The sequence below is a fragment of the Hemitrygon akajei genome, chromosome 25 (genome assembly GCF_048418815.1).
Source record: "Hemitrygon akajei chromosome 25, sHemAka1.3, whole genome shotgun sequence".
NCBI lineage: Eukaryota > Metazoa > Chordata > Chondrichthyes > Myliobatiformes > Dasyatidae > Hemitrygon > Hemitrygon akajei.
In genome coordinates, this window is record NC_133148.1 from 46,922,675 (window position 1) to 46,994,763 (window position 72,089).

At 44.7% G+C, this 72,089-nt stretch overlaps 1 protein-coding gene and 1 gene segment (V, D, J or C); both read right to left on the bottom strand.

The window, feature by feature from the left end:
• Positions 1–10,893: 10,893 nt before the first annotated feature.
• On the bottom strand, positions 10,894–16,784 carry LOC140716227 (Ig heavy chain C region-like). The segment is given in 5 exon segments: positions 10,894–11,594; positions 12,245–12,565; positions 14,132–14,449; positions 14,535–14,837; positions 16,733–16,784. Coding segments are annotated over 4 exon segments (1,290 nt in total).
• Positions 16,785–17,499: 715 nt separating this feature from the next.
• Positions 17,500–18,584, bottom strand: LOC140716602 (uncharacterized). Its single transcript, XM_073029446.1, has 2 exons — positions 18,453–18,584; positions 17,500–18,343 (listed from the first exon to the last, which is right to left on the bottom strand). The coding sequence occupies exons 1-2, from the start codon at positions 18,496–18,498 to the stop codon at positions 17,673–17,675; spliced, it is 717 nt and encodes a 238-aa protein (XP_072885547.1). The 5' UTR covers positions 18,499–18,584; the 3' UTR covers positions 17,500–17,672.
• Positions 18,585–72,089: the final 53,505 nt, after the last annotated feature.

Here is a 72,089-nt window from a genome sequence, read left to right on the forward strand (position 1 = left end):
AAGTTCTGAAAGCATCGGATGAACTGTGATTCTTTCCCACTCTCTGCTGCTGCATTATTAATCCACTCACACAGCTACAACAATGCCACACTTGCCGTTACCTATTGACCTTGCTTGGCCCTGGGTTGTGGCTGTGGCAGAGGATGTCAACAGTGGAGTGAATCTCAGAATCATACCTTGAATGTTTTTCACATCCTGCCTGATGGTGGTGTTGGAGGGGGGATGAGACTGTGCATCTGAAAACTGAGCCTTCCTTCCACTCCTCTGTGCTCACGGTCAGGACGTAGCTGGCAATGAAAGTCCCCGCCTGTTCCAGAGCAGTTGGTCTCACACTGATGTTGGAAGAGATCAGAGAGTCCCCTTTCTCCCAGGTGATGGTTATTTGGTTTGGGTAGAATCCAGAGGCAACACACTCGAGGGTGACCGTGTTCCCACTCTTGGTCTCTCCCTCTGGCGGGGGCAGCAGTCTGACTTTGGGACCTTTTGTCTCCACTGGAACTGATGGGCAAACAATGGAAATGTCAAACATTTTTTGTGAGGTAACAACGTTGTCCATTTTAATCGCTGACCTCTTGCCCACCTTTGGTACTTTTTGTCTGTGCTGATACTGGTGAGGTTGAAGAAGGTTGTTGGGCAGAGCAAGTGTACTCCACCCCACTGGCCCACTCCTCCACACTGGTCTGGAGTTGGCTGATCACTGTGTCTCGGGTTCCTTCCTCTCTCGGTTTTTTGGTCACATTTGCTTTGATTTTCTCCCCCTTGTTCACCTGCCAGTGGATTTGGACCTGGCTCAGATCAGCACCCACAATCATACACACCAGAGTAGCGGTCTGGTTGATCCACATCTCTTCAATGGAGGGATTTTGGATAAAGACAGACAACTCTGTAGATGAGAAATAGAAAACTTACAAACTGGACAATATCTGCTGTCAGCTGGCTTGACAACTTCAGCTCAGACTTATCCTGAAGCTCAATTTGTACAGAACTGTACATTGGAATGAAATCAAGTTTGTTTGCAGAGTGGGTTGCTCATCTCTGCTTACAACCTTTGACTGAGAAAACAAACTCAAACATCAAGAAGCTGATTTCCTCGGGACCCAGTCGGGTCAGAGCAGGGACTGCAGGACAGTTGCCCAGCCACGTGACATTTAGCTGCTGGAATGCCAATAAAATATGGTATCGGAGCTGTGAATTACAATGAGAGATGCAGTTTCTGATCAAAGACAACATTTCCTGCAATCTTCTTGTCTCGGAGCATGTGAGAGTCTGTAGATCCATTTCTGACAGTGACCTGAATCAAAGAGCTGCCTCATATCTGTTCAGACTGAGCCTTGGATTCCTCCAGATTGAAAATTCTGATGCTGACTTTCGGATCTCCCATGAAAAATCTCTCCTTTCATCTCTGTAACTTGTCTGCTGCAGTCAATGATCTCACTTTGTTCCAGTTGTCCTGTTCACTTCATCTGTTTCCATCTCTACACTTCAAACCTCCCTGCCATTCTATTTCCTGTGGAGTCTGCTTTTCATTTGCTGGACACTCATAGACGTGGCTTTGTGTCCCATCATCCACATCATTAGTAATATCAGTGAATAGTTGCAGTGCCGACAAAGATCATTGCAGGACACAGCTCATGATTAAATCCTGCTGGGTTCAGTCCCCTGACACTTGACACAGTTATAATGGAGTTGTTGATGAATGATTGTAAACAATTTCAGTCCATTAGTCTACAGCAGATCCTGGCATGGTGTGGGGGCAGCTACCTCAGGCCAACATTGGGTAGTCACTGGAAGAGCTGAGTACCATGATCAGTAAACATGAAATAGCAGACCCGGATTCGAACCAGGACATCTTGAGGAAGTCTCTGAACAACAACCACTAACATATCGCCTGTGGAAACAGAGGAGCTAACAATTAACCACTGTTATACCACCATCAACAATGGTTACCATGTCAGCCCATGGGCACACTTTTATAAGGGTGATCAACTTCAACTCCAGGTATATAGGCAGAGACTGAAGACCACAGCGATGGTAGTGAGGACCAAGAAGATATCATCAAGGAAGGCAGAAGTATGCTTACTGGACTTTTGAGTTGGTGAACCGGACAATATTCAGAGACTTATCTTCAAATCAGAATGAATATGCCACAGTTGTCACCAACTTCATCAAGACCTGTGTGGATGAGTGTGTCCATTCGAGAACATACCTGACATACCCAAAGAAAAAGTTGTGGATGGAGCAGGAGATTTTGAGTCTGCTGAGGGCTCGATCTGTGGCAGTCTAGGCAGGTGATCCTGCATTAGACAAGATGCCCTGTGAGCGGCCTGTTGCTGTGTGGCTCGCTGTGACAGGCGGGTCAGCCTCTCTGCCTCGTGTGGTGTCCCTCTCTGCTCTTTCGATGAATGTCGGTGATATCAGAGATGGTGTTGTGGCTCTGTGTTTATGGATTGGACTGTTGTGTTTATGGACTGTGGACATTTTCAGACTTATCATTTTATATTCTGTGTTTTTTATCGCCCGTTCCTTTTCCATTTGTTGTATGAGGGCAGGGTGTGTGGGGGTTGTTGTTCTGTTAGTTTTTTGTGCAGGGAGGAGTTGTTTTTTTGAGGGTTATGTTCCTGTTCCATTTTGTGAAGGGAGAGAGGGATATTGGGGGGAGGGATTGATTATTGGGATGCTATTTTTGTTGGTCGTGAAGGGGAAAGGGTGAGTTTGATGTTTCTGTCTGAACAACTTTCATATTCTTTCTTGTTTTCATGGCTATTTGGAGAACACAAATTTCAAGTTTTATGTGGATACAGGCTTTGATAATAAATGCACCTTTGAACAATTCCAATTGAACTTAGAGAAGCAATCTGATGCCCTTCTGCTCTGGCAGACTTTTCAGGCCATTACTTCCTACAAGGTGAAACCCAACAACATGATTGGCAGTGATGCTTCATTCCCAGATGAGCTCAATGCCATTTATGCACACTTTGAAAGGGAGAATAAAACTACATGTGTGCAAATCCCAGCAGTGTCTGGTGACCCTGTCATCTCTGCCTCGGACACCAGCATCAAAACAGCTTTCAAGAGGGTGAACCCTCACAAGGCATCAGGCCCTGATGGTGTACCTGGTAGGGAATTGAAACCCTGTGCCAACCAACTGGTGGGAGAGTTCAGGGACATCTGCAATATCTCACTGCTGCAGTCAGAGGTTCCACCTGTTTCAAAAGAGTGAGAATCATACCAGTGCCCAAGAAGAGCAGGGTAGCTGCCTCATTGACTATTGCACAGTTGTACCCACATCTACTTTGATGAAATGCTTTGAGAGGTTGGTCACGGCCAGAAACAACTCCTGCCTAAGCAAGGACCTGGACCCACTGCAATTGCCTATTGCCACAATAGATCTGTAACAGATAGAATCTCACTGGCTCTTCACTCAGCCTTGGATCACCTGGACAATAACAATACCTGTTGTACGTCAAGATGTTGTTTACTGATTACAGCTCAGCATTCAACACAATCATACCCTCAGTTCTAATCAACAAACTCCAAAACCTGGGCCTCTAGACCTCCCTCCACAACTGGATCCTTGATATCCTCACTGGGAGACCACAGTCAGTGTGGATCTGAACGAGCATCTCCTCCTCACTGACAATCAACACTGGAGCACCTCAAGGATGTGTGCTTAATCCACTGATCTACTCTCTCTGTACCCACGACTATGTGGCTAGGTACAGCTCAAGTGACATTTATACATTTGCTGATGAACTGTTGTGGGCAGAATTTCAAGGTGATGAGGAGGCACACAAGAGCAGGATAGATCAGCTGGGTAAATGGTGTTGCAACAACGACCTTGTATTCAACATTAGTAAGATGAAGTAATTGATTGTAAACTTCAGGAAGGAGAAGTCATGGGAACACACATCAGTCTTCATTGAAGGATCAGCAGTGGAAAGGGTGAGCAGTTTTTGGTTCCTGGGTGTCAAAATCTTTGAAGATCGATCCTGGGTCCAACACACCTATTTCTTTATTTGCACAGTTCTGGTCTCATCCTTTGTCACTTCTTCCAATTCTCTCTGTCTCTGTCTCCACTGAACTCACAAGACGATAACAGGAGGAAGTGCAGACCACCAGATTCCATCCTCTGGGCTGAGATTTCTGAGAATTCATTCCCTCTGAGGCATTTCTCTGCACTGCAGTTTCAAATATCCTGCCCCTTACTTTGTAACTCTGTCTCTTTTTCATTGCTCTGTGACAGGTGAAATTCTCTCAGACTCTACCCTCACGTGCCCCCTTTTACATCTGATATGTTTGAGTCCAGAAATCTGGATTCTTCTCAACTGCACTCAATACAGACACAAACTGTCTGGTCTTGGTCATTGTCTGACAGTCATTGAGTCTCAGAAAGGTACAGCACAGAAACAGGCCTTTGGCCCATCTGGTCTGTGCCGAGCCATTTAAACTGCCAAGTCCCATTGACTTGCACCCAGACCATTGCCCTCCATACCCCTCCCATCCATGTAACCATCCAAACTTCTCTTAAACATTGAAATCGAGCTTGCAAGCACCACTTTCTCTGGCAGCTCATTCCACACTCTCACAACCCTCTGAGTGAAGAATTTTCCCCTCAGGTTTCCCTTAAACATTTCACCTTTAACCCATGATCGCAAGTTCTAGTCCCACCGAACCTGAGTGGAAAAAGCCTGCTTGCATTTATCATATCTGTAGTCCTGATAATTTTGCATACCGCCATCAAATCTCCCCTCAATCTTCTAAGTTCCAAGGAATAAAGGCCTAACCCATGTAATCTTTCCTGATAGCTCAGTTTCTCCAGTCCTGGTAGCATCTTTTTAAACTTTCTCTGTACTCTTTCAAGCTTATTTACATCTTTTCTACAGGTAAGAGACCAAAACTGAACAGCTAAAGATTTTTATTCTTCATGTATATGAAGGATGTAATTAATAAAGTTAATTAAATTCAATTCAACTCAAATTCAGCCTCACGAATGTCTTATACAACTTGAACATAACATCCCATCTCCTGTACTCAGTACTTTGATTTGTGAAGGCCAATGTGCCAAAATATTTAATTATGATCCTATCTACCTGTGCCTCCATTTTCAATAAATTATGGACCTGTATTCCCACACCCCTTTGTTCTACTGCACTCCTTAGTATCCTATCGTTCACTGTGTAAGACCTGCCTTAGCTGATCCTACGAAAGTGCAACACCACTTTCCATCAGCCATTTTTCAAACCATTTTACCAAATTTTCCAGATCGCATTACAAGCTCTGATAGTCTTTCTTGCTGGCCACAACAGCCACAATTTTGGTGGCAATTGCAAATTTGCTGATCCAGTTAACCATGTTATCATCTAGATCATTGATACAGATGACAAACAACAATAGACCCAGCACCAATCCCTGCGAGACTGCACTCATCACTGGCCTCAAGTCACAGAGGCAACCATCTACTATCACTCTCTGGCTTCTCCCACAAAGCCAATGTCCAATCTAATTTGCTGCCTCATTTTGAATGCATGCGACTGAACCTTCCTGATCACCCTCCCATTTGGGATCTTGTCAAATGCCTTGCTAAGGCCCATGTATATAGCATCCACAGCGTTTCCTTCATCAACTTTCCTCGTAACTTCCTCAATAACCTCCATAAGATTGGTTAAACATGCCCTACACACACAAAGCCATGCTGACTAACCTTCATCTGTCCATGTCTATCCAAATAGACATGTATCTGGTCCCTTAGAAGACCTTCTGATTGCCTTCCCACTACAGGTGTCAGGCTCAATGGCCTAAATTTCCTGGTTTATTTTTACTGCCTTTTTTAACCTATGGAACGTCAGCTATTCTCCAGTATCTCACCTGGTGCTAAAGATGTTTTAAATTTCTCTACTATCCACTCCCCCTCCCCACATTCCTTAATTTGCTTAAAGACAGTAAACCTCCTCCTCTGTAATCTGTAAAGGGTCCATTTCCTCGCTTCTGCTTTGCCTCACTTCTATAGACTCTCTGTCCATCTCCCAAATAAATAGACACAAAAAATCCATTGATGATCTCCCCATCACATTTGGCACCACACATAGATTACCATTTTGATCTTCTGGAGAACCAATTTTATCCCTTGCAATCATTGTGCTCTTGACATATCTGTCGAGTCCCTTGGGATTCCCCTTCACTTTGTCTGCTAGGACTACCTCGTCCTTTCTTTTAGCCCTTCTTATTTCTTTCTTATGTGTTTCCTTGCATTTCTTATATTCCATAAGTACCTCATTTGTCCCGACCTGCCTATACCTGCTGAGCACTTCCTTGTACTTCCTAACCAGAGACTGAATAAGAAATCAAGTATCACACACACTCTGTTGGGATTTCTATGTACTGATTAAGGAAACTTTCCTGAATACATTTGACAAACTACATCCCTTTTGTAGTATGGGAGTCCAAGTCAAAATGTGGAAAGTTGAAATCACCTACTATCACAATCTTATGTTTCTTGTAATAGTCTGTGATCTCCCCACAATTTGTACCTCTGCATCCTGCAGGATGGTTTATAATATAGCCCCATTAACTTGGCCATATCTTTCTTATTCCTCATTTCCACCTGTAAAGCCTCACAAGAGGAGTTCTCCAGTCTCTCCTGATTGAATACGGCTGTGACAATTTCACTGATGTGTAATGCCATACCTCCGCCTTCAATCCCTCCCACTCGGTTGCATCTAAAACAATGGAACCCCAGAATACTGAGCTGCCTGTCTTGCCTCTCCTGCAACCAAGTCTCACCAATGGCCACCATATCATAATTTCTTGTGTTGAGCTCTGCCCTGAGCTCTTCTGCCTTTCCTACAATAATACTTGCTTTGAAATATATGCAGCTCAGAACATTACCCACTGTCACGTGACGGGTCAAAGAACCAGCAGAAATGGAAAACACATTGGAGTCTGGTATTGCTCTAAACTAATAATGTTTATTAGTAACTACGCAATACAGTACTATAAATGTAGATATATTTGAACAGATTAGCAGTGAGATGTGTGTGTGTGTGTGTGTGTGTGTGTGTGTGTGTGTGTGTGTGTGTGTGTGTGTGTGTGTGTGTGTGTGTCTGTGTGTGTGTGTGTGTGTGTGTGTGTGTGTGTGTGTAAGTAACTAGGAGCAAAACTAGGCTCTTTCAAACCTGGGGTAAATGGATAGAGTCTTACGCTGATGAAGAGAGTTCAGTTCAGTTCGAGGTCGTTATTTGAGTAGTGTTGTAGGGAGAGAGAGAGATGATGCCGTCGATCTTCCCGTTGTCTTCCGTGGTCTTCTGAAATCCCTGTTGTTCTCCGAAGTCCTGTAGAAGTCACCGACTGTGATTATAATAACATGTGACCATTCTTCAGTGATGGAATTATCAACCAGATGAGGGTGGACACACAAATAATTCCCCACCGGTCACAGCTTTTCACACTGCTAGAGCCACTGATTGATTTCCCCAAATCGATCCTCCAAAAACCCCCACCTTCCTCTGGGCGCAACAAAGCTTGTTCAATGTCCGAAACTGTGTGTCTCTGTGTCTCTGTGGACCTGGTTCTTATCTTCACATGTTGGACACCAGCTGTCCATCAACCTGCACCAATCTCCTCTCTCTGCAAGAACTTTGCAAGCAGGCAAATGTCCTTGGAAAGGTAAACAATTTGTAGAGAAACCATAACATCAAACCTTCGAGCAATTTCTGTCTCTCTCATTGCATTGGACACCTCCCTCTCTCTCTTTGTAACAGCTCAAACAGTGTCCAAAAGTCAGTTTCATTCTCCCGACATTTTAAAGTGATAGATCACAGAAAATATGAACCCCAGGGGTACATAACACTCAAACCACGCTCAACTTTTTGATTCCTGACTTTGTCTGATGTCTGAACAAACTCTGACTCCACAACCTCTCCACAACCTGTTCCTGCTCTCTGGTTCTCATCTCCAGCAACTCTAGTTTAACCAGCCCCCACCCCTACCATGCAGCACAAGCAAACCTTTCCACTAGGATATTAGTCCCCCTTCAGTACAGATGCAAACCGTCTGCCATGACAGATGGAGGTTTAACTGCGCCTTTGCAATAGAACAGTTCCCAACAATGATACATTTCATTGTCCCGCCGCGTGCCGACGCAACGGTAGCGTGTGACGTCATCAGCTCCGCTGTTGCTAGGCTTCAGACACAGCACCCTGAGGCACTGGTGATAATTACAGGGGACTTCAACCATGTGACTTTGGACAAGACACTACCTGCTTTCTCCCAGTACGTGGATTGCTACACCAGGGGTAATAGGACTATTGACCTACTGTATGCAAACGTAGAGGAGGCATATAGTGCATCCCCACTGCCTTCATTGGGGAAAGCTGATCACAACCTGGTTTTGTTACAGCCCAGATATAAATCAATTGTGATGAGGCATCCCACTACCACACGCTCTTTTAGGAAGTGGACTCCTGAAGCTGAACAGGCCCTGAGAGACTGCTTCGGTACTACTAACTGGGATGTACTGCAAGGGGGGCTCTGTGGGGGCGTTGAGGAGGTCACTGAATGCACAACGGACTATATTAACTTTTGTGTGGATGCAGTTGTCCCTGTTAGAACTGTTCGCTGCTATCCCAATAATAAGCCCTGGATCACTAGTCACATCAAAGGCCTCCTAAACCAGAAGAAGAGGGCCTTTAAAGATGGTGATCGGTTGGAGCTTAAAAGAGTTCAGAAGGAACTCAGAGTACAGATAAGGGGGGCAAAGGAGCAGTATAGGAGGAAGCTAGAACAAAAGCTGCAGAAAAAAGCATGAAGGAGGTGTGGGATGGGATGAAGATCATCACCGGATGCGGTGCAAAGCGGGGGGCGAACATAAGTGGAGATGTGGAGAAAGCGAACCAGCTGAACAACTTCTTCAACAGGTTCGACAGCTCAATCTCTTCCTCACCGCAGAAATCCACACCAGGCTTACTTCCCTCACAGGAAAATAGCCACTCACAGGAGACCTTGCCCACGCCCAGGATTACGGCTGCACAGGTGGAAGGTCAACTGAGGAAGATCTGTACCAGCAAGGCGGCTGGACCGGATGGAGTTTCCCTACGATTACTGAGGGCCTGTGCGACTGAGCTGGGAGAACCACTACAGCGCATCTTCAACATGAGCCTGGAGCAGAGAAGAGTACCCAGACAGTGAAAAACATCCTGTATTGTCCCGGTACCGAAGAAACCACAACCAAAGGAGTTGAATGACTTCAGACCTGTTGCCTTGACGTCGCACGTTATGAAGACCATGGAGCGGCTGATAATACAGAATCTGAGGCCACAAACCAGGCACGCCCAGGATCCTCTTCAGTTTGCGTATAAGGAGAAGGTGGGAGTGGAGGATGCTATCACGTATTTGCTGCACAAATCACTCTCTCACCTAGAGGGGGTCAGTTGTGCTGTGAGGATTACATTCCTTGACTTCTCTAGTGCCTTTAACACCATCCAGCCCAAGATCTTAAGGCACAAACTAACGGAGATGGGAGTAGACTCTCACATGGTGGATTGGATAGTGGACTACTTGACAGATAGACCTCAGTATGTGCGGTTGGGAGACTGTAGGTCTGACACGGTGGTCAGCAGCACAGGGGCGCCGCAGGGAACCGTACTCTCTCCGGTCCTGTTCACCCTGTACACATCAGACTTCCAATATAACTCGGAGTCCTGCCATGTGCAGAAGTTCGCTGATGACACGGCCATAGTGGGGTGTGTCAGGAATGGACAGGAGGAGGAGTATAGGAAACTGATACAGGACATTGTGATATGGTGCAACTCAAACTACCTGCGTCTCAATATCACCAAGACCAAGGAGATGGTGGTGGACTTTAGGAGATCTAGGCCTCATATGGAGCCAGTGATCATTAATGGAGAATGTGTGGAGCAGGTTAAGACCTACAAGTATCTGGGAGTACAGTTAGACGAGAAGCTAGACTGGACTGCCAACACAGATGCCTTGTGCAGGAAGGCACAGAGTCGACTGTACTTCCTAAGAAGGTTGGCGTCATTCAATGTCTGTAGTGAGATGCTGAAGATGTTCTATAGGTCAGTTGTGGAGAGCGCCCTCTTCTTTGTGGTGGCGTGTTGGGGAGGAAGCATTAAGAAGAGGGACGCCTCACGTCTTAATAAGCTGGTAAGGAAGGCGGGCTGTGTCGTGGGCAAAGTACTGGAGGGTTTAACATCGGTAGCTGAGCGAAGGGCGCTGAGTAGGCTACGGTCAATTATGGATAACTCTGAACATCCTCTACATAGCACCATCCAGAGACAGAGAAGCAGTTTCAGCGACAGGTTACTATCGATGCAATGCTCCTCAGACAGGATGAAGAGGTCAATACTCCCCAATGCCATTAGGCTTTACAATTCAACCGCCAGGACTTAAGAACTTTTTAAAAGCTATTATTAATGCTTTTTGAGATAGTGATTTAGATGCATATCATATTTTTTACTGAGTTAAGTATTGTATGTAATTAGTTTTGCTACAACAAGTGTATGGGACATTGGAAAAAAAAAGTTGAATTTCCCCATGGGGATGAATAAAGTATCTATCTATCTATCTATCTATCTATCATTTAGTTAGTGACACACAGGCACCAGATGAGGAGCAGCAATCTTAGTGGGGACAAGGAGCCCTCAAACAGCAATCCGACATCTCTGACACAGATATGAAGTTTGGTCAGTGGTTTCAACTCTCAACTCTTTGTCAGCTGCCGTAGGTTCTAATTTCTTTGACCATTAGTTGACAGCTGATGCAGGAAGGGTTTAGACACCAGAGATATAAAGACACCAACTTCTCACTGTGTGGGTCACCAACGACACCTCATGTTGAAAGTTCCTTATTTCCCATTTCCAAAAATCACAACCAAGACATTTTCAAGTTATATTTATTGAACTTGGATCAGTACATTGACAGATACAAAGATTTAATACATTGTGCAGTCCCAGACAGGGTTGAAATCCATTCAAACATGGCAGAAGAAGGTCTGAGAATGTACACACAAACTCAGAGATTTGTGGTGAATCATGTTTGTAGTTTAATTTGGTTCTTGATCTTAATTTCATTCTTAATTATTTTGAAAGATCCAGATTTTAGTCATGTTTTCATCAGCTAAATAATCCTCTGTGAGAATTAATAATCATAAAACTAACAAAACTGGGGTGTCATGGATTGAAACACACAGTGCTACACACAAGATTTAAAACTATCAGTCAGAACAAGTGAGACATTGACCAGGGTGGGTTTGCTGTGAGATTTATTGATGCTTCGGAACAGGTTGGTTGTGAGCGACTCATGACCCACCACACAGGAGAAAGTGGTGCCGCTCTTCCACTCCTCAGGAGAAACCTTCAGCTGACTGGTCATTGTGTTCCAGCCTCTTCTGGGGTCCTTGGTCACCGGCTGGTTCACAAACCCTGTCTTCAGAAGGGTGTCATTGGCCATCCAGGCCACGTAGATCTCTGCGGGAGAGAACTTGGTGACCAGACACATCAAGGTCACAGTCTGATCGGTGTCTACCTCATCCGATGAAGGGGGAAGGAGGTAGACCTGAGGACGAGTCACAACATCACCTGGAACAGAGAGAATCTCAGTTAGAATGAATCTTCCAATAATTCCCTCCTTACCCGACACATTCTGGTCTTGTACCAACATGAACAATTTCTAAATCTGAGAGACTTCACTTTATCTGAAACTAAAGGCTTTTCCCTTTCTGCTCATCATTGGGATTTGTGGAGTGGAAATCTCGAACCTGCTGCATTTTACAGCTTCCAGTGAGGTTAGTCTATTCGGTTCAATCAATGGGAGTTGCTGACACAGCAACTCGACAGAAAGTGGAACTCAGCCCCTGGACTTGCATCATCCTGTGCTGTTTGTTCCATCTCCCCTGGAGCAGGGGTGGCAGTCTCAGCTGTGTACGTGTAGAGGGAGTGAGAACCTGTGAAACTCTCTCCCACAGAAAGCACTTGAAGAATTATCGTGTAATATATTCAAGAATGGGTTGTATATACTTCTTCATGTGAATGGGTCAAAGGATATCTGGAGAAAATAGGAATATTGATTGAGTTTGGATGACCAGCTGAAACCAAACTGAATGGTTCAGATCGAGAGCTCCAGTGACCTGCTCCTGTTCTCATTTTCTATAGTCTATCACAGTGCTGGATGGTGATAAATCTGTTCAATTGCTGAGATCAGACTCACACTGAATTCTGTCCACACGTACCTGTGTCCTTCCTGATGTATTTCTTCACCGGTGTTGGCAAACTGTCATCCTCTATCACACACGAGTACTCAGCCCCACTGTTCCACTCTGCAGCAGGGACTGTCAGACTGCTGGTGATCATGTCTTCATCTCCGTTGCTGTTTGGACCCAGAGTCCTCACCCCATCTTCCCTCTTCCTTCCATCCACTTGCCAGGTTACACTGAATCCCTGTAAATCACTGTGAACCACCTCACACAGAATGGTCGCTGTCCTCTTCGTCCAGATCTCTTCGAAGGAAGGTTTGCTTAAAGTGACTGAGGGGTGGGTATCTGGACAGACATCTGGGAGAAACGTCACAATTGTTATTTCACCATTCCCCAATAGACGAGTTTGTCACTGACAAGACCAGCATTTCTGTTCATCTCTGGTCAATGATTTGCCAGTCCCATCAAGATGAGATGAGACCAATCTACATTGGTGAAGAAAGGAATCTCCCCTATTGAGCAGACAGGATAAACACCCTGAGGGAATGTAAATGAACAAGATTGGCCCTTACATTGTTTTCGTAGTTTCATGGTCACTTAAACTGTTACGAGCAACTTATTAAAACAAATACAGAAAATAACCAGTATTTCAGATTGTTTCGGTGGAACAGGAACAAAGTTTCAAGTGAAAATATTTCTGAAAATACACTTCATATTTCAAAATGGAAGTAGCAGAAAGATTTACTTTTTGTCACAAATGCTTAAAAATACCTTTTTTTCCTCAAGGTGTAACTAACATTTGCTTCTGCTTTGTCAGAATGTTGTGTGTTCAAGCCGCCCTCCAGAGGCTTCTACACATTGTCCAGGCTGACCATTCCCACACAGGAGCAGAGGGAGAGCTGCTCTGCTGGAAATTCAGTCACAATTGAGGCAGTAATCAGTGGCTGGGATTATGTTCAAAGACAGATGGAGGGAACATTTTGAAGACAAGTATCAGTGATCTCCGGAGTGCCTGTCCAGTGAAATGATCCAGATTCCCCTCAAGTTATGAAAGTATTTTCTGGGATACAGTTATTTCTATGGTGAAAGCCTGGATTATGTTGGTTGAAAGCAGAAGCAAACAGATGATTGGCCATTTTTCAGTGCCATTTGAGATTAAAAAGATTAAGGCGTTGAAGGTGAAGGTGAATTAGGAATTCGGCTCACTACTCTGTGAGGCTTCACTTGCCTCAGCACTGAACTGACTCTGCAGCTGCGGCCTGCAGCCATTGGCACTCACCTCAGCACTGAGCCTGGCTCCGTGGCCGTGGCCTGCAGCCATCGGTCTCCTGGACCGGTTGCAGTGCTGAACTGGTGACGTGGCTGTGGATTTACTTTAGGGGACTCTGCAGTTCAGGTTCTGTGGATTGTTTGTTTAAATTTTTATTGTTTGCACAATTTGAATTTTAGAATTATAGAGTTACACTGCATGGAAACAGACCCTTTGGTCCAACGAGTCCATTCTGACCAAGATTCCCCATCCATACTAGTCCCATTTGCTAGTGTTTGATCCATAACCTTATAAACCAGGGGTTCACAAACTGGGGTGCGCAAACCCCTTGGTTCATGGTCGGGGTCCATGGCATAGAAAAAGGTTGGGAGCCCTTCGAATCCATGTACCTGTCCAACTGTTTGTTCATTTTCACACATTGGATGTTTGACTCTGAATTCTATTGTGTTTCTTTGATTTGTGACTGCCTGCAAGAAGAGAATCTCAAGGTTGTATATGGTGCACAGACTTTGATAATAAATGTACTTTGTACTTTGAACTTTATGAGTTCCCTCAAATAACTGAACCAGAACTACACTGTGATTTAGTGTTGACCTTGAATTCTTAGCACAATGTAAACAATTTCAATGCTGGGGTGTGTCCCAGGACCCTACCTGGGATGTTCTTCACTTGCTTCTTGATACGGGTGTTGGAGGGGGGATGAATCACTGTACAGCTGAAGACTGATTCTGTCTTCCACTCCTGTAAACTCACGGTCAGGAAGTGTCTGGCACTGAAAGTTCCCCCCTGCTCCAGAGCGGTTGGTGTAGCGCTGGTGTTGGAGGTGATCACGGTGCTGTCTTTCTCCCAGGTGACATTTATTTGGTCCGGGAAGAATTCAGAGACCACACACTCCAGTGTGGCCGTTTTCCTTTTCTTGGTCTCTTCCTGAGGTGGAGGCAGCAGTCTGACCTTGGGACTTTTTATCTCGACTGGAAGAGACAAGAAAACAGAAATGTCAAACATTTTGACTCCGGTAACTAATGCTGGCCGTTTAATCGCTGGTCTCTTGCCCACCTTTGGTACTATTGGTCCGTGCTGACACTCGGGAAGATGAAGGAGATTCCTGAGCAGAGCACTCGTACTCCACCCCACTGAACCACTCCTCCACACTAATCTGGAGTTCGCTGAGGACTCTGTATCGGGACCCGTCCCTCTCCGCTTGATGGGTGACAGGTCCTTTAGTTTTCTCCTTCCCGCCCACATGCCAAGAGATGTGGATATTTTCCGGATCTGTACAGATAACCGTGCACTTCACGGTAGCGATCTTGCCGATCCACATCTCTTCAATGTCAGGGTTTTGAATAAAGACTGACAATTCTGTGGATTAGAAATGGAAATGCTCAGAATCTTATGGAGATATTTCTATTGGTCGTGTTAGGTCGAGACAGATCATCAGTACATGACAGATGCATTTAATGCAAACAGAATAACAGAAACACCAAGGACTGAAACACGTGTCCACGGTGACACGGTCTAAGTCATCACTCCGAATCCAACCTTGTGCCTGTCCATTGGATCACTGTGTCCACGGTGTCCTGGACAATATTTCTCCTTCAATAACATCACCAGAACAGACTGTCTGATCGTTCTCACCTTGCAGTTTGTGGATTCTGCTGTGTGCAGAGTGGCTCCACATTCCCGACTCTACAACAGGGCTGTACTTTAAAACTACTTCATTTTCCGTGAAGAGCTCGGGGACACCATGAAAGGTGTCTGTAAATGTCAGCACTTTATCTCACAACCACTTTCACTGAATCACCAGCAACACTGGTTAATGTAGGAAAACACTTGTTAAACAAACCCAGTCGAGGGATGGAGGAGGGCAAGAAATTAGAGCAGTTGCTCCGTCTGTCAACTGAGAATAAGCAGTTCATTTATACAGTAATGTTCAACTCGTGTCCCGTGAGCGTGTGATGGGACAGGTTGGGGGAAGCTTCACTCTGGGTCTAACCTCTGCTGCCTCCGCCCTGGGAGGGATGGGACAGTGCAGAAGGATCTTTGTATCTAATCCGTGGCTGCCAGGACAGGACATGGGAGCTGTAATCTGCATTTAACTCATGCTCTGTGTACTCTGGGGTGATTGTTGGAATCCCTTTGAGGAAGAATTTCCCAGATTTACAAGATAACTACTGATTCCATTGAATGACAGAGCAGAGAGTGAGGCCATTCATCCGATAGTGTCTGTGCTTCCCTTTAGCTGAGCAAACCCAATAAACCCATTGGTCTCTCTGCTCTTCCCTGTATCCCTACAAAAGGCGGATCTCCTCCTGTTCCCTCTCTACACTCACTATTGGCCACCACCATCATTCAGGCGGTGTGTTCCAGATCACAAACGTTCATCAACAAACCTTCCCTTAAATGCTCCCCTATTACACATTATTGACTTGAACGCTTCCCTCCCCACCCCACCTGCACCACTCCCCCCTCCCCCACCCACCAATGCAAGGCTGCCCGGAATGTGTGAAGGAATTGTGATTTCAATTCCCTGCCTTACCCTCCTGCACCATTTCCCCTCTGCCTTCCCAACTCCAAAATTCTTCCCCACCGTACCCAGCCTCCTCACCCGTCAGGGAATAAAACTAACACCTTAATCCCATCAATTAATCCTGGGATATCGCCGATACTTTCGGTGTATCCCGGGACGGACCTCACGCCGGACATTACATGATGGGACTGACACCCACCTGTACCCTGGGGATATTGAGCCATCAACCAGATCATACATGTGTAACCATTCCCTCAGATTATGTCTCAATCCCATTACCTTCAACATGAAAGCAGCCGACAGTAAAACCCGATCCCAATAACTTGACACTGAACAGATCCATTGTTGTCACTGACAGGGAACGAGTTCAACTGCACTGAAACGCTCAGCCCCTGAACGTGGCTTCAGTTGGTGCTGAGGATCAGAAGCCAGACTTGAACCAAACACTGAGCTCACTCAGCACAACCGGCCGGTGTCAAGGCACAGTCTGGTGACAAGATCCGACCCCATTCCCCTGAGCCTGTTCGCGGTCTGTGGACAGTTCACTGGTGGGGTGGGGTATGTACCCTTGTACTGTTACTGGGCTCTAGAGAAACCCGCCGGTTCGGGGAGATTCATGTACTCGCTCTAAATATCTCACTGATTTCAGTTAAATCACAGAATTCGCCAAAACCGTAAATAAATAAAATATTAGCGCGTGAAGATACAATTGAGAAGTTGGTCTTACCTGAAGTCACTGTCAGCGAGGTTCCTCCGCCCCAGTAGCCAAGTTCCTCACAGTGCCCCGTCTCCCCATTCACCCAGTGCAGTAACTTCACTTGCCCGTCACATCCAATAATCTCAGCAAAATGTTAACATGATCCCTGTCCGGACCGGGAGCAGCCGCTTCCTGGATTTCTATCCCAAACTCCGTCCTTGTCTCTTCCTGGCGTGTGATTAAAAGAGGCATTTTCACAGTTTTCCTGTCTGTGGACACCGGCTCCCGCCATCACCCGGAATCAGAGTCGAATCCTTTTTGAGCTTTTAATTGTTCAGAAATGGACATTTACACCCAGCAGTCCGAGTCAGGATTCAGGGATTTGACTCTGGGAAGCAGCAATGTGGAATCCGTGGAGACAGACTGCGCTGCAGACGCTCCTTTGTCGGGACCAGTTTCTGTTCAGCTCCCCGTCACCGTGCTCCATAGTCACAGCGCTTCACCGCAGGTCACAAACCGCCTTCATCACATCCAGCCCGAAATCCAGTGGATCCCACAACCGGCCGGCGGATTTATTAAACCCTCCCTCTCTGTCCGGGTATCCCACACAGCGGGTCTCAATCTCGGCCATCCCAGTCCTGAAGTGGAGATGATATAACCCACCGGGACTTTTCACTGGGCTTCCACTGACAGCTCCTCCTCGGCGGTCCCGTTCCCTTCGAGCACATCTCCAGTGGAACTTGTTCCCACTCCCTGATTATCCACTCGGGATCTGATTTATATCCACAGGTCCCGGGGTAAAGGCCGGTGGAAGCGCCCGAAGAGCCCAATTTAAAGCGTTTTGTTGCGGTAGGTTTGTGTAAGGAGGGAGCCGCCATCTCTCACACTGTGCCACCCAGTTATAGTCACAGTGATACACCGCCGTACGATAACCTCCGCCCCTCTCACTGTCTCCCAGCACAGTCACTCCTCAGTCAAACCGCACTGGAACACCAAAGTGTCTCTGATCATTAATGTTCCTCATGGCCCGACCGTTTACTGTCACGTGTGGACGAAGGACCGACACCTGACCAGGTCGATCGGTGACCCCATTCCCACTCACAGCGCTTGGCTCCGAGCTGCCCTCTGAAGTGATCCGCTGAGCCCCTCGGCCCATCCATCCAGCATCTCTTCTCGGGAATCCCCGCTGACAACCCGTCTTCCATTGCGTGGACGAGCGGATGTGGCCCAGAACGACCGGGATACAGCTGTGGCGATCACTGCTGCCCTTTTCCTCAGCGCCCGAAGGGCAGGCGCTCTCGCTGGGTTTTTGTCCCGGTCCAGTCCCGGTCTCTCTCACTGTGTCTCTCGCACAGTAATAGGTGGCCGAGTCGTCCAGTCTCAGGCTGTTCATTTGCAGATAAACGGTGCTGCCGCCCTTGGAAGCGGTGAACCGGCTCTGGACTCCAGGCGCGTAGTCCTTGCTACCACCACCCCATACAACCGCCAGCCACTCCAGCCCTTTCCCGGGGACCTGTTTCACCCAGTGCACGCCAAAGCTGCTGAGGGTGAACCCACTGACCGCACAGGTCAGTCTGTGGGACTGTCCGGGCTTTACCACCGCTGACTCGGGCTGTGTCAGCACGACGGCGGACCGCACGCCTGTCAATAAAAAAGAGCAGAAATTAATAAAATGTTCCACGGGCAGAGGTTCACAAAGCCTCCGAGAAACAGCCGGTCCCGGGTGGGCGACAAGCCGCGGGACACCCACCTGCCAGACAAGACAGGAGGAGACAGAGATAAGGAACGACCCCCATCGCCCTGAACACTGAGCCGGACTTGGACACTGTTGAGATCGGCGGCTTCAGCTCAGGCCGGCTTTGTCCGGAGCCGCAGTGAGCGCTGTTTAAATAGGGACGTGGGCTGTGAGTGAGAGAGGGAGCCGCGGTTTGAACAGGCTCTCACACACTGAAACCAGAGGCGCAGCTTCCTGTCCCCACCCACAGCAGCGATTTCAATTCCCCAAAAGATGTTTGTCTCTGTAACAGGCGGCAGGTCCGCGGCAGTGACCAGATCCGGATTAAAGATCTGTCACACTCTGATCGATTCATCAATTTCAGCGATGAACAGTTTGTGTAAACTGAAACACACAGAATCCCAGCGAGAAAGAATGAGAGACACCAGTCAGTGGACAGAGATCCCTCTGAGAGACAGGGACTGAGAGACACCAGTCAGTGGACAGATATCCCCCGGAGAGACAGGGACTGAGAGACACCAGTCAGTGGACAGATATCCCTCTGAGAGACAGGGACTGAGAGACACCAGTCAGTGGACAGATATCCCCCTGAGAGACAGGGACTGAGGGACACCAGTCAGTGGACAGATATCCCCCTGAGAGACAGGGACTGAGGGACACCAGTCAGTGGACAGATATCCCTCTGAGAGACAGGGACTGAGAGACACCAGTCAGTGGACAGATATCCCCCTGAGAGACAGGGACTGAGGGACACCAGTCAGTGGACAGATATCCCCCTGAGGGACACCAGTCAGTGGACAGATATCCCCCTGAGAGACATGGACTGAGAGACACCAGTCAGTGGACAGATATCCCTCTGAGAGACATGGACTGAGGGACACCAGTCAGTGGGCAGATATTCTCCACAGAGACACAGTCTGAGAGTGTCTTTGCAGGAAAATACATTGCAGTAGAAAGAGTTACCACACAATTGCCTGCCTGCACTCATAGCATGAGAATCAATGTTAAACAGAGATTCCTGGTGAAAATGGGTGGAATTTACACTTTTAAGATATTTTCTCTGTCAGGGACCTGGCAGCATGAATTTCACTGCAAAACCCTCAGCAGTTCTCCCCACAAAATCTCTTTGACCTGTTTCAGCCCGTGAGAGGAACAGGATGTTTGATGCAGGGAACTCGGGAATTGAAGCCACACAACAGGAGAAGTTGTTGTCGTTGGTAACAGGATGCTCCCCAGTGGGTTGGCAGACAAGCGCTGCTGAACGGTCCCTATTGAAAGGAAACTGATGGGGGGAGGGTATCCAATGTGGCAGATCAGCAAGGTGGGTAATTCTGTGTTCCCACCCTGGTGATGGGAGTACTGCATGTCCCAAATCTTGCATCTTCACTAAAGTATAAACTGTGCTGATTGAATTACTAATCACACCAAAGCTCCCCCCTCTCAAGCTGTTTTGCCATCACTCAGCAGATTTCATGATTCCATGGCAAACCAGAGCGGTTTCTACAGACAATGAAGTACCTCTTAAAGTGGAGTCTCTGGTGTCACAGAGGGAAGGTGGGACCCAAATTACACAGAGCAACCTCTCTGAAACAGCATTGAGATATAAAGATTCAGATTCAGATTCAGTTTATTGTCATTTAGAAAACACAAATGCTATGCAGTTAAAAAATGAGACAACGTTCCTCCAGAATGATATCACAAAAGCACATGACAAAACAGACTACACCAGAAAGTCCACATAACGTTTGGCAATCCCCAATCCAGAGTCCAGAGAGGCTGCTGCGTATTAATATCACGCTACCATCTTAGCGCATTCCCCGGAGAGGAGCTCCAATCCCACCAGACAAAACAAGACCACAAACTAAAGCTACAAGACCTACATAAAACCATATATTTACAACAGTGCAAACAATAGCATAATTGATAAAAAAAAAACAGACCATGGGCACAGTAAAAATAATCTAAAGATGTTAAAAGACTAAGTTCAAAAGAAACCACCACACAGTTTCCACAAGTCCTCAGGGTCCCGATAGACTCGTCATCCCATGCCAGCGGCAGAAGGGAATCCCCCGCTATGGACTTCCATGGCGCCGCCCGACTCAGCCTCGCAGACATAGCACACAATGAAAGCTCCATCAAACCCAGCCTCGCAGACACAGCACACAATGAAAGCGACCTGACCGCAGCGAACTCCGAGTCCGTCAAACCTCCGAGCCTCCGACCATCCCCTCCGGCACAGGATCATCCTCTGCCGAGCGTATTAAGACGCCCCCGCCAACGGCCATCGGCAACGCGACCCCGAGGACTGGTGGCCTGTTCTTCCCAGCAGAGACCCAGACCTCACAGCAGCAGCAGCAATGAAGAAGGTCTTCCTGGAGATTTCCAGATGTTCCTCCATGCTCCCACGTCCGTTTTTCATCGATTATGATTGCGCACGGCACCCTGCTTCACAAATAACAGATAATCAGCTCCGGAGTGGCCACAGCAAGCTGTGTCATGCTGCCATCTTGGTGATCAGACATTCAGTCTGATCAGACAAAGAGATCAGACATTCAGTGATGCTGATTGAGCGATCAATTTTTTGGATGTATAGTAGAGAAATTTCCAAATCTTTTACATTCACCTGACACAACAACCCCACCAAGACACCAGTCAAAATGGTGAATCATTTTTTTCCTCCAAGAGGACCACAAATTTTTGTAGGGTTTGTGTGCCTCAATAACCCAGAGATCTGTGTTGACTTGAGTCAGGGTCTTGTGCTTTAGCTCTAGGTAAGGTCACCCATGCTAGACAGGTCAAAGTGTAGGTGCCAGACGAAGAGTGATCCACCATTCCTCCAAGTTCAGAGTTTCAGGTCAGGGTTAGTGAACCTGACTAGTCAAAAAGAAAAATAATTTTTGTTACGAGACACTCCTAACCACGCCATCTTCCAGATTTAGAATCTCTAATTCTGCAGAGTGTGGATAGCTATTTGCAGCCCTTTTAAGGTTCAGGATGATCCCACTTATTGACAATCATGTTTTGGGCTCCAAGAATTGAGTATTTAAAGAACATCTGAACTGATGTTCGGTGCTCAATCGTAAGCCCTACTAGTGACATGGTCCAGCGTTTGTTTTGTGCTCAGTTCCCAATCCAGTTTGATTCTGTGTCTTGAACTTTGCTTCGGATACTCCAGCGTTTGGGTCCAAACCATCCTCATCAAGGACTCTCATCACAGTTACAGAAACAGCAATGAGGAATCCTTCTACATCTGAGTGCGATGGTATTCCCTGGTCACCACCCGGGACTTGCATGGCTGACAGTAGTGAAAACTGAGAGAAAGCTACTGGCATGGTAAAGGAAGCAATGAACTTCACAAAGACCAAGAGCAAAAATGTTTTTTGGAAATGTACTAACCACGTACAACACTGCAAGCTCACACAAATAACCACAGTAATGTGTCTTTACAGCCAACACACACTGGTGTCAGTGAAAGCAGATGGACAGGGTCTGGCAGAATAAAGGCAGCAACTGGTGAAACAGTTCTATATTCAGGAAGGGAAGATGGTCAGCATCATGATGGTGTAGCTGTCATTTTGAAGAAAGGCATTGGGAAGTGCCCGCTGGAGTGAACAATCAACAGTCGGCTGGTGAGAGTCAGGCTGAGAGTGAAGCAAGTGAACATGACTGTGATCCAGTGCTATGCTCCAAATAACAATAGTGACATTGAAGAAAAGGACATCTTCTACAAACAACGGAGGTAGAGTTAACACCACACCATGATGTAATCATCATAGGAGATCTAAATGGCAAAGTGGGAAATAACAACTCACACTTCACTAGGGTCATGGGCACACAAGTAAGTGAGACAATGGATAGCAATGGTGAAAGACTGGTGGAATTCTGTGCCGTGAACAATCGGGTCATAGGATGACTCTCTTTCCACAAACTGACATTGTGTTCGCCCAATGGATGTGACAAGATCCAGATTGACTATTTGATGATCATTGGTATGTGGAGCCGATCCCAGCAAGGTATAAAGGTGAAGAGGGGTGCAGATACAGGAAGTAATCACAATCTTGTTGTAGCAGTGATGAAACTCATGCTGAGAAGCACTGGACCAGAGCACATGTACAAAGACATTTTGATGTTGAGCTCAAGGACACCAGTGTGCGATCTGCTGTCACCATTCAACTTAAAAACAGATTTCAGGCCGTGTCTGATGTGTCAGTGGACAAGGTCAACACAATGTGGAAACAGATTGTGTCAGTGTTCAAGGAAATCAGCGAGGCTTGTCTACATTACAGAGCTGGAGAGAAAAACAAAGAATGGATACTGCAGGAAACATGAACAGCCTTAGAAGAAAGATGGAAAATCAGGAGGAAAGTGTTTGATGCAAAGTCAACACAAATTAAGGTGAAACTTCAACTGGGAAGAAAGTGAAAAGCTTCAAAAAATGGATAAGAGAGTCTACATGGAAAACCTAGCAGTGGAAGCCAGAAAAGAAGCCAATCAAGGTGATCAGGAAAATATATGCAAGATGTCAAAATTGGTATGCAAAAAGTTCCAGGCCAGATCCAGTTGTCCCATGAGAGATAAAATTGGTTTGGTTTTGACAACTAATAAAGATCAAGGAGCACGATGGACAGTGTATTTCAGAGAATTACTGAATAGAACACCACCAGATGAAGACCCTGACATACAAGAGGTAGCAATGGATCTGGACATCAATGCAACCCAGGAAAGAAGAGATCGTTGCTGCGATTAAAACATTAGAGAACAGCAGGACATGATATTTTGAACACCGAACTGTTCAAAGCTGAACCAGAAGTTCCAGCAGCCATTCTGCAATCACTGTTTATTATAATCTGGGAATGGGGACAAGTACCAAAGGACTGGACAAAGGGAGCTATTGTTAGGATCCACAAGAAAGGAACACTAAGTGATTGAAACAACTGGTGCGGAAACACACTTCTGTCAGTGACTAGCAAGGTTCTCAACAAAGTCATTGTCCAGTGGATTACAGATACTGTTTATGAGTGCTTGAAGAAGGAGCAAGATGGCTTCAGGAAGAATAAAGGTTTTGTCGATGAGGTCTTCAGACTGTGGAATGTCATAGAGCAGAACGCAAAGTGACAGTGACAACTACACACAAATTTCATGGACTTTGAAATGGCATTTGTTAGCATCAACAGGGAGAACCTCTGGTGAATTCTCGGGCCATAGAGGATTCATTCCAAAATTGTCCTGCTTATCTTGAGTTTGTATACTAATTTCACATTTGGAACATGTAAAGTTCTAGTTATTGCATTACAGGAAAGAAGTGGGTACTTTGGAGAGGGTGCAGAGTAGATTCAGCTTAGTGTTGTTTCGATTGGAGCATATTAACTGTAAGGAGAGGTTAAGATAAAACAACAAGATTGATCAACGAAGAACCAAGTGGTGCTAGCAAAGTTTAAACTGGTCACTGGTGAGTAAGTGCCTCTTGCCAATAATGTCAACTATGGCTCCCATCACTTTACTGAACATTGTGTAGATGAGTTGGGCCATTATTGTCTAACTAGATTTGTCCTGTTTTTCGAGAATGGACATACTGGGCAACTTTTCCCATTTTTGTGCAGATGTCAGTGTTGTATCTGTACTGGAGCAGTTCAGTTGGAACCATTAGTATAATGGCATTGGGCCAGAGCACAGATTTCCTGTTTGCAGCGTAAATAACCACCACTTTCAATCTGAGCCAATCTCTGTTTTCTTCCCATAGAACCCAATATTTATGTTTGGTTTAAGTCAGCTTTATATTGTTACTTCCCAGAGGACAGATGTCTCTATACTTGCATGGACCCCTTCTCGCTTCAGACTTTCAGTCCCATTAGTCAATCCTCTTTTCAATAATACTGTACAAGAATTGCTTATTGGTATTGGTCCCTGAATCAGAAAAGTATTTCTAGGCCTTCAGCAGTGAGCTTATTATTTTTAGTAAGCCTATTTCCTCTGGAAGGTCCCCTGTTCAGATTAAGTCAAGCCACATCTCCTACAGGAAGCTGAGAAGGATATAGCCTCTATATCACTGTCCAGTTTCATCCACCTGTCAAGAAAGAAAATATGAAATATGTTTCTGGTAAATCAACAGCTGCACACAGAGATTCTGTACAAATTTATCCCATGCACTGTGTGTCAGAAGGAGGTTGTTCAGCCCTCTTTCTTAAGCTGATCTGTGTCCAATCTCCATCTACCTTCTTTGGCTCCACATATATTAATAATTGAACAAACAAAATTCTATTAATTTTGAAGTTTCAACTGACACTCCCCATGGCTCTCCAGTCTTGACCACTTCTCAGGGAGAGTCCCAGATTTCCAGTGCCCTGCATACCCTGAAATAACAGATTCTTTGTGTTATTCTTCTGTGCCATCCTTGAAAGTTTTTAAGTTGCACTTGCTTTCAATTTCCACACTTCAGGGAACAGAAGACCAGACCTAATATGCTAACTATCCCTGTCCCAGTAGCACTTCACTGGCCCCCGTCCCAACAGCAATACCAAACCCCTCCCCACCAAGGAAAATACATCCTTCCTGAAGAGTGATGCCAGTGCTCCAGATGTGGTCTAACTTATGGAATCTGTGTCAGTCAGCAGAAACAAGACCTCTCTTGAAACACGAGCTCACCAGACAACAACCTCTGTGACTGTGGGCAGTTTACCTCCTTATGTTTCTCACCACACCTGAGTATTTTCATGTGTACCTGCCTCAACCTACCATTGGCTTGTATTCATTACAGTTCAAAATTTTCTAGGCTTACAGCTGTAAGTTAAAAATCTCACAGCTGGCTGATCTGTTCCAGCTCCCACTGCCTCTTTGTCCCATTCTGAATTGAGATATGGAACATGCTCCATTCTACTCTCTCTACACCCATGACTGCGTGGCTAGGCACAGCTCAAATGCCATCTTCACATTTGTCTGTTGTTGGCAGAATCTCAGATAGTGATGAGGAGGTGTACAGAAGTGAGATAGATTGGCTGGTTGAGTGGTGTCACACCAACGACCTTCACTCAATGTCAGTAAGAATAATGAATTGATTGTGGCCTTCGGGAAGGGAATGTGGGGGTACACACATTAGGTATCACTGAGGGATCAGCAGTGGAAAGGGTGAGCAGTTTCAAATTCCCGGCTGTCAACATTGCTAACTGGGTCCAACTTATTGATGAAATGACAAAGAAGGAACATTAGAGGTTACATTTCATTGGGAGTTTGAGATGATTTGGTGCCTCGAAAAGCCGCATCCATCATTAAAAACTCACATCATACAGGACATGTTCTCTTCTTATTACTACATCAGAGAGGAGGTACAGGAGCCTGGAGACACACACTCAACAATTCAGGAACAGCTTCCTTCCCTCTGCCATCAGATTTCTGACCAGGCAATGTATCAATTTATCAACACTACCTCATATTTATATATACATTTATTGTAATTTATGATTTTTAATGTGTTGCACTGTACTGCTGCCACAACACAACAAATTTCACTACCTGTTTCTGATACTGATGGGAGTGAAGGCAGAAAATAGTTGAGTCTGATGATCTGATATACCTGACCGTAGGTGACTGGTCTGGGCCCAACTGCTGCCACTGGGAAGCAACAGTTCCTGAGAAAGAGTTTGGGAAGGAAAAATGAAGGGAAAATAAAGAGAGAGGAACATGCAGAGCGAGTGAAGGAGGAAGAGGATACGAGACATGAAGTGGGAGAGAATGAAATGGAGAGGAAGTGACAAGAGGGGTGACAGAAAGGGGAAAATGGAAATGAGAGAAATATGACATGGATATGCAGTGAGTGGGGGGGAACAGGAGAGTGAAAGTCCTAGGAAGAGATAAAGAGAGTCAGAGAGGAACATAGTGAAGAAAAGTAAACAATAGATTTTGTTTCCCTCCTGAAACTCTGGTACTACACAGACTTAAATGAAATGTACAGCACAGGAGCAGATTCAGACCAATAATTTCATGCCATTGTTCATATTCTGCATGAACCTTCAGTCACTCCATCTTTGTGCAACTGGGTTATCTTTTCCTTCTGTTCCCTTTCTCCACATTCACTTCTGTGGAGAGATCTACATTCTCCCCACTCCCTGGATAAATAATCCAAATAGTTTTAATCCTCCTGAAGACTGAACCACCTTTCTCCTCCACCCTATCAGGTAATTTTATGTGGAAATGTGCTTTACACTTCAACATTCTCATGACCCTCCTATCCAGGGTGTACTTGAGCATCAAAACCATTCACGTGTTACTAATGTGGTCAAAAATGTCCCCCTGTTTTCACAGGGACGAGCCCTAAAGTTGAACCCAGTACATTGCAGCATCAAGGTGACAGTGTCCCGACTGGGAGAAATTCATGGGACTGGGTAAGAGTACAGATTGCTTTTTGTTGAAGTTAAAGCATAGGTTTCCATGCCTGCATTTACCTGGGTGAAACTTCATGAAACCCCAGTTCTGTTTGCTCCATTGTAAGGATGTGGAGGCTTTGGAGAGGGTGTAAAAGACGTTCACGAGCATGTTGCCTGGATTACAGAATATTACCTGTAAGGAGAGGTTGAACAATCTTTGACTGTTTACTCTGGAGCGTAGGCTGAGAGGCAACCTGATAGAGGCTTATGAAAGTATGAGAGTCATCAATAGGGTTGTTACAAGAATCACCCCTTGTAATAATGATCTGGGAAGGACAGAGAATCTGTATTTACTGACAAGTAACTTTTATTGTCTCAACTCAAAAGCACGTGGGTTCACAAACTAATTACCTGTGTGCACCTGACTAGAATCCCTGACCCTCCATGAACAATCAATGAAGACAAAAGGTATTACCCGGGAAAGGAGTCAACGCTGGCCAGGCATTCCTCATGGTCCCAATCTCCATGTATCAGTGAGGTCCTTCTTGTGCACAATGGTTGGTCTCTGGTTACTGGAGAGTTATCACCCCTGTTTATTTGGAGTTCCTGATTCTTACAGTGTTGCTCATCAATTGAACTAGTGGATCTCCATCCTATTGGCTCAAGGACACCTGACCTACCTCAGTCACCTTCTTACTGGTCATTGTACAGGGCTACACTAACATTGTTTCATGGTTCTGGCCATCCCAGCCTTGTATATTTGAGTCTTTCAACTCTGACCGGCCCAAACCAGTTAAATGAAGTGACCCGGACAGCGTCAAACAAGATAACAGATTTTTTTTGTTTAACACAAAGTACACTGCAGATGTTATGGTCAAATCAAGACGTACAAAAAAGCTGGATGAACTCAGCAGATCGGGCACCATCCGTTGAAAGGAGCAGTCAATGTTTCGGGCTGAGACCCTTCTTCAGGACGTCAAAGATTTTTTTCTTTGGTAGGACTGGCATTTTGCATAGTAAGTACCTACTCATTCAAGAATGGTCTCAGATTTAGCAGGTCATTATCTGAAATTCCTTGCATCCACATTCAATTGCTCTGATTAGATTGCCCCAGAGTAACAATCAGCTCAGAGTCCAAAATGTGGGGGAAAAAGACAACTGGTTTGTCTGCCTCGCCTGCCTTGATTAGGCTGGAGTTTTTTCTGGCGGACAGGGTAGACAGTCAGAGTTATTTTTCCAAGGTAAAATGTTGTATCCAAAAATACATAGACTTAAGGTGAGGGGTGTAACATTCAAAGGAGATTTGTGGGTTGTATTTTTTTACACAGAGAGTGATAGGTGCCTGGAATGCACTGGCAGGAGTGGTGGTGAATCAGCATGATAGTACAGTTGAGATACATTTGAAAAAGCACATGACCATTCAGGATATGGAGGGATATGGATTATGTGCAGATAGTTCAGTTTAGATTAATTTGGCGTTAAGGTTGTCACAGTCATCATGGGCTGAAGGGCCTGTTCCTGTGCTGTACTGTTCTGTGTTGTAGGTTTACTTGAATCTCAGTAACGATTTGTTATTAATAGCCGACAAATGTCTGAAACTCTGCGATAACATTAACACTCAGTCCTTACACTTCCTCTCCGGTTTCACAGGCAGGTTTAATTTGAGCAGGGGGCCCTCCCAGTGGAGCTGTGTTACTAACAAGAATAAACACACTGCTTTACATATGGAAATACAATTCTAACATTGTGCTTTGTACCAACCAACAGGTTCACGTTTACCATACAGAATGAAACGACATAAATCAAAATCAAAGGTCAAAAGACACAGAGACAGCAAGACCCTCTCCTCGTTACAGAGCATTTGCCACGTGTCAGAAACGGGCTCACTGTAATGATGATTGAGTGTTACTGATTGATTTATTGATTATGTTATGGGAATGAGCAGTTCAAATGTATGTACACCTGCACTTTATGTTCTGAAGTAGTTGGGAGACTCCCACCAACTACTTAAAGTGTGTTTGCTCAAACTGAGCACAAAGGTCCATCTTGGTGATCAGATAATTGTGAATTGTCATCAATAAAGTGAAAAAGAAGGAGAAACTAAAAGATGCCACAGACTGCCTTGTCAACATTACACCAATGGGTGGGCAGAATCCCGGTGTGACATGCTGATGTTTGTTGATGAGAACAATTGCTGCCCAGTGAATAAAGCTTAGACTGAAACAGCAACACAGACCATAATCACTTTGGATCACTGTGGGAATTGGGGGTTATCATTGGCCTGGAAGCTCTCAGGCCCTGAAGATCAAGGATAACAAACTTGCAGATTCAGAGACATTCAATAATAATAATCTAATTGTCATTGACAGGTTATCAGCTGATGAGGTCTGCAAGAATAGATGTGTAGTAAACCTTTCTCTCTGGCATCAGGACAGTAAAATTTGTACTTTTACTCCTATAAGAGCCTTGGGCCAATAGCTTGCTGTTTGATTTTTGTGTTCACCTTGAATTAAATAACATCACCTGACCTGGATTTGAGTCTCTTTAAACTGTTTATCAATCTTGGTAAGAACAGATTGATAGATCTCACAATACCTGTAAATAATTGTCCCGAGGAAGGTACCAGAATGTTACTACCTTATTATTTGGGGAAGTTTTGGATTGGACTGCATAGTTGTAATTTTTATTGTAGTTTAACTTTCTTGTGTTTGTTTGTTTTTAAATAATAACTTATATACATGTAATTGCTCAGTGAGTTGCCATTGCCTGTGTATCTCCTGGAAACTCCCACTTTCAGTGGCGGGTATCACATTGCTCGAATAGGGACTATTTTATTGTTTAATTTAAGCAGTGGAATTTGAATAGAATGTCTGCTACCAGTTTTCAGCGGTCATAAGCAACGGGTTTTAATGCCCCTTCTTGACTGCTGAAGAACTTTGAGTTCAGGACCCAACGCAAGTTTAAGTTTTAATTAATGAATCCATCAGACAGGCTGGGAAACCCAGCATTTGCTAGTGCAGTGGGTTAGCAGAGTGCTTTACGGTGCAGGCAGCCTGGGGTTCAATTCCTGCCACAGCCTGTAAGGAATTGTAATGTCTCCCCAAGAATGTGTGGGTTTCCACCAGGTACTCTGGTTTCCTCTCACAGTCCAAAGTCTTTAATACCTCAGTTTGGTACTTTAACTGGTCATTGTAAATTGTCCTGAGATGAGACGAGGATTAAATCAGGATTCCTGGGCAGTGTAGCTCAAAGGGCCAGAAGGGCCTATTCCATGCTGTATGCCAATAAATAAATGAATTAAATAATTTACATGGACTTTACTGATTTTTCCCATGAGTTCATTCTAAAAGTATTCCTGAGTTTCCTCTCACCCTCCTCCATATGGGAGTCCAGTCCTACTGTCAATTACTCTGTCTGAGGAGCTTCCTCAACAAAGTCCACAGATTCATTCTAATGAATTTAAACCTGCAGTCTGTGTCTTTCTCTTCCTCTTTAATTTAAATCCATCTTATGGATGTCATTTCCATTCCCTTCACTCTTCCATCACTCTGTGTCAGACGTCTCAATGAGTCAGTAAATTGTGGTGCAAACCATTCAGCACATCATCCCGTTGGACTGAGGCATTGCTTCCAGATTCCTCCTCTGACCAGACACTTCCTCACCTGCCATTCCCTCTCCTTCTATGACCTGACATCTGATTCATGCTCCTGTGAAACACCTTCTGATGATTTCCTATATTAAAGCCACACTGTAAATGCAAGTGGTTGCTTTTGGGCAAAATGGTCCAATTATTTTGCATTGCAGACCAACCACGTCCACAAATGAACCACAAAAGTTTTTGATGATGAATGGCGGCTGAGTCGCAAGGAAGTCACATTTTCTACTAGAATGTGCAAGAGCGTAGAAAATAAAATCAGAAAACAGCGAGGTAGACAGTGTCTGGGAAAGAACATTAATCACTGGTGATTCAGGTCTGCATTCCCCTTCAGATTGTAGTGGGGTCACACTTATCTCTTTTGATGGTTAGTCCGGGGAACACTTACTAACACAAGGGCTTCCGTACTGAGTCTGTACTGTTTCCTGTAAGTAGAGAGATACAGCACAGAAACAGGCCCATCATCCCACTGAGTCTGTACTAACCATTAATCACTGAGTCTGGCTTAACCATTAACCATTGAGTTTGTACAAACCATTAACCATTGAGTCTATACTAACCATTAACTACTGACTCTGCACTAACCATTATCCAGAGTCTGTACTATCTACTAACCACACTGAGTTTGCACTAACCGTTAACAACACTGATTCTGGACTAACCATTAACCACTGAGTCTGTACTAGACATTAACCACTGAGTCAGCACTAACCATTAACCGCTGTGTCCGCACTAACCATTATTAACCACTGAGACTGCACTAACTATTAACCACCTTGCGTATAATTTCCTTTCTTCTGCCTCTGCCCCTTCTTAAAAAGTGGAGTGACATTTGGAATTTTCCAGTCCTCTGGAACCATTTCTGAATCTAGTGACTGTTGAAAGATCATTACTAATGCCTCCAGTCTCTTCAGCTCCCTCTTTCAGAGCCCTGAGGTGTTGTCCATCTGCTCCAGGTGACTTCAGACTTTTCAGCATCCCAAGCATGTTCTGCTTAGTAATAGAAATGACAATCACTTCTGCCCCCGACACTCTTGCATTTCTGGCATTTTGCTGCTGTTTTCCACAGTGCAGACTGACACAAAATACTTACTAAGTTCATCTGCCATTTCTTTGTCCCACATTGCTACCTCTCCAGCGTAATTTTCCCGTGGTCCGATAGCCATTCTGGTCTCTGATTTTCTTCATATATATCAGAAACATTTTGGTATCCTCTTTTATGTTGTTGTCTAGCTTACCTTCGTATTTCATCTCTTCTCTCTTTATGTCTTGTTTTTAAGTTGCCCTCAAGTTTAAGGCTACATCCACACTAGACCGGATAATTTTGAAAATGTTGGTTTCACGTATAAACGATAGGCGTCCATATTATGCGTTTTTGAAAATATCTCTATCCACACTGAAACGGAGATTTCGGTGAATCTCCTCCTGCTGGGCATGCGCAGGACACATCTACCAAAAACAAGCGACATGTTTGGTGTCGAATCTCGCCATAAAAGTGCGCATTTGTGTTGTTACAGACAAGGAAAACTTAAAACGACAGACAGCTGTTGGCTCTCGTGCAGGAGAACTTAAAACTAAAAAAAAAACAAATACTTGAGTGTACGGCGGCAACCGACAGGGAGTTCAATGACAGATTGACCCGGCTGACGACGAACATTGGAAAACTGACCAACTCTGTTGCATTAATAAAGCACCTTGTTAAATGTATAAAACATGTCTGCATCAGTGTTACCTTGTATTTCCATACAATGTTACATTAGGCTGTTACAAATCTATTGTCAGAGAAGTACTTGCATAAATAGGTAAACCACCTTCATACAAGCAAGGACAGAAAACAGGGCAAAGTGAGTATACTTATTTATTCAGTAAGTTATGGGTCAAAGTATTTGGGAGTACATTTCTAACTCTTCTGGCTTCAGTCTCATTGCCGTCTGTTCCGAAGTTGTTAGGTTGCGTTCAAGAAAACAATGAAATGGCGCGCTGCCGTCTGATAGCGTTTTCAGAAGTCTCCGGTTATGCCGTCTACATTGATCTGCCCGAGCAGCGTTTTCAAGAATATCCACCTTGGAAAGCGTTTTTGAAAAGCTCCGGTTTCAGGAGACTAAAACACCGTTTTAGTGTGGACGGAGGGTAAAAACGAGAGGAAAAGCTTTGGTTACGGATTTATCCGGCGTATTGTGGATGGAGCCCAAATTCAAGTTTATTATCATTCAACCAGATGTGAATGCCCATCGGTACAGACAAACAAAGCAGCATTTCTCTGGGGCCAAGGTGCAAAACGCTGTATGAAGAGTCCTACACAGTACAAGCTACATTTAGCACATGCCAGACAGAAAGCCTTCTGTTGGTTTTTGCTATATTATATGCCCTCTCTTTCCCTTTGTTCTGTCTTTGATTTCCTTTGATAGCTATGATTGTTTCATCCTCCCTTTAGAATACTTCTTCATCTTCGGGATGCATCTTTCCTATGCCTTCCAAAGTTCTCCTAGAAACTGCCATCATCCCTCTTACTGACCGCTTCCAATCAACTGTGGCCAGGTCCTCTCTCATGTGTCAGTAATTCCCTTTACTCCACTGTAGTACTGATACATCTGATTGTAGCTTCTCTTTCTCAAAATGCAAGCTGAATTTTATAATATTACGATCTCTTTTTCTTGAGGGTTCCTTTACCATAAGTTTGCAAATCAAATCTGGTTCATTACCCTACACCCAATCCAGAATTGCTGTTCCACTTTTGGACTCAACCACAAGCTGCTCTAAAAACAATTCATAGGCATTCTACAAATTTCTTCTCTCGGGATCCAGCACCAACCTTATTGTCCCAATCTATCTACATATTGAAATTCCATGACTATTTTAACTTTGCACTTTTTACGTGCCTTCCCTCCCACCCATTGTAATTCATGGCCCTCATCCTGGCTACTGTTCAGGGGTCTGTATATAACTCACAGCAGGATCTTTTTACCCTTGTACTTTCTTAACTCTGCCTACAATGATACTACATCTTCTGATACTATGTCACCACTTTATAAGGATTTGATTTCATTTTTTTACCAACAGAGCCACCTCCTCCCCTCTGCCTACCTGCCTATTCTCTCAACACAATGTGTATCTTTGGATGTTAAGCTCCCAGCTATGATCTTTCAGCCACGATTCAGTGACGCTCACAACATCATACCTGCCAATCTCTAACTGCACTACAAGACCTTCCAATATTACACCTTCAGTCCTGTATTCATCACTCTTTTTGATTTTGGCCCCAGTTACACTAACTCATTCACATGACTTCAATTTTGCCAATCTTCTGCCTGTCCTTTCCTCTCAGCCTCACTACACACCACATCTAGTTGTATACTGTTACGTACCCCGTAACTGGGTCACTTACCAGCAAAGATAGAGAGGTCCGTTGAAGTCTGATGGTACTATTTTTAACAGTATTTATTGATTAAATACACAAAAATAATATCAATGCAAACATACAGATAATATACGTCATCAATACTAAATCTAAAAGCGCAGGTATAATAATAATCAATAAGAAATAGCTCTATCGTTGTCTAGGGGATAATGTATTGTCTGATGGAAATATAAAAGTCACTCAAGTTCATTAAGGCTGCAGCTTTTGGTTGGAGAGAGAGACGGATTAAAACTTGCCCATTCCTTTTATGATGTCAATCCATCAAGAGTCGTTGGGGCTGATTTCTCCTTTGTTGTTAGCTAAAGCCGTTCTTCTGTGGCAAGGCCCACCAATTCTGAGGCAAATGGAAAAGGACGCACGTGGCTTTCCACCGGCTTTCGCTATTACGCTGTTACAGGATTTCTAGCATTTCTTCTGGTGCGTCTGAAGGGCTGTTCCCCAGTCCCTCTTTTATCCTGACTCACAGGGTCTCAGATGTCAATCAGGGTGGAATGATGCCATCCCCCAACCAGCCCACGTTGCCTGAGGGCCTCCATGAAGTACAGTACTCAATACACAATTCCGTCTCCAAGAGGCAATGACCTGTTCCATGGCTTTGTATCGCTGGGGCCAGGACATTCCAAATGTCTCTCTCTCATTTCCTGGGTCTCCTGACCTGACTTAATTGCGATCTTGCGATTCTCAAAAAGGAGGGGGGGGGCACAGGCGTAACAATACCAACTGCCGGATCCTCAGCTCCATCACTCTGCTTCCCATCCTCCTGCCAACTTCTCGCACTAATTGCAGCCATCTGAAAAATATGCAGTAAAGTCAAGAGCGAAGGTTATCAACATTACAGTGGGATCTTGTTTAGCTGAATAGGTGGACTGAAGAGTGGCAAATGCAGTTCTATTCAGGGAAGTTCAAGGTTTGGAAAGTTAATCCAAGGAAGGACTTCCACAGTAAACGATAGGGTCCTGGAGGGTAATGTGGAACGGATGGGCCTTGGAGTTCAAATAGAAATTTGAAACAGAACCTCCAGTGCAGTAATCTTTCGATTGCTGCCTGTGTCACGTGCCTGTGAGGATAAAAATAGGATGAGTTGGCAGATGAAAGTATGGCTGAGATACTGGTACAGAGGGCAGGATTTCAGATTTCTGGATAAAAGAAGATTATAGTTGGGAGTTTAACATCCAAGGATACACATTCTATCAAAAGGATAGGCAAGTAGTCAGAGGTGGTGGCACAGAAGATGTAAATCATTGTGGGTAGAGTTAAGGAACTGCAAGGGTAAAAGGCCCTGAAGGGAGTTATATACAGGGAGTTATATCCAAACAGCAGCCAGGATGTGGGCTACAAATTACAATGGGAGACAGAAAACACAAGTCAAAAGAGCAAAGTTATGATCGTCATGGAGGATTTCAAAATGTAGGAAGATGGGGAAAATCAAGTTTTTTTGCTGATTTTGGATTCCAAGAGACATAATGTGTGGAATGCCTAATGGATGGATTTTTAGAGCATCTTACGCTTGAGCCCACTAGGGGATCAACTATTCTGGATTGGGTGTTGTGTAATAAACCAGAGTTGATGTGGGAGCTCAAGGTAAAGGAACACTTAGAGCCAATTGTCAAATTATGATAGAATTCACCCTGCAATTTGAAAGGGAGAAGCTAAAGTCAGATTATCAGAACATACAACAGTACAGGACAGGAACGGACCCTTCAGCCCACAATGTTGTGCTGAACCAGCTGAAAAATAAATCAAAAATCCCCTAAAACTAATCCCTCTGTCAGGAAAGGGGCCGGATGGACCCAAACGCAGGACGCAGACACTGAAGTACTAAGGGGAGGACAGGATGGGGATGCCATGGCATTTAAGGGTAGAGCTGGGGTTCAGGTAGATAGAGTGTCAGGCAGGCTGAGCGCAGCGGGCTCCCGGAGTTCAGGCAGGCTGAGCGCAGCGGGCTCCCGGAGTTCAGGCAGGCTGAGCGCAGCGGGCTCCCGGAGTTCAGGCAGGCTGAGCGCAGCGGGCTCCCGGAGTTCAGGCAGGCTGAGCGCAGCGGGCTCCCGGAGTTCAGGCAGGCAGGCAGACAGGTCTAGGTGGCTAGATAAGCTGGCGGAGAGCCCTCCCTGGGTGGGCTGCATATGTCCCGGGTAGGGCCGCCTCCCAGGCGGAAACACCGGAGGCCTGGGCGTGACGCGGACCCCTAGGCGGGTGCGGTGCACAATCCCAGGGTTCGTTCGGAAGAGGAGGACGGGGCAGAACCCCCACCGGGCAGCGGCAGTCCGGCCGGGCCTGCCCGACAGAGGCAAGGGGTAGGAATGAGCATAGGTCTAGGGTGACCAACACAACAGCCATAATAGCAGGAAAATCGGGAAAGGCCGGCAGACAGCGCAACCGTGCGAACAAAACAAACGAGCGGAGAAGCGAGACCAGCGCATGGGAAGAAAGGTGGGGGAGAGGTCCAACCTGGCTGTACTGGTACGGGGCAGAGAAGCATGATGAGGAGTGGATCTGAGCCCGGGCAGGATAACAGAATACAGAGAAGAGTTCGGAGCCGGCGGAGAAACAGAACAAAACGACCACCCGCCTGGTCCCAGTCCCAAGGCCCCTTATAAACACCTGCAGCTCAGTGTGCCTCCTTGAGCCAGGAGGGTCCTAACTAGTTCACGGGTGACGGGAGGGACAACTGCAGGACCCGGAGTCTGTGGCATGGTTCTAGGGGAGTGGAAAGTTGCAAATGCCATTCCACTCTTCAAGAAGGGAGAGAGGCAGAAGAAAGAATATTATAGGTCAGTTAGCCTGGTCCGAGTGACTGGGAAGAAGTTGCAGTCGATTGTTGTGAATGAAGTTTCAGGGTTCTTGGAGGCACATGATAAAATGGCAAAGTCTGCATGGTTTCCTTAAGGGGAAATCTTGTCTGACAAATCCACTGGAATTCTTTGAGAAAATAACAAGTAGGATAGACAAAGGAGAGCCAGTGGATATTGTGTGCTTGGATTTTTAAAAGGCCTTTGCCAAGGTGCTACACATGAGGCTGCTTAGCAAGATAAGAGTCATGGTATTTCAGGAAAAATTATAGCATGGATAGAGCATTGGATGCCTGGCAGGATGCAAAGTGTAGGAATAAAGGAACCTTTTCTGTTTGATTTCCAGTGACTAATGGTGTTCCGCAGGGGTCTGTATTGGAACCGCTTCTGTTTACATTGTGTCAGTGACTCGGATGACAGAATTGATGGCTTTTTGATCAGGTTTGCGGACAATATGAAGATAGGAGGAGGGGCAGGTGGTGTCGAGGAAGCAGGTGGGCTGCAGAAGGACTTAGCCAGATTAGGAGAACGGGTAAAGAAATGGCAGATGGAATACATTGTCGGGAAGTGTATAGTCATTCACCTTAGTAGAGGGAATAAAAACATAGAATATTTTCTGAATGGGGAGAAAACTCAAAAATCCAAGATGCAAAGGGACTTAGGAGTTCTCGTGCAGAATTCCCTAAAATTTAACTTGTAGGTTGAGTTAGTGGTGAGGAAAGCAAATGCAACGTTAGCATTCATTTCAGCAGACTAGTATATAAAAACAAGGATGTAATTCTGGGCTTTTATAAGGCATTGGTGTGGCCTCACTTGGAGTATTGAGAACAGCTCTGGGCCCCTTATCCAAGTAAGGATGTGTTAACATTGGACAGAGTTCAAAGGAGGTTCATGAAAATGACTCTGGGATTGAAAGGTTTATTGTATGAGGAGCATTTGGAGGCTCTGGGCCTGTACTCACTGGAATTTAGAATAATGAGGGGGGGATCTCATTGAAACCTTTCGAATGCTGAAAGCCAAGGGCCAGCGAGTGCAACCTCAGAACAGAGGTACATCCTTTAGAACAGAAATAAGGAACAATTCCTTTAGCCTAAGGGTGGTGAATCTGTGAAACTTGTTGTCACATACAGTTGTGGAGGCCAGGTCATTGAGTGTATGTAAAGCTGATGTTGATAAATTCTTGCTAAGTCAGGGCGTGTAAGATTATGGGGAGAAAGGTAAGATAATGCGGTTGAGAGGGAAATGGATCAGCCATGGCGGAGCAGCCTTGATCAGCTGAATGGCCTAATTCTCCTCCCATATCTTATGGTCTATATGGTTCACAGGAAGTGGAGTCACAGGTAGACAGAGTGGTGAAGAAGACTGTTGGTATGCTGGCTTTCATCAGACAGAACATTATGTCGAAAAGTTGTGAGCGCATGGTCCGAATGAAGAAGGCATTGGTGAGGTTGCAGTGGGAGTATTGTGTTTGTTTTTTTATTCATCCTGCTGCTGAAATGTTATTATTTAGGACAGAGTGCAGAAAAGATTTACAAGGATATTTCCTTGACTGAGTTAAAGGGAGAGATTATCTAGGCTAGGACTTTCCTTGGATTGAATATACAAGTAACTCTACAGAAAATATACTTTGTATCTTGGAGTCACAGTCTCCATGGAGAGTCAACATGACAGTGAGATGCGATGCTTTCCTGCTACTGTACTTATTTATTAAATCTCTAACTTCCTCAGCTCTGGTGAAAAGCTCTGACTTGCAGGAGATTGAGTGGTGATTTTATAGAGATGCCTAAAATGAAGAGGGACATGGAAAGGAAAAGTTCCCTCAAAATGCTGTCAAAGTGACTAGCTAAGATGGACATCTTGCTTGGTATCGATGAGTTGGGCAGAAGGCCCTGCTACACCCCATGACCCAGTGATCTCTGTCTCAGGGGCAACGCAGGCTGTTTTTCAGGAGGGTGAACCTTCGCAAGGTGGCAGGTCCCAATGGAGTACCTGGGAAGGCTCTGAAAACTTGCACCAATAAACTGGCAGGTGTATTCAAAGATATTTTCTATCTCTCACTGCTATGTTTGGAAGTTACCACCTGATTCAAAAGTGCAACAATTATATCAGTGCCCAAGAAGAGTAGTGTGAGCTGACATAACAACTGTCATCCAATAGCACTCACATTAACAATGATGAAATGATTTTAGAGATTTGTCATGACTAGAATCAACTCCTGTCTCAGCAAAGGACCTGGACCCACTGCAGTTTGCCTATTGCCTCAATAGGTCTACAGCTGATGTGAGCTCGATGGCTCTCCACACAGCCTTGATCACCTGGACAATACAAATAACTATGTCAAGATGCTGTTCATTAACTATGGCTCAGCGTTAATACTATCATTAGTCCAGTTCTGAACAAAAAGCTCCAGAACCTGGGCCTCTGTACCTCCATCTGCAACTGGATCCTTGACTTCCTAACCGGCAATCCAGAAACTGTGTGGATTGGTCATAACATCTTCTACTTGCTGATGATCAACACTGGTACATGTCAGGATGTGCGCTTAACCCACTGCTCTACTCTCTCTACACCCATGACTGTGTGCTTAGACATAACTCAAATGCCATCTATAAATTTGCTGATGATACAACCATTGAGGCAGAATCTCAGATGGAGATGAGAGGGCAGACAGGAGTTAGATATACCGGCTAGTTGGATGGTGTTGCAGCAACAACCTTGCACTCAAGAGCTGATTGTGAACCTCAGAATGGGTAAGACGAGGAAGCATGAACCAAATCTCATAGAGGAATCAGAAGTGGAGAGAGTGAGCAATTTCAAGTTCCTGGGTATCAAGATCGCTGAGGATCTAACCTGGTCCCAACATATTGATGCAGCAATAAATAAGTCAAGACAGTGGCTATGTTTCATTGGGAGTTTGAGAAGATTTGGTTTGTCATCTAAAACACTTGAAAACTTCTACAGATTTACTGTGGAGAGCATTCTGACAGACTGCATCACTGTCTGGTGTGTGTGTGTGTGTGGGGGGGGGGGGTCTACTGCAAAGGATCAAAGCAAGCTACAGAAAGTTGTATAATTAGTCAGCTCCATCATGGTGGTAGCCTCTGTAATATCTACAACACGTGCAACTTACAGTGGCCAATTAACCCACAAACAAGCATGTATTTGGGATGTGGAAGGAAGACATATTTCAATGTGTGATGTCAATTGAAGAGCTGCTGCAGACTCAGGGACTCCTGATGCTCCGGAATCCTCCTGTGCACTGTTTCATCCACACCATCCAGCAGTGTCTCTGTGCCTGGCTGTTACTCTGACACCCAGAGACTTAGTTATTGTTGCAGCAGCCAGTTTAACTGAAGGCTCAGTATCTGGAGGTGTTCCTCTGACCCCTAGTGGTTGCAGCTATTATTTTAGGGTAACAAATTATTCAAATCAAATCTGCTTCATTCAGAATTGGCATCTGAACTCCAGCAGGAAGAATGAGATCATCATTGAAGGACAAATAACTACACGCGTTGCAATTAAGAGATAAAAGCTACTGAAATTACAGGACAGCTACTATCTGAGAGAAACAAACTAATATTGCAAGCCTTTCATCAGAGCTGAGGAAATTAGACATTTTAAGGTTGAAAGCTAAGTACAATATCATTAAAAATTCCATCTCACTCTGACCTCCACTCTCCACGATAACCAAAAGACCAAGTCACTGCTGTTTGATCTCCCTTAAAATTTGCTTGGAAGAAATAAACAATTCCACTGGGATCTCATTGGGGTTGTGGATTTTAGAAAGAAGGATGTGTATGAGAGGATCTGGGTATATCAGGATGAGAGAGAAAGGTGACAGAGGAGGAAAAGTTGACCTGAAATTGGCGAATTCAATATTTGTAGTATCAGATTAATAACTCAATTAGAGTATGTGGAGTATTCCTCTAACTTTCCTTTAGCCTCACCATGGCACTGAATGAAGCCAAGATCAGACGGCTTACAGTGGCAATGGGGAGGGGAATTAAAATGGCTTCCAAGTACGGGCTATAGATGGCCATGGTGCCTGAAGTGCAGATATTTACTAAGGTGGTTTTTTCGTCATCAGTTGGGTCACCTTGAGAACACTGAATTCAATAGTCAATAATGGATGAAGATGTGAAGGTTGAAGGCTGGTGACATGAAAGAAAAGGGAATTATCACACAGTTTTATCTGAGGGAGATATATTCAGTACAGAGTTGTTGGAAATGGAGATTTGGGACAAGTCTCAATCAGTCGGAGCACGAGATTGAATTGAAAGTTGCTGCTCTTTCTGAAAGGACAATATTTCAGATGTCCCACATTGGAAGGCCACCTCAAGAACAGATGCCACAGAGATGGAGAAACTGAGAGGAAGGAAAGGCATTCTTACATGAAATAATTTGATGGAAGGTTAGTCCTGGTAGCTATGGAAATTAGTGATCTTGTGGTCATTGCAGGTGGACCTAGAAAGGGTAAGTTGGTGTTGGAAATGGCCCAAGTGAATCTGAGGTTTTGGAGGGAAATGGCTAATCAATGTTTGGGGTGAAGGCCTTTCATCTTAATTGAAAGAGTAGAGCAGAGATCATCACCGTAAAGAGGTGAGAGAGTGGGCTGGGACAAGAGCTAGTTGTCTTTGTATTTTCTTTAGTGACATCTGAGGTCCCAGATGTCTGCGAAATTGCTAATGTTTTTGTTTGTAGTTATTCAGCAAATTATAGATTATTGAGCCTCACATCAAATGTAGGGAAATGATGGGAAAAGATTCACAGGGATAGGATTCATTCACATTTGAGTGATGATCAGCTTGGCTTTGTGCAACAAAATTCCTGCCATATGAGCACCAGCTATTTTCTTTTTTTATTAATTTTTTGAGTTTTTACAATGCGACAAAACAAATAAAACAATAAAAAAGAGGTTTATATAGTGAAAAACAAACATATCCAAAGTACAGTTCATAACAATTAAGCAAAGCACCCATAGTAGAATTGTATAAAGTTAGTTACCACCCCACCCTCCCACTACCCAACTCCAAGCCAACCTAGATAGATAGATAGATAGATAGATACTTTATTCATCCCCATAGGGAAATTCAACATTTTTTCCAATGTCCCATACACTTATTGTAGCAAAACTAATTACATACAATACTTAACTCAGTAAAAATATGATATGCATCTAAAATCACCCTCTCAAAAAGCATTAATAATAGCTTTTAAAAAGTTCTTAAGTAGTTTACTTAAATACATTGAGTCCTAACCCCGGCACTTTAACATATCTTACTCCTGGCGGTTGAATTGTAAAGCCGAATGGCATTGGGGAGTATTGACCTCTTCATCCTGTCTGAGGAGCATTGCATCGATAGCAACCTGTCGCTGAAACTGCTTCTCTGTCTCTGGATGGTGCTATGTAGAGGATGTTCAGGGTTTTCCATAATTGACCCTTACGATATGTAACAAAATTAATCAGAACTATATCACCACAGAGCTGTATTTATAAAAAGGTGTATTGCCTACTACCTAATCTATAATATTTTTCAAATTAAAAAAACCATAAATCTTAATCTGGAAGTTAGAAGTAAGGGATTTAAATGAAAAAGGAAAAAAAGGGAGGGATGCACCCTTAATCTAAGAGGGAATTATGAAAATATTCAAGAAATGGCCTTTTGGAACTTTATCTCCGAATTAAGAAGTGAATAATAAATTTTTTCAAGGTCTAAGCAGGACATAATATCTCTGAGCCATTGAGCATGAGTGGGTGGGGCAGCATCTCTCCACCTAAGAAGGACTGCACGTCTGGCCAAAAGAGAGGCAAAAGACAATGTGCGACGCTTAGTCGGAGTTAAATGCATGTCAGCTTCTCCCGAAGTACCGAAAAGAGCAATCAGAGGGTTAGGTTCCAAATAGCAATTAAGTATATGAGATAAAATTTTTAAAAAATCTCTTCAGAATTTCTCTAAGCTAGGACAAGCCCAATACATATGAATAAGAGAGGCCTTGCCCCCTTTGCACTGATCACAACAGGGATTAATATCAGGATAGAACCGCAACAATTTAGTTTTAGATATGAGCCCTGTGTACCACCTTGAACTGTAAAAGGCAGTGGCGAGCACATAGAGATTTTCTTAGCTATTTTCTTAGGGCTTGTCTCTTCTATACATTTGCTTTTTTCCTGTCCATGTGATGCACCATCAATAACTCTTGGAGACATGAGGCGAGATATAGACTTTTATTGGCTGGAAGAAAGAACAAGCAGCAATTGATCACCACACTGCATCCTGGAGACTGAGACCGGGGCGGTGTCCCCAATCGCCTTTATACCGGGGTCCGTGGGAGGAGCCACGGTCAGTGGGAGGAGCCACAGGAGCAGTCAGCAGGGGGGGGGGCGTGTCCAGACAGGTATATGTAGTTCACCACACCATGCTTGGAGCAAAACTCTCATGAGAATAGGAGCAGAGTGGTCTGGAGAAAACTGAAGCTGAATACAGTAAACAGGTTATTAATGAGCAAGTCCTATTTTAGAGCACCACAGGCAACAGCTTCCACTGCCTTACCAATGACTGACAGTCAGCTGATCAGGCCACAGTGGGAAGAACAAGGATCTGACAAACCTTCTGGCTACGCATCTCTCTTTTATTTCCTAATAATCATACATTTATCTCCCTCCCTGTCTCGCTCTATGGACATATGATTTATATCTTTATATTATTGATCAGTATCTTTATCAATCTCAGGACACAGACTGTCAAACATAGCTTCTTTTCTGAAGACTCTTGCAAGACCAGAGCAAGAAGGACTCACACTTTCCCCTCCCTGAATGAAAGAGTGGTAGATTATAACAATTCAGAGGTTTCACATCATCTTTTCCCTCAATTCATGGTATGTGAATTCCAGGTTCCTTTAATGTACTGAAGCAAATTGTTCTCAGTTATGCCGGGTTTTTAGTCTGTTTCTCTGGATCACTTTGCCACCCTCTCTATTACTGTTGCAAAGTCAGAACAACAGTAATACAAAAAAATTAATTATTCACAGCAATTTCAAATCAACTGGAAAAACATTCAACAGTGAACTGTTACTTTCAGCCTAATGAAGACAGAGACACAGTGTACAAAGTCACCCACTGGTGAGGGGTTAACGTACACACAATGAAGGATCAGTCCAGGTACACTGTGAAAGTCAGCAGTACCCTAGCAAGTTGCACAGAATCCCCTCACTTGACCTGATGGAGAGTGTCCTGAGGAGAAAGTCCAAGAACTCCAAAGTTCTCAGGAAATGGAGGCACAAAACCTGTTTGTAATCCTGACAAATCAATAAGCAACACACACCAAATGCTGGAGGAACTCAGCAGGCCAGGTCTATTGATGCTGCCAGGTACTCATTATTCTTTTAAAGAAGTTAACTCTCAGATCTCTTTTAAATCTCTACCCTCTTATCTTCTATATGTACCCTCCTGTGTTGGACTCCCAACCCTGAGGAAAAGCCTATGACCATCCAGCATTCCATACCCCTCATGATTTTACAAACTTCTGAGGTCACCCCATATTCCCCTCTGCTCCAGATAATAAAGAAACAGTATGGCTTACCTCGCCCTATAATTCAGGCCCTCTAGCCTGGGCAGCATCCTTGTACATCTCTTCTGTACCATTTCCAGCTTGACAATGTCTTTCCTATATCAGAGTGACCAAAACTGTACACAATACTCCAAGTGTGACCTCATCAACAATTTACATAACTGCCACATACTCTCCCCACTGTTGGACTCCATGCCCTGACTGATGAAGGCCAGCATGCTAAACGCCTTCTTCACCACCGTCATCTCCTCACAATCTCTATCAGCACAGTTGCACCACAAGGCTGTGTGCTTAGTCCCCTGCTCTTCTCACTTTATATTTATGACCGTGAGGCTAAGTATAACTGTAATATCATATTTATCTTTGCCAATGACTCCACTGCTGTAGGCTGAAACAGATGTGGTGACGAATCAGCATTTAGGGGAGAGATTGGAAATCTGGCTGAGTGGTGCAACAACAACCACCTATCACTCCATGTCAACAAGATCGAGGAGAGGATTTGACTTCAGGAGGAGGAAACCGAAAGTCCAAGAGTCTTCATCAGGGAATCAGAGTTGGAGAGGTTCAGCAACTTTAAGTTTCTCAGTGTCAGTGTCATTACGAAGAAAGCACAGCAGTCTCTACTTTCTTACCAGTTTGCCAAGACATCAAAAAGTTTGCCATTACTTGGCGTGACATCAAAAACTTTAACGAATTTCAACAGATGTGAGGTGGGAAGTATATTGACTGGGGCTTCATGGGCTGGAATGGAAACACCAATCCCCTTGAATGGAAAACCCCAGTACATTATGGGTAAAGCCCTCCCTCCCAATGAGCACAGAAACAAGGAGTGCTATTGCAGGAAAGCAGCCTCCATAACTGAGGACCAACACCATCCAGCCAATGGTCTATTCTCAGCAAAGAAGAGCAGGAACCTCAGGATCCACACCATCAGGTTCAGGAATAATTTTTAACACTCAGCCATCAGACTCTTGAATCAAAGGGGATATCTTCACTTAACTTCTCTTGCCCCATCACTGAACTGTTCCCCAAATTTGAACTTTCAAGGACTCTTCATCTTATGTTTTCAAGATTTATTGCTTATATATTATTATTATTTCAGTATTTTCACCCTTATCTTTTGCACATTGGTTGTTTGTCTGTCCTGTTGGATGCAGTCTTTTATGGATTCTGTTTTGTTTCCTGTATTTACTGTGAGTGCTCAGAAGAAAATGGATCTCAGGGCGGTGTGTTGTGACATCTATGTATGTACTTTGATAATAAATTTACTTTGAACTTTCAACTGGTACAGCTGATTTCAGTGAACTGTGTACTTGGACTGGGAGGACCCTCTGGTCCACAGTACTCATAAGAAGCCTGCCATGTATTGTATGTACTTCCCTGGTTTGACTGTCCAAAAATACATCATCTCACTTTGATCTAATTTGCTATTCCTTAGCTCTTTTCTTGAACAGATGAAGATCTTTTGGCAAATCAATGTTACTTCCTTCATATCAACAAGACCACCTTGTTTAGTATCATCAGCAAACTTGTGAATTGTGCCTTGTACATTCACATTCCAACTAATTTACACAAATCACGAATAACAGAGGTCCCAACACTGATCCCTGGTGACTACTAGTCACTATCCTCCAGTCAGAGAATTGACCTTCAACCACCACCCTCTGCTTCCTCACATCATTAAACACACAAATTATCAAGATGGTCTTTCAAAGGAAACAGTCTCTCCATAGACAACCTTTCACTGTTAAGGTAGCTAATGAACCTTGCCTGCCAAATCTATCTCATAGCCTCTTTTTGCCCTCCTGATTTCCCTCTTAGACCTGGTCTTAAACTTTTTATATTCATCGAGTGATACCTTCACATCCAGCTGCCTAAACTCATTGTACACTTCCTTCTTTTTCTTTACCAGAGTCTTGATATCTTTTGACAACCAGAGTTTCCTGAACTGGGTACATCTACCATTCACACTAACAGGAACATGCTGCCCCCGGACTCTTGATTCACCCTTTGAAATACCTCCCACTTGCCAACTTTTTAAAACCTTCAAATAGAGCCACTCAGTCAAACCAATCTAGATCCAGCCTAATTCCTTCAGTTGGCCTTGCTGCAGTTAAGGACTTTGCCATGTGGACCTATCCGAAAGGAAAATGATAACTCCCGTTGTTCTCTCTTTTTTCCCATTACTACTTTAAAACTAAAATTGTAGAATAGTGATCACTAGACTCCCCAGCTTACACTTCAGTTACTTGGCAATCCTTTTGTCTAAGAGGAGGTTCAGTAGTTCTCCTTCCCAAATAGTTTCCTTTATATAATTTATGAGGACATTGTCTTGAACACCCCACACAAATTCTTCCCCATCCAGTCCCTTTGCTCTCTGGGTGACCCAGGTGACACCAGGAAATTTGATATTTCCTTTGAGCACTTCTCAACTGTTCTCACAGCTATGTGCAATTTCTCCACACACCTGCTCCTCCAGTTCCCACTGACTACTGGGGGAATCTGTAATTAGCCAGACCAAGGTGACCAACCCCTTCATATTCCTAAATTCAACACAAAAGCCCTCACTAAATAACCCCTCAAGAATATCCTCTCTAAGCACTCCATTATCAAAAGGGCAACACCTTCTCCAGTCTTATCTCTTCCTGTCATGCCTAAAGCAAGTATCCCTGAACACTGTACTGCCCTTCCCTCAGCCACTTTTCTGTTATGGCCACAATATTCTATTTATTAGAAACAATCCAATATCCTCTCATTTTCTCCATCCTACCTGTTAAGAAATGTATATGGAATGAGACATAATTTAAATCAGTGGTCTTAACTGCAAATTCACTGTAAACATGGCTATCCTGATTGCTGGGTGAACACTCTTTCGTTGTTGAATATACCCCTGTCTTCTCACTGACTTCACACTCTTGTGTCCCACTACTCTGACAATCTAGCTTAAACTCTCCCTTGTTGTCACCATATACTACCCTGAGGTTCATTTTCTTGAGGCGTCAGAGTAAATACAAAGAAACACAATCATGTCAATGAAAAACTGCACACACGCCAGTCAAGCAACCAATGAACAAAAGTCAACAAACTGCAAATACTAAATGAAAAAAAGAAACAAACAAAATAATAATAATAACTAAATAAGCAATAAATATCAAGAACATGAGATGAACTGTCGTAGGTTGCGGGAACAGTTCAGTGTTGGGTTGAGTGAAGTTATCTCATCTGATTCAAAAGCCTGATGGTTGAGGGGTAATAACTGTTCCTGAACCTTGTGGTGTGGTCCTGTGGCTCCTGTACCTCCTTCCAAAGAAGAGAACATGGCCTGGATGGAGTAGGTACTTGATGATGGAACTGCTTTCCTGTGACAGCGCTCCTTGTGGACATGCTCAATGGTGGAGAGGGCTTTACCCACAATGGACCTGGTTTTATCCACTACCTTTTGCAGGCTTTTCTGTTCAAGGGTATTGGTCAGGATGCAGCCAGTCAGTATTGTCTCCACAGCACAGCAAAAAGTTTGACAATGTTTCAGATGACATTGAGTTTTCACAAACTCATAAGATACTTCTAAGTCCATTGAGTCTATTGATGCCCAGTATGCCTGCATGCACTCTTTGAGCCTAAGAGCCCGTCATAGAGCCAAAGACCTGACCATTTCTGCTAGCCCTTGAGAGAACATCACCCTCAATATTATCCAAAGACATGTACCTGTTAGTCAGTGGAATGACCACAGGACACCCTTGTAGTGCTTGCATTCTCCCCTTCCTTCCCCATATATCTGAAATGTGTACTTCAGGTGTGACCACATCAGCAAAAGTCTCATCTCTAAAGCCCATAGCTTCCCAGATGATACCAAGTGCCTGCAGGTCCAGCCCCAGTTCCTTGACCCAGTATGCAAGGGTGAACTATCCACAAATGTAAACCATGAGGTTCCCTGAATTCCCATATCTTTTAGGAGGAGCATTCCACTGCCAAACCACTGTCCTGCATTAACTGAATCAAGGACTGAGGATGAACACAAAATAAAACTCAGTGAAGCTTTTATAGAAATCTGTTCTCATTCCCCAAATCTGAGCCACTTACTCCACCTCTTTATACCAAAGGCTATTGAGTCAAAGCCTCTGCTCTCTTCCAGTCTACTGGCCCACTGTCACAATGGCAACTCTGCTTGACTCTAATTTCTTGTATTGGCTACTGTTAACAAGGTCATAACTAACCAATTATTAAGTTACAAATTGTAAATGTTGGACCTTTGGAGCCTGTTAAATGAAACTCAATGGAAAGTCATTGGTCCTACCTGCTTTAGACTCTCTTACCTCTTGTGTGAAGTACTGGCTCCTGGTAAGTGAAACTCACTCAATTCCTTTCTGCATTTTGATCACTAATGATAACCGAGTGCTTCCCTGTAATCTGTATACCCAGGAAGATCAGGTTTATATGAGTACCACAGGTGTATTGTGGGGCAGACTCATTGAGTTTGAGGAAGTGAAAGAAGATTGTATCCCTTCATTTCTGAGAACATAAAGAATGTAAGAGTGAGGAATAGAAAACAATCAGACAGTATCACATTTTCTGTACTGAATTAACATAAATGGAAAGTAAAACACAATGAATTATATATATCAAAATATTGTGGGAGAGATGTTGCAATTAGGAAGGGACAGTTGATTCACTTCCCTGGTGTCACCTTTCCACCAAGAGTCTGAAATGGACGGATACTGTACGAGGAACACGTGTACATTCTCAGTGCTTGATTTCAGTGAGATGATTTGAGCAACCATGACCAGGGGTTAAGATGCCCATTCACAGGAGTTTATAGTAACATCAGATAAACTCCACTTACTGTCTGGCTACCCACCTTGTAATCAACATCCTGTCACCAGCCTTACTGACTCTATATGCTCCACACGAGTCCAACAGTCACACAATGACATCTCTCAATTACACCCACCATGTCCAACTTATTATCTATATACTAAACAATCAAATCCTCCTCCAACAGCACTCTCCAGTCCTTCCTGCATTACATCCACTATCCAGTGCCCCACCCACAATTCACCCACCATCCAGTCCTAACGTACACACCACAGACACTGACACAATTGCAATCACCATTGAGTGCCATCCCCATCAATGTCCCACCATCTATTCCAGCAGACCGTGGCCCTATCTATCCATCAGAGAGTCAAAAACCAGTCAGAGCCCAATGTCTGTCCCAGTCATACACAGAATACAGACATAAACAATCTAGTGTCAATTCCAGCACTAAACCAGATTCACATCCTTCTATTTTATTTTCTGAAAGGATTCCATTACATTCTGTTTCCCTGAGTCCACATATTTGATCTGATGGTACCTTCACATCATTGTTTACAAGGTGACCTTTTCTCTAAATCATGGCTTCTCCTCCGCCATAGTTGACCAAATCTCGACCACATCTTTTCCACTTACAGCACTCCAGCTCTCACTCAGTTACCACCTCCCACTTCTCAGCAGGTCCACAAGTACCCACAATTGATTAATCATTCTCCTTCATTTCCATCACCTCCCAGGTAATGTCATTGACAGACAAAACCTTCCTCCCCTTCCATTTAACAATAGAATTAGATTATCTCTTCCACAATTCACTCTTCAGCATTGATCTGCTGTGACTGCATAACTCTTGCTGTCCTCATAACTTTTGGAGATCAAACAACTGCCCTTTTCACTTGTTCCCATCCCAACTCCCAGAGATGCAAAGGCTCATTTCAGATCAGACAGTGTTTCACTTGCACATCTCTGAATTACTGTAGTTGATCCCCTGCTCAGGATGTGGATACTACAAACCCAATGACTGCTTTCAAGAATTCTTTATTCTGACAGATTCCACTTTGTTCTCACATGAATTCAACACTTCACTCTGATCATCCTCACTTTGACAACTCAAGGTGAAGCTTGAGGAAGGACATCATATCTCATGAGTAAGCACATTACAAACCCGGTGTCTAAGAGATGACATCACAATCTCAGATAACCAGCCATTCCAGTTTGTAACAGAACTGTCTATCTCTGATGAAGAGCATCCACCAAAATGTAATATAAAACCATTTTCTCTATCTCTACAGATGCTGTCTGACCTACCCTTCTCACTCCTATTGCCCTTTTCCACACCTGGCTGCACTCCAGCCATCGGCTGTTTCACGCACCACCACTCCCAACATGTGCTGTCTGACCTGACCATCCAGCTCAGATTGCTCATATCGGCTCTGTGCCTGCACCATATTCCTCCACCCACAAACACGGCTCAAGCCACTGAGTTTATCCAGCATACTGCTTGTTGCTCCAGATTCCAGTATCTGCAGTCTCCCGTGTCTCCTGCTCACCCTTATGTTATACTGTACTTCATTTCCTGCTCGTGTTCAGCTGAAGTCTGTGTTGGAGGGAACAGACTGATTGACTGTAATCCATGATCTCTCTTTGGGGGCTTTGCTTTTATTTGCATGGTGGGTGGTGGGAATGCTGATGCTTTATGCTAAAATAAGTGAGGGAAGGGAGGGGAGGGTTGATTCTGCTTGTATGTGAGGGGGCTGGAGGCTTTGGTGTTCTCTTTTTTTCATTATTCATTCTTTAGATGGGTTCTTCTGTTTCGAGGATGTCTCCAGAGAGTAAGAATTTCAGCTGATATACTGCATACATCCTCTAATATTAAATGGAACCATAGAAATATTGGTCTGACACACCCGGGTCACAATGATTTTCACAGCCCTGTCTCTCCCCTTTTCCTGCAATGTGTTGTCCCGTTGGCCGTTGAGCTCCCCTCCGGTGAGACCCACCCTCAGACTCCTCCATTCACGGACTGCGGACTACCGGACACGAAAGCTGAGCGCTGGCGCCTCCTTTTTCCCGCCGCTCGCGGTTGGGCTGTTGGAGGAATGCGCGCGCGCGCTCGACTCCTCGTCACGTGCGCTCACCCGTCAACCAATCGGCGCCTCATTTTCTCGCGCTCTCCTCCCGCGACTGGAGCCTTTGCCGCGCGCTCGCCCCTCGCCAGTCGCGCGGACACCGGGAGACTAATCAGCGCTCAAAGCCTTTGACAAGTGCGAGTCGGGGGAGGCCATATGTCATCTTCTGGCCGTTCCTCCAGTCAGAGCTTTTACCGTATGTCGTGTTCCCCAACCCCACTCTCTCCCCGAATCACCTCCTGCCGGCTGCCCCCGACCTCCAGTGAGAACCTCGACCAGCCCACACTCGGGCGCCGACCATTGAGAATCGAATTCGCGGCTCCGACATCTCCCAACCCCACCTCCCATCATGTGACGAACGATCCTCCAATCACAGCTTGCCAATCTTCCCGCCCGCGCTTCGGCTGTTGGGTTTTAAACGCACAATCCTGTCCCAGGTCATTGAAAAGATCGGTTGATAGTTGGTTGGTTCTGCAGGGACTGTGCTGACAGGACAGGCACTGTCAGTAGTTCTGATGTTCACAGCGCTTCCAGTTGATTTACCGGAACAACTGCAATAATTCCTCAATGTAGTTGATAAATACGTGACCAGTAGTTGTGTATATCCCTCAGCCCACTCCTCTGCTAATGCTGGTGAGGCACTGCTTGACTCTACCTCGCCAACAGTGACCTTCAGACCAAACACCCCGGCGATTTTAACCATGCCAACCCAAAAACAGTCTGGCCCGAATTCTACCAGCATGTTGATTTTGCTGCCGGAAGTGAAAGTACACTCGATCTGGTTTACATGAACAAACCAGTTGACTATAAAGCAGTGCCTTGACCCCACATTGACTCTCAGACCACTTATCTGTAATGCTAATTGCAGATACAAATGGGACAAACCAGTTCTAAAGGTGGTGATAACCTGGTCTGAAGCTGCAATCTACCCATGGCAACCATGATAACACCGAGGAATATGTGGATTCTGTGAGCAGCTACACAGAGAAGTGTACTGAGGATGTTACCATCACGAAGCGCATCCGGCTGAGGGTAAATCAGAAGCCATGGCTCACTGCAGAGCTCCGTGCACGGCGGAGGGATCCTGATGCTCCCTTTAGATCGGGGGATGCGACAGTTCTCAGGGAAATTAGAACTGTGCTTTCCCGCTCCATTGGGAATACGAAATGAGAACATTCTCAGAGAATTTACAGCCACTTCTGCGATATCAGAGACCAGAGGCGCATGTGGCAAGACATTCAGAGCTTTTCAGACTCCAAGTCTATCCTGTGCGTCAGAGACCAGGATGCTTCACTCCCTAAGAGGCTGAATGTCTTCCACACCCGGTTCAATGCACAGAACAAAGCACTGAAAATGAAGGCACCCATACCCCCTCGGGAGCAGACACTGCGCCTGACTGAAGCTGAGGTGAGAAAGACCCTGGCCACAGTCAACCCATGCAAAGCTGCGGGACCGATGGTATACCAGGTCGTGTTCTGAAAGACTGAGTAGCCCAGCTGACAGAGTCACTGACGGATATATTCAACATCTCTCTGGAACAGCCTATTGTTCCCTCAACTTTTAAGGTGACAACTACCATTCCAGTGTCAATGAAGGTGACAGTAACCTACCTAAATGATTATTGTCTGGTGGCATTAATATCGACCATTATGAAAAACTTAGAGCGGCTGGTCATGGAACACATTGTAGCCTTTCTCCCGGCTACATTGGACCCTTTCCAATCCACAATGCTCAAATCGATCCACTGACAATGCAACAGCCTCTGTCCTCCACTTGGTTCGGTCCCGCCTGTAAATGGGATCTCATATGCCAGACTGCTGGTTCGGCATTCACAACCATCATACACCAGAAACTGGTGGGGAAACTGTCCTCGCTGGGTTTCAGCATCCCCTCCGCAAGTGGATACTGGGCTTCTTAACAGTGAGGTCACAGTCAGTCAGCGTGGGCAGCAGTGTTTTCAGTTCCATTGTGCTGAACACTAGCCCTTCCCAAGGCTGTGTGTTCAGCCCACTGCTGACGCAGGACTGTGTCACAGGATCCAGCTCAGCCGGGTCATCAAGTTTGTGGATGATACAACAGTGGTTGGCCTCATCAAGGACAATGACGAGATGGAGTATAGAGAGGAAGTGGAGTGGCTGGTGGATTGGTGTGAGAAGAACAACCTAAGCCTGAATGTGGAGAAGACGAAGGAAATCATTGTGGATTTCAGGGAGGTGCAGACAAACCACCCCCCTCCCAAATACATGGCTCCTCCAGAGAGAGTTAAGTGCACCAAGTTCCTGAAAGTTCACATCATGGATGACCTCACCTGGTCTCTTAATATCTCTTCCCTGAGCAAGAATGCAGAGCAGTACCTCCACTTCCTTCAGAAGATTGAAGCAACCAGGCTCCCCCACATCTTAACTGATTATACAGGAACATCATTGAGAGCGTCCTGACAAGTTGCATCTCCATCTGGTATGGGATCAGTCAAGCTTCAGACAACAATTCCCTACAAAAGACTCTGTGAGAACGGCTGAGAGGATCAAAGGAGTCTCCCGACCATCCATTGGGGAATTTATCAGGAGCTCTGCATACACAGAGCCCTTGGTATTATTGAGGATCCCATTCATCCATTCAGCATCCTCTTTGACTTTCTACCATCAGGCAGGAGACGATGATACATAAGAACAGGAACGGTCAGGATCTGAAACAGTTTCTTTCCCCAGGCCATTCAGCTTCTGAGCTCCCTGTCACATCGAATTCAAAGTGTCACTGGTTAATCTGTTCCAGTACAATATTTAATATTAATGCACTTTAGTTTATTTCTATGTGATTTATCTGTAGATTTTATCCTTACCTTCATAAACAATCGCGTGTTATGAGCACTTCTCTGACTTACACTCTGGTTCAGAGAAACGTCCTGTTTCAATATACATTATTTGGTTATTTATGTTATATACATGTATATAGTTAAATGACAATACAGTACACTTGACGTGACTTGATGAAGTTGAGTCGCTGGAATGGGGAGACCTGTGGAATCTCCAACAGTGAAAGATATGGGTGTCCCAGTGTTGTTTTAGTCTCGAACACGGACGGGTTGACATTGATGTCGCCGTCCTAGTGAGGGGTTCAGGAGAAAGTCAGCTGCAGGAACAAGGTAACAGTTACACATTATGGAAGGGCCATCTGGAAGGAAAACCTCTTCTACATGGCTTTGGATTAGCTGTGAAAAATGAGATATTCGTCCCAGTGGGCGGTGTTAACAGTGATGTCAATCATGTTGAAAGGCAGCCAACACTGAAACAGCAGCACTTCAGGAACTCGAAGGAACTGCAAAGTGATACTGACTCAACAGAGACCTCTAGTGGCTGAAGTGATGATGACAGTAATGAGGTAATTGGTCTGTCAGCCGTGGCAGGACTTGCCCCAGTAAAAATTCAGAGAGTGAAAACGCACAAGACTGATGATGGAGAGTATGAAAGGAAACAGGAGGTTTTTCATCAGCCACCAGATCCAGAAAAAATGATGAATGATCCAGGGAAGTTGTTGCGCTGAACTTCAATGAATTAAGAATATAAACAAACTGCAACCATATATGGACATTCAAATTTTAGTTACTATGCTGATAATTCAGCAAATAAACCATTTGACACAGTGAGTTGAAGATCACATGGGAAAGGATAAATAGAATTTACCCACTAGTTGGGAAGCAATTAAGGCATGGTTGGAGAGACAACCCCCAAACCAGATTGACTGGAAGAAAGTGGTTGATTGCAAACAAAAGCCTTCAGAAGATGTTTCTGAGTATGAAGACTGCCACAGGACAATTTGGCTCAGTTACTCAGGAGACCCGGGAACAAACGTAGATAATATCGAAGATGCTATATATGGCCCTCTCAAGTCGATTTTCAAGGATGTTTTGAAAGCAGATGTTACCAAAATGGTGAAGCTTATAAAAGCAAATTGGAGTGAAACTGCTGTTTCCTATAGTGAATTAGTACAAGTTGATAAACAAATGGAGCAGGATATCGACATCAGAATAAGATCGATACATATGGATAACAGTATCCACCTGCTAACCAAAAGAACAAGTGGAATTGGATATGCAAGTCATAAGACAGAAGAGATTATTAGGCAAGATCCTGTTGCCACAAGAAATCAACTTCACTACAAAGTCAAAAACAACCTCGTTAGCAAGCTCAACCCTGACCTCACAAGGTAAGGAAGACATTAATTGGACAGCACAACTTCAGGCTACAATTGCAGATGTAATGGAGATGTCAAAGTTGCAAAAATGACTAGCTCTGGCCCAACAGCCTTCATCTGCAGTGGGAGAGCAAAAATCAGATGACTGAGCTACACCGTTGTCAGTGGACATGGAAGACTATGATGACTGTGCAAGAACAATAACATGCCAAGAAGATGCAAATTATCACAAAGAAGTGTCTTTGTTGAACCCAGATCTGGTTCTCTACACTGATGGCTCCTCAACCACTGAGGGAGGAATTTGATGGGTGAATTGAATATCTGTCAGTGAACAGAATTAGGTCTGAGTTATCAAGAGGACTACTGTGCAGGTCAAGATGAGGAAATGTGGTGGTTTCCACTATCGTCACACAATCCTGTAAAAGTGTGTTATCCTCAGGCTCAGTTAACGGAAGAAGAAAAGTGGGGATTATTGCAGTGGCATGTGGAGCCAAAACTGTACAAGGCTAATCCAATACTATCGGATTGGACTTCTCTTCCATAACTGCAGTGGTGGCAACAGACCTTAAACAACCAGGAATACCTGTTACAACTAGTGGTAATTGTACATGTAATGTGCTGTAAGGTTTCACTGCTGATGTAATGGTCTATCTGTACTGTTTCACCGCTAAGGTAATGGTTTCTCTGTAGCAGCAATGTTTGGGTTATGACTAGAGATACCGGCGGCTTTGAAATGTATGCTAGGTAATGAGAGGCATGTTTTTTCTTGTGGGTCTGAGAGCAGGGATTTTGCGGTCTTTAGTCAGCAAGAGATGAAGAGAGAAGACACAAATGGAACGAGTTGGTAGTCCATCGGACGGAGTGGACTCGGAGTGAGGGTCCGACAGTCAGCGACACTCCGAGAGAGTTGATGGAGGTTGAATGAATTATTCCGTGAGCTCCAACATGCATTTTAGACTGTTTCATTAAAATAGGCCCTTCTTCTTTTTATTTTCTTTACTAACCCTGTAGTCAGATTAAGATTATAAAGTTCAATTGTTTAAATGCCTACAGTGCACTGACTGATATTTGTGGTTCAGCTTCGTAACTGGGCAACATATCACGCAGCATCCACACAAATGAGATTTTGCAGGTTGGCTGGACCAGAGGTTGTCCTGTCCTAGATATGCCGGCCAAATCTTAGGGTTACATATTATGCAGTGGGTCATCTGAGGCCCCCGTGTTGTTGTGTTGAAATGCCACTCACAAACACTTGGCATCATTAATAAGGAGAGGAGAGTCAGGTGTGCTCAAGGCTGGGGCAATTGACAAAGCTGTTTTAAGAACATTAAAGGCTGTGTTCATTCCCTGAGTCCATTGTATTTCAGCAGACATGCCAGGTAAGGAGGTTCTCGAAGAGGAGCATCCATTGTTTGATATTCAGGATTCCAATGTCTACAATAAAACTAGATGGGATAGAGTTTTTCAAAGGTGTTCAAGAAAGTTCCCTTCATCGGTACATAGAAGCCCCAATGTGAGAGTGTGCGATACTGGATCTGCTATTAGGGAATGAGACAGGGCAGGTGACAGAAGTTTGTGTAGAGGAACACTTTGCAAACAGTGACCACAATGCCATAAGTTTCAATGTAAATAGACAAAAATATAGGTCTTGTCCATGGATTGAGATTCTAAATTGGAGAAAAGCCAATTTTGATGGCATCAGAAATGATCAGGCAATTGTGGATTGGGAAAGGTTATTTTCTAGCAAAGGTGTACTTGGCAAGTGAGAGGCCTTCAAAAATGAAATTTTGAGAGTACAACTCTGGTATGTGCTTGTCATAATAAAAGGTGAAGATAACAAGTGAAGGGAACCCTGGTTTTCAAGCAATATTGTGGCCCTGGTTAAAAGAAAAAATGAGGTGCAGAGCAGGTATAGGCAGATATGAACAACTGTGTTTATGGCGTATAAGAAATGCAAGAGAACACTTTGGAAAGAAACCAGGAGGGCTAAAAGAAGGCATGAAGTTGTTCTAGCAGACAAGGTCAAACAAAATCCCAAGGGATTCTACAGAAACACTAAGAGCAAAAGAATTGCAAAGGACAAAATTGGTTCCCTGGAAGATCAGAATTATAATCCATGTGTGCAGCCAAAACTGATGGGGGGATCTTAAACATTTTTTTGCATTTGTATTTACTCGGAAATCGACACAGAATCTATAGAAGTGAGGTAAAGTGACATCAACTTCCTGGATCCTGTTCAGGTTAAAGAGGAGGAAGTGTTGGCAACCCTGAGGCAAATCAGGGTGAATAGACCCCCAGGGCCTGATAAGCTGCCCCTCAGATCCTACGGGAGGCAAGTGCAGAAGTTGCTGGGGACCTAGAAGAAATATTTAAATTATCCTAGTGACAGGAGAGGTACCAGCGGATTGGAGGATAGCCAATGGTGTTCTGCTGTTTTAAAATTGCTCTACACAGAAACCATGAAATTATAGGCCAGAGCGTCTGACATCAGTTGTGGGAAAGTTATTGGAAGGTATTCTGGGGGACCAGATATGTAAGTATTTGGTTAGACATGGACTGATTAAGGTTAGTCAGAGGGACTTGTATGTGGTAGGTCATGTCAAACCAATCTCATAGAGTTTTTTTGAGGAAGTTGTCAGGAAAGCGGATGAAGGCAAAGCAGTGGATGTTGTCCACATAGACTTTAACAAGGTATTTGACAAAGTCCCACATGGTAGGTTGGTCAAGAAGGTTCAGTCCCTCGGTATTCAGGATGAGGTTGTAAATTGGATTAGACATTGGCTTTGTGGGAGAAGCAAGGGAGCGGTAGTAGATGATTGCCTCTGACCGGAAGCAGAGTGACTAGTAGTGCTGTGTCCTTTGTTGCTTCTCATCTTTATCAATGATCTGGATGATAATGTGCTTAACTGGATCAGCAAGTAATCACAGATGACACCAAGTTTAAGGGTGTGGTGGACAGCAAGGAAGGCTATCATGGCTTCCAGGGGGATCAACATCATCTGGAAAAATGAGCTGAAAATGGCAGATGGAATTTAATACAGACAAGTGCAAGGTTTTGCAGAGTGTAAGATAAGGACATTGAGAAGTGTGATAGAAGAAAGGGATCTGAAAATACAGGTCCATAATTTGTTGAAAGTGTGTTCATAGGTAAATAGGGTCATAAAGAAAGCTTTTGGCACATTGGTCTTCATAAATCAATGTACTGAATGTAGGAAGCAACAGAAAATTGGCAGATGCTGTAAATCCAAGCAACCTACACAAAATGCTGGAAGAACTCAGCAACCCAGGCAGAAAGGAGTAAAGAGTCGACATTTTGGGCTGAGACCCATCATCGGGATTGGAGAAAAAAGATGGAAGTCAGACGTCATCATATAATCATAATCCCACATAGGTCTGTCTCTGCTACCAGTCTCTTGTTTAAAAAATCCAATTTTCTTTAAATCAAAAGCACACCCTCCATAGTGCCACCAGCCATGTTTCAACCACACAAGTAACTATTAAAAGGAATCACAGGCCTGTTATCTCCAGTTTCCAAACATACTGTATCAGCAGGGGAGGCTGGCGGCACCAGTCGCTCTCCCAGAGATTTCTTCACTCATTCAGTCTTCTGCTGCTTCTTTCCCCATTATCTTCACAGGGATCTCTCTCCCCCTCTCTCCATTCCTCATCAATTTTACTATTGCTACTTCCTATCCTCCTTCAATTTACTTACCCAGTTCAGCAATAAATAAAGTCAGTCTTTAAATTTCTGAGATGCTGCAGTCTTTTCTCTTTGGTCTCGCCAATCCGATCTTTCCCACCTGATCACGGCCAGGATCAGGGGCTCAAAGCAGATCACGCATCAGTGGTGACCGGGGTTAACCTTGGTAACTTTGTGTTGCTCAGATACTCTGGTGATTGATCCTGTTGTGTAGGGATTCAAATCTGACAGGGAATTTTTAAAATAAAGATTGATACCAGACTTAAAGTGAAAACTCATTTTTAAAGAACAATATCATGGAGAATCCATGTGTGAAATTCTGAGTTATGAGGAATCAGCTTATCTTCATATCTAGTAGCAGACAAGTGAGTGAAACCAACCACTGACCGCCCCACCACCGTTAGCAAGACAAATGTTGATCTGTGCATCATCCATCAACCCTTATCTTGTCCAGCTACTGTACCCCTCTCATGAAGACTTTTGGCCAGCATATTAATCCTAGTTATGCAGACTTGGAACTGAATTGGAAAACACGTCATGTCCACAAGGTCACAGAGCTTTAGCAACATAAAGCTCTTTACCGTATCTTCGAAATTTTCTTCCACGTGGGGTCAGAAAAGATTTCTTCTGAAACTAGAGCAAATCCCAACCAGAATTGAAATATGAAGCTATTTATTTATTTATTCTTATTTTAATATGAGAAGTAGAAAGGACAAAAACCTTCAGAAATGCAGAATGAACATGTAAGAAGTAAAACCAACTTCAGTAGAATCATGTGGGACAAGAACACAATGTCTGTCCTGAATCAGGGTGCCCACTTGAAATGTCCCTTTCTTTTCATCGACAGATGTTGACTGACCTGGTGAGATCATTTGGCAGTTTGAGTTTTCCTCCAGATTCTAGCATCTACACTCTAAAGTGTCTTCAAGAGAACTCTCTTCCTGATGAAATGCAAAGGATATGGACTCCTCATAACCGACAAACTGCACTGTGAGAGACAAGTGAAAGACCTCATGATAACATTTGATCCAAGTGCTGGCACCTGATAGATTTCATTGTCTTTGGGGCAAGGAACATTGGGGGTGTTGGAATGATGGGAGGTGATGGCAGCTGGACAGACAGCTTAAGCACAGAGAATCACAGATAGAACACTGTGGAAGTAAGTCAATTTCCCCATTAAGTCCATGGTGGCTGTATTCAAGAGCAAACCAGTATGCCTCCCTGTCTACTCTATTCCATTATTCCCTTTGAATGTGCCAATTGGATCAGCTTCCTCTACCAGGCAAACCAGTGATTTCTAGACACTGCTTTCACTCCCTCCTGATGAAACGCCAGTTCTTTTGTCAACCCCACTCATTCTACAGCCTGTACATTCACCAATATCCGTGAGGCTGGAGTTCTCCCAGAATTCTCACGTTAGGATTCGATAAGGCCACTGGAAAAAGCCCAAAGCCCACAAATGCTACTTTTTAACATTTCTCATCATGACCAGTGTGTAGACTCGTCTCTTCATTCAGTTGGGTAACCAAACAAACTTCAGCAGATCCGGCACCACTCACAAGCAGTTTCAAACTCCAGGGAGTGCACATCACACACAAACTCTCATGGTCCCAAACACATTCAGGAAAGCTCAGCTGTGCCTTTACTTTCTGAGGAGGCTGAAGAGAGCTGGACTTTGCAAATCCACACCACGTAATTATACAGAAGTGCAGTAGAGAGCATCCTAACAAACTGCAAGACTACTTGGTGTCAGTATGTTTGGACGTTGCCCAAGTGCCGAGAGAGGGAAAGACACTGAAGTGGGTCAATAGTTCACAGACTTTAATAAGATGAGAGTAAGAGGGAAAGGAAAACAATAAATGCTAGGCCAAACAGGGCTGTTAACTATTACACTCACATGGGAAACAAAGCCAACACTGTGACTGAAAAGAATAACTAAATATAGAACAAATACTGCTGGTCTTCAGAGCCAGTTGACTCAACACTCCAATTTCTAAGGCAAAGCCGAATTCAACCAAACAGCGAAATGTTGCTGTGTTTCGCTCAAGTCTCGGCAAACACCACAACAAAGAATGGAGAAGTACCATCACAATGAAATAATAATGAGCTGACACGTGCATATTCACGAGTGCCATTGCTGTATCTGCTGCACTGCCAAATCCATAGTTGTGACATTTGGTGATACAAAACTAATTTCGCAACATCTGCCAGTAACATTAAATCAAATTCTGATATTTCTGGTACAGAAACTGCACTGCAAAGGACATGAAGGCTCTACAATGAGTAATCAAAACTGCCCAGCGCATCAGCCTACCCGCTATCAAGCACATATATACAGAACCCACTAATGCTCACAGCTGGCTGGACAATACCTCATACCCACCGCCCCCCCCCCCCCCCCGTGACTTGTAAAAATGCCATCCCCTTCTCTCAATTCCTCTGTCTCCACTACATCTACACTACACTACACTACACTACATCAAAAGGATAAGGCTTTTCATTACAGAACTAACAAGATCTGCATCCAGCAACTTAATTCTCTGTAACTTCTGCCATCTCCAAAGGGATCCCACCACCAAACACATCTTTTCCTTCCCCCCAGTTCTGCTTTCCACAGGGATCACTCCCTAAGTGATTCCCTAGTCCATTCCTCCATCCTCACTGATCACCCTCCTGGAACTTAACCATGCGAGCAGAAGAAGTGACACACCTGCCCCTTCACCTCCACCCTCCCTACCAGTCAGGGCCCCAAACAGTCCTTCCAGGTGGGGCAACACTTCACCCATGTGTCTGTTGGGGTCATCTATTGTGTGTGTTGCTCCTGGTGTAGCCTCCGGTATATCAGTGAGACCCTACACAGACTGGGAGACCACTTCACCGAGCATCTATACTCTATCCTCAGAAGATCCTGGATCTCCCGCTGGCCACCCATTTCAATTCTACTTCCCATTCCCATTCTGACATTTCAGTCCACAGACTCCTCTCCTGTCACCAGGAGGCCACACTCAGTTTGGAGGAGAAAGACCTTATATTCTGTCTGGGTAGCCTCCAACCTGATGGCATGAACATCTGGTTCAAACTTCTGTTAATTGCCACCCACCCCTCCCCTTCACCATTCCCCATTCCCATTTCCCTCTCACCTTATCTTCTTACCTGCTCATCACATCCTTCAGGTGCTCCTCCCCCTTCCCTTTCTTCCGTGGTCTTCTGTCCTCTCCTATCAGTTTCCCCATTCTCCAACCCTTTATCTCTTTCACCAAGCTCTTTAATCCCCCCTCTGCCGGTTTTACCCAACACCTACTACCTTGTACTTCATCCTCTCCTCACCCCCTCACTTTCTTACTCTGACTTCTAATCTCCTTTCTCCAGTCCTGATGAAGGGTTACAGCCCGAAATGTATACTGTTTACTCTTTTCCGTAGATGTTGCCTGCCCTGATGAGTTCCTCCAGCATTTTGTGTGTAATGCTTTGATTTCCAGCATCTGCAGATTTTCTCCTATTTGTGATTGAATGACACTATATATGGCTCTCTCAAGTCAACTGTCATGGATGAAACCAGATGTTGCCAAAATCGTAAAACTAACAAAACCAAATTGGAGAGAAACTGCTGTTTCCTACAGTGAACTGGAACAAACTGCTAAATGAGTGGAATGGGATATCGACGTCTGAATAAGATCGATACAGATCGGTCAAAGTTCTCCACCTGCTAACCAACAGAACAAGTGGGATTGGATATGCCAATTATGTGGCAGAAGAGGACAGTGGGCAAGATCTTGCTAGTATAAGAAATCAGCTTCGCCACAAGGACAACAACAATCTCAAAAGCAATGTCACCTCTCGATCTCAGAGAGGCTGTTATGTCAAATAGTTTAGTTGATTTTTGTACAAATCTAACACAAGCTGCTCAGTCTGCTTCTCAACAGGTTTCTGTTGGTTGTAGTGGTGCATCGGAATGAGGACACACCTTGATTCCTGGTGAGTGGGTCCTGGTCAAGGAACGGCAGGAGGAACCCCAGGCAGCTCGATGGGAGGGTCCTTACCAAGTATTGTTAATGACCAATTCAGCAGTTAACGTAAAAGGTAAAAGTAACTGGATACACGCCAGATACTGCAAACGAGCTGAAATGACTCCTGATTAAAACAAATACTGTGGGAGACTTCAAGCACAGATATAATTATTGGACATTTTCATTGGACATTATGATCATAATCTACATTTTTTTGTGTTTGTTTAAAAGTGATTATTTTGAATTCTCAGATATGATTGGGCTAGGGTGCTTAAGGAATTAAAAATGGGAACTGTTGGAAACCTCCATATTTTAATAATATTTTTATAAGATTTTTACTTTTCAACAAAGTCATGTATTTTTCAGGGTGCGGTGGTTCATTGCCACTCACTGGCAGAAAGCGATAGAGCAGCTAAACTAATGGTTTACCACCTTTCTCATTTTTCTTTGACTAAGTATCAGTACAATCATGAAGTATCCCAGCCAGCATGCTTATGGACTGTCTGTCTCACTCCCATCAGGGAGGAGGCTACACAGCATCCATGCCGGGACCACCAGACTCACAACCAGTTACTTTCCCCAAGCAGTAAGGCTGATCAACACCCCCTCCCACTAACTCCACCACTACTTCATTATTTCCTCCCAGTGGCCCTTACGTACAGCCTCACATCACTTTATGGACATTCAATCAATCTACCTGTGAATAGAAGCTATTTTATGTATTTATATTTATTGTGTTTTTATTATTATTGTGTTCTTTATCTTATTGTGGTGTCTTTTTTTGCGTCAGACCAGAGTAACAATTATTACATTCTCGTTTACACTTGTGTACAGGAAATTGCATTAAACAGTCTTGAATCTTGGAGTATTTGTGATTAGAAATACCTTCACAGATGTTCCCTCCACTTCCTCATTTCCAAACAAAATAATTCCAGCTGTTCCATTGTCTAACTGATGTCCATTATTCCTGGAATCATCCTAATATTCTGTCAGGGTGACTCATCACTCCTCTGAATCTGTGTCCTGAATTATGGATAATATATACATTGGGATACTATAAACCAATATAAAACTGATTATTCTTTTGGCAGTATCAGTTTTATATATGAATAGGCATCATTGTTTCCTTCCCTCTTACATCCTGATTATTTGGGCTGTAAAGGAATTACTAACAAATGGGATGATGTCATTAGCAGGTTACCAGTACATTTTCGCTGTTCTGACTGGGGAGATGGTGTGAAAATATATACTGTGTCACGAGTATAAGTCTCACATCCCTGTGTCCGTCAGTGATACAGAAATAATGTTAATACTCCAGATGGTTGTTAGTAATATGATATTTGCACACCCAGACTGTTAGTTGGTTCGGGGTGGGGCTCACATCATTGTTGGTGTCTATGAGGTGGGTGAAATGACAATGTAGGAGCAGACATCTGTTTCCAAGTGTAGATGGTGCATGTCATACAGACAGTAGCATCCCCAATGGCCTGGGTACAGTTGTCCTCCATTGTGCCAGAGATTGCAGTGTGGGAGTTGCTGTCACTGAATCTTCACTGAAGTGTGTGGTACATTCTGTAGATAGTATACACTGCATTCACGGTTAATCAGTGGTGGAAGGAATGAACTGGGGTGTGGGTGGACAGACCATATACATCACCAAATGTACCAACACGTGAGGTGGCATCGATCAAGCCTACACATCTGTAAAATAGCAAAAGAGGCAAAGAATGGCCAAAGTACAGTCCCATCAAGAAGAGATCAGATCAAGGCTCTGCAGTCCTGCCACATGCAGGTGTGAATGATGATGGATTACTAAAAGCTCGGTGAAAACCTTTGACTTGTAGGAAACTGAGTGGTGATTTTATAGAGATGCATAAAATCAAGAGCACCATGGATAGGAAACATTCCCAAAAAATGTTGCCAGAACGTTGCAAATGTCATTCCACTCTTCAAGAAGGGAGAGAGGTAGAACTAGCTTGGATGGGCATCGATGAATTGGGCTGAAAGGCCTGATTCCATGCTCCTTTACCCTATGGCTCCACAAACACAAATGCAATTTACAGTGGCCAATTAACATACCAACAAGTATGTATTTAGGATGCGGAAGGAAGATAAATTTCAATGTGACATATTCATCTGAAGTCTCCTGCAGACTCAGGAACTCCTGATGCTTTGGAATCCTCCTGTGCACTGTTCCACCCACATCCTCCACCCTCTCTGTCTGGCTGATACACTGACACCCAGTGGCTGTTGGTTAGTATTACAACAATCCGTGTGACTGAAGTCTAAGTATTTGGAGGTGTTCCTCTGACCCCTAGTGGTTGCAGTTTATCACTGCAGGATAACAAATGCTTCCGGTCAAATTGACTTCCATCCAGATACAAGAGTCTGTAGATGCTGGGATCTGGAGCCACACACAATCTACTAGAGGAACTCAGCGGGTTGAGTAACATCAATGGAAAGAAACTGTTGAATCCCCGAATGAGGACAGTCTGTGCTAGGGTTACAACAGACAGAATGAAATTACCAAAGTAAAGAAAACCTGCTTATGTCGCAAATCAGGAGGAAAAGTTCCTACAAGCACTGGACAGGCAGAATATATTATGCATCTGTAGCTGAGGGACTGAAATGGAGTGTCAGTGAATCGACCATATTCATCTCCAAATGTGCCAACTCATCGATGTCAATGATCATGTCAGCACAACTGTAAAACAGCAAAAACAGAGTCCAATGAACAAGAGCTCAAATCAAGCTCTACTGAAGACATGCTTTAAATGCAAATTATTGAGAGGTAATGATGCATTGGCAGAAAAAGCCAACGAGAGAAAGCAGGGATTGTATAAAATGTCCTTTCAGTGAAATACTAACTGATGAATGAAAACACTGCCCTTTCCCTGTCTGTCATTTATGTGACATCTGCAGACTCCTTGTAGTCTCAGTACCTCCTGGCACAGTGGAATCCTCCTGTGCACTGTTTCACCCACACTGTCCAGCAGTGTCTCTGTGCCTGACTGTTACACTGACACCCAGAGACTGTCGGTTGCTATTACAGCAGCCAGTTCAACTGAAGGCTCAATATTAGGAGATGTCACTCTGACCCCCAGTGGTTGCAATTATTATTGCAGGTAACAAATTGTTCAAATCAAATTGTCTTCCGATAAAATCGGCATCTGAGCTCCAACAGGAAGAATAAAAATCATCGCTGAGGGACAAATAACTACACATGTTGCAAAAAAGAGATAAAACTACTGAAATTACAGGACAGCCACTACTTTTGAGAGAGAAACAAACTGATATCACAAACCTTTCAGCAGAGCTGAGGAAATTGGATAGTTTAATATTGAAAACTAAGTATAGTATCAGAAAAAAATTCCATCTCACTCTAACCTCCACTCTCCACGATGACCAGGAGACCATGGCACTGCTGCTTGACCTCCCTTAAAATGTTTGGCAGAAATAAACAAAGCATGGTGAGCTGCTTTAATGACTGTCATCCAGAAGTACTTACCTCAATGATGAGGAAGTGCTTTGCGAAGTTGGTTATAGCTAGAACTAACTCCTGTCTCAGCAAGGGCCTGGACCCACTGAAATTTGCCTAGGCGATCTCATTGGCTCCTCACACAGCCTTCGATCACCTGGACCACACAAATACAAATACCTGTGTCAGGGTGCTGTCTATTGGCTATAGCTTTGCATTTAACACAATCATTCCTACAATTCTGACCAAAATGCTTCAGAACCTGGGCCTCTGTATCTCCCTCTGCTACTGGATACCCTGTGCAGATTGGAAACAGCATCTCCACCTCACTGACAGTCAACTGGAGCACCTCAGGGGTGTGTGCTTAGCCCACTGCTCTACTGTCTCTACACCCATGACTGTGTGGCTAGGCACAGGTCAGGTGCCATCTATAAATTTACTGATGACACAGCCAATGTTGTCAGAATGTCAGATGGTGACGAGAGGGCGTGCAGGAGTGAAATATATCAGTTATGTGAGCGGTGTTTCAGCAACAACCTTGCAGCCACTGTCAGTAAGTCCAAAGAACTGATTATGGACCTCAGAAAGGGTGAGGGAGCACACAACAGTTCTCATAGAGTTATCAGAAGTGGAAAGACTGAGCAATTTCAAGTTTCTGTGTGTCAATATCTCTGAGGATCTAACCTGGACTCAACATATTGATGCAGCTACAAAGAAGACGTGACAGCTGCTATACTTCATTGGGAGTTTGAGGAGATTTGGTACGTCATGAAAAACACATACATTTCTACAGATGTACCGTGGAGATCATTCTCACTGGGTGCATCACCGTCTGGTATCAGTGGGGCTACTACACAAGACTGAAGTAAGTTGTAGTGAGTTGTAAACTTAGACATCTCCATCATGAGCACCAGTGTCTGTAGTATCCAGGACTTCTTCAAGGAATGATGCCTCAAAAAGGTAGTGCCCATCATGAAACTGCAAAAACAATATAAGGACCAATCTTATTCATTTATGTTCCGTCAGGGTGTTTACCCTGTCAGCTCAATAGGGGAGATTCCTTTCTTCACTAATGTAGATAGGTCTCATCTCATCTTGATAGGACTGGTAAATCATTGACCAGAGATGAACAGGAAATGCTGGTCTTGTCAGTGACAAACTCATCCATTGGGGAATGGTGATATAATAATTGTGACGTTTTTCCCAGATGACTGTTCAGATACCCACCCCTCAGTCACTTTAAGCAAACCTTCCTTTGAAGAGATCTGGACAAAGAGGACAGTGACCATTCTGTGTGAGGTGGCTCACAGTGATTTACAGGGATTCAGTGTAACCTGGCAGGTGGACAGAAGGAAGATGGAAGATGGGGTGAGGACTCTGGGTCCAGACAGCAACAGAGTTGAAGACACGATCACCAAACCTGTATATGGTATTGGAGTTATAGATAGGCACACAGACACAGGAACAAAGTGAGTAGAGAAAGGGTCCAATAACACATCCCTGTGGTGCCTCTGTGCTGATGGAGATTGTGGAGGAGATATTTTTGCCAATCTGAACTGACTAGGGTCTAGAAGCGAGGATATCAAGGATCAAATTGCACAATTGCACAACTGAGGCCCAGGTCTACTGATTAGTTTTGAGGGGATGATGATATTAAATGCTAAGCTGTAATCGATAAATTGCATCCTGATGTATGCATCGTTGCTGTCCAGATGTTCCAGGGTTGTGTGAAGAGCCAACGAGATAGCATCTGTTGTAGACCTGTTGCTACAGTGGGTGAATTGAAGCAAATCCAAGTCACCAGACAGGAGCCATTATGCTTCCAGCCTCTGAAAGCACTTCATCAATGTGGATGTAAGTGCCACTGGGTGACAGTCATTTGGACAGGTTCCCAATTAGGTCACTGCTCATTCTTCTAAATCCCAGCGAATACAGGCCCAGAGCCATCAAATGCTCTTCATATGACAAGCCATTCAATCCTGGAATAATTGTTTTGAGCATCTCAGAACCCTGTCCAGTTTCAGCACATCCTCTCAAAGATAAGAGGTCCTAAACTGCTCACAATACTCCCCACGAGGCCTCACCAGTGCTTTATAAATTATCAACTTTACATCCTTGCTTTTATATTCTAGTCCTCTTGAAATGTCCGCTAACATCCCATTTGCCTTCCGCACCACAGACTCAACTTGCAAATTAACCTTTAGGGAATCTTGCATAAGGACTCCGAAGTCCGTTCATGCTTCAGATTTTCATATTTTCTCTTCATTTAGTCACCAGTCAGTCTGTTCTCAGCTGATCATCCAAATTCAATTCCTGTTCCTGCTTTCTCCAGATATCCTTTGACCCATTCACCCAAAGAAGTACATACGACCCATTCTTGAATATATTACATGATAATTCTTCAAGTGCTTTCTGTGGGAGAGAGCTCCCAGGTTCTCACTCCCTCTCACACGTACACAGCTGAGACTGCCACCTCTGCTCCAGGGGAGATGGAACAAACAGCACAGGATGATGCAAGTCCAGAGGCTGAGTTCCACTTTCTGTCGAGTTGCTGTGTTCAGCGACTCCCATTGATTGAACTGAATGGACTAACCTCGCTGGAAGAAGTAAAATGCAGCAGGTTCAAGATTTCCACTCCACAAATCCCAATGATGAGCAGAAAGGGAAAAGCCTTTAGTTTCAGATAAAGTGAAGCCTCTCAGATTTAGAAATTGTTCATGTTGGTACAAGACCAGAATGTGTCGGGTAAGGAGGGAATTATTGGGAGATTCATTCTAACTGCGATTGCCTCTGTTCCAGGTGATGTTGTGTCTCGTCCTCAAGTTGAAGTAAGCTGCAGACAGTTAAAATTAGTCAGCTCCATAAAAGGCACTAGCCTCTATAGTTTCCAGGACATCTTCGAGGAGCAATACCTTAAAAAGACGGGGTCCATCATTAAAGACATGCCCTCTTCACATTGCTACCATCAGGAAGGAAGAACAGAAGCTTGAAGGCACACACTCAGGGACTCAGGAACAGCTTCTTCCTCTCGGCCATCTGATTTCCAAATGGACTTTGAACTCGTGAACACAAGCTCATGACTCTATTTTTTGCACTACTTATTTAAGTGCACATATGTGTTGCGACCCACTTTCTGCGCAGGCAAACTGGCTCACAAAATGGCGCGCGCATCGGCAGAGAGGCCAGCCCCAAAATGGCTCTGGGCCTTCTTCTTCACCAGCAAGGGGAGAAAGCCCGCGCACGGGAAGAGAATTTTGTAATGCACCTCTGATGTCATTTCCGCCTGGAGAGACGGGAACGGGACTGTGTAAACGCCAGTGCCACAAAGTTTGAATAAACTAGTCTCGAGTGCAACTTACATACTGCATGTCGTTATTTTTAACTCTGTGTGTAGCAGATCGCTACATTGGTGACCCCGACGGTCCAAACAGGATTTGGACCAAAGATGATCGACCCTTCAGCTGCTCACGCAGTTTTGCTAAAACTGCCAACTTCCTGGACGCTGCGACCACGCGTGTGGTTTGACCAAGCAGAAGCCTGGTTCCAGATTCGGCAGATATCTTCCAATTCCACGCGTTACTATTACCATAGAACACTACAGCACAGTACAGGCCCTTCAGCCCTCCATGTTATGCCGACTCATATAATCCTTAAAAAAATGTACTAAACCCACACTACCCCATAACCTTCCATTTTTCTTTCATCCATGTGCCTGTCCAAGAGGCTCTTAAATACCTCTAATGTTCTAGCTTCCACCACCATCCCTGGCAAGTCAGTCCAGGCATTCACAACCCTCTGTGTAAAAAAAAACTTACCCCTGATGTCTCTCCTAAACTTCTCTCCCTTAATTTTGTACATATGCCCTTATGTGGTGAGCTCCCTTGACCAGGAGACGGCCGCCCGGGTTGAGGATTTCATACAGTCACCCCCGGAAGAAGGCAAATATGCAGCATTCAAAGCACTGCTCATAGGGACCTTTGGCCTCTCATGGAGTGAGCGAGGTGCCCGCTTGCTTCACCTGGACGGTTTGGGAGACAGGTCACCATCAGCATTAATGAACGAGATGCTGGCCCTGGCTGAAGGACACAGGCCCTGCCTCACATTTGAGCAGGCGTTCCTAGAGCAACTGCCTGAGGACATACATCTGCTGCTGGCCGACGCAGATTTCAATGACCCCCAGAAGGTGGTGGCCCGGGCAGACATGCTGTGGAAAGCCAAGAGAGAGAGTGGGGCATCTGTTGGACAGAATACCAAGCCATGCACCCAACAGACCAGGCCCAGCAGGGGGGCGCACACAACCCAGAGGCAGCAGTGAGGAGGCCAAGGAACAGTGGTGTTTCTACCACCAGTGGTGGGGCACAGAAGACCGCTGTTGTCGCCCGCCCTGCAAGTTCCCGGGAAATACCAGGGCCAGCAGCCGCTAATGACTATGGCGGCTGGCCACCAGGACAGCCTCTTGTACGTCTGGGACAAACAGTTGGGACGCCGCTTCCTGGTCGACACCAGAGCGGAAATCAGTGTCTTGCCCCCGACGGGGTACGACACCTGCAACAGGAAGCCAGGACCCACCCTGAGGGCCACAAACGGCAGCATGATACGGACCTATGACACCCGCACAGTGCAGCTGCAGTTCGGCGCCAGCCAGTTCACATGGGACTTCACACTGGCCGTGGTGGCCCAAACACTCCTGGGGGCTGACTTCTTGCGAGCTCACAACCTGCTGGTCGACTTGCAAGGGAAAAGACTTGTCCATGCCAAGACTTTCCAGACGTTCTCCCTGGGTGAAGCCAAGTTGCCGGCCCCACACCTGGACTCCATCACACTGTCTGACAACTAATTCACCAGAATCCTGGCGGACTTTCCATCAGTTCTGGCACTGCAGTTCACGGCAGCCATGCCCAGACACGGGTTACAGCACATTCCGACCTAGGGACCACCCCTCCTTGCCTGCGCACAAAGGCTCCCCCCAGACAAGCTCTGCCTGGCAAAGGAGGAGTTCAAGAGGATGGAGTAATTGAGGATCATACGGAGGTCTGACAGCCCATGGGCCTCCCCCCTGCACATGGTGCTCAAAGCAGCCGGGGGCTGGAGACCATGCGGCAACTACCGCAGACTGAAAGAGGCTACCACTCCAGACCGCTACCCCATGCCGCACATACAGGACTTTGTAGCAAACCTGCAAGGGGCAAGCATCTTTTCCAAAGTAGACCTCGTCCAGGGGTACCATCAAATCCCGGTGCACCCTGAAGACATCCTGAAAACAGCACTCATCACCCCGTTCGGCCTGTTCTAATTCCTCTGAATGTCGTTCGGCCTGAAGAATGCTGCACAGACATTCCAGCGGCTAATGGATGCAGTGGGACGCAACCTGGACTTTGCATTCATCCTCATAGCCAGCAGTAGTCGTCAGGAGCATCTGTCCCATCTCTGCCAGCTCTACTCCTGCCTGAGCGATTTTGCCCTCATGATCAACCCAGCCAAATGCCAGTTCGGACTCGATACCATCGACTTCCTGGGCCACAGGATTATCAAAGATGGGGCAACACCTCTG

What these genes read in the sequence shown, in the direction of transcription:
- LOC140716602 (XM_073029446.1), bottom strand. Translation starts at nt 18,498, where the DNA reads ATGGGGGTCGTTCCTTATCTCTGTCTCCTCCTGTCTTGTCTGGCAG. An exon ending in CCTCCTGTCTTGTCTGGCAG is followed by an intron (nt 18,344 to 18,452) that starts GTGGGTGTCCCG and finishes TTTTATTGACAG; the next exon opens with GCGTGCGGTCCGCCGTCGTG.